The sequence below is a fragment of the Prionailurus viverrinus genome, chromosome E2, assembly GCF_022837055.1.
Source record: "Prionailurus viverrinus isolate Anna chromosome E2, UM_Priviv_1.0, whole genome shotgun sequence".
NCBI lineage: Eukaryota > Metazoa > Chordata > Mammalia > Carnivora > Felidae > Prionailurus > Prionailurus viverrinus.
This window is the reverse complement of record NC_062575.1, coordinates 35,693,277-35,765,365: the sequence shown is the minus strand read 5'-3', so window position 1 is coordinate 35,765,365 and position 72,089 is coordinate 35,693,277. Positions and strand designations below refer to the sequence as shown.

The 72,089-nt window shown below is 42.5% G+C and overlaps 1 pseudogene; it reads right to left on the bottom strand.

The window, feature by feature from the left end:
* Positions 1-28,353: 28,353 nt before the first annotated feature.
* On the bottom strand, positions 28,354-31,286 carry LOC125152548 (tigger transposable element-derived protein 1-like; annotated as a pseudogene).
* Positions 31,287-72,089: the final 40,803 nt, after the last annotated feature.

Sequence of the window (72,089 nt, the reverse complement as noted above, 5' to 3'; positions counted from 1 at the left end):
ATGACAGGTCTGTTGTCCTGGGAAGTTTCCAGTCGGCAATTGCCCAGGTCATCAGCTCGTGCCTCAGCACGGCCTGACCTGGAGAATCTATGACACGGAGGAGAAGCCATTTAGAAGAGATAACTGGAATGCACACTTAGTTTAGATTTAAGCTCTCACCATCTCACTATAATTAAGTGCTGAGTGGTTATTAAACAATACATTTACAGAATTCTGACAACTGTGTAGGAACCATTCCTCTCCTACAGTGAATATTCCCCCGTAAATACACTTGTAATACTCCACTGGCTTTTAATTAACCCGACTCGCCTATAAACCCATTTATCTTTTAAAAAGAAGGTTGTTCCATGTGCAATATGTGTCAATAGATAATTAAAATGTTTTTCTTAGAGAATGAACAGGGAGATGTGATCTATGCATTTCAGAACCTTATTATTAAAAATGTTATTTATTGAGGTTTAAACACTTGTTACTTGGTAACTAATAGAGACCGTGTCTTTAATACCAAAATTAAACAGGCACCGCAGACAGAATGTGCATGTTAGCAAACCTCTTGGGTCATAATTAAATAGCACAAGTGACAAACGTTCAATTCTTGTTTAGGAAACAAACACCACGATCTGGCTTCCTTTCAATCAGGAGTTGGGAGGGTGTGTCCTTGTTCCTTTAGGAGCAGCCTGGCCGTGTCGCTGTTTCAAATGCAGACACTATAGATTTTCAGAGCACAGTCTCTTCTACAAATAACAGCTACTAACTGTGTTGGGAACCTCAGAATGAATAGAAGATAGCATGAGGTTGCTTTGGTGAATGGAGACTTTTGCAGAAGTAGTGGCTGACCAGAGCCCCATGCCCATGAGTAGACCTGCAGCCTGGTGATCTCAACTCTCAGATATAGGCCATCCTGCCCACTGGTAGAAGGCAGCTTGGCAAAGAGGACTCTTTCCTGCTTCTCATGGCTATCCCAACTTGCCCACCCTGGAGAAGCTTCATGCCCACAACACAGTGTAAAGGCCCTGGTTTGTTATCCAATTTACCATTAGCCCCTTGTCATGGATTAAATTGTGTCCCCCTCCTCACTGTGCCTGTATTAGTCTGCTAGGGCTGATGCAATGAAATAGCACAGACTGGCAGGACTAAACAGGAGGAATTTATCCTCATGTTTCTGGAGGCTACAAGTCCAAGATCAAGGGGTTAGCAGGACTGGTTCCTTCTGAGGCTTCTCTCTTTAGCTTGCAGGTGACCACCTTCTCACTGTGTCCTCACATGGCCTTTCCTTTGTATCTGCACTCTTGGCGTCTCTTCCTCTTCTTGTGAGGACACCCGTCATACTGGACGAGTGCCCAACTAATCATAGCCTCGCTTAACCTTACTTATTTAAAGTCCATATCTTCAATACAGTCACATTGGGAGTTAGGGCTTCAACATGCAGATTTTCAGAAGGACATAATTTATTCTACAACAGTAAGCTTATTTGGAAATTAGATGTAAGTCAGGATCATCAAGTTAAGAGGAGATCATTAAAGTAGGCTCTCCTCCAGTATACCTGCATCCTTATAAAAAAGGGAGATTTGGACATAGAGACAGGCATGTACCCAGAGAGAATGCCATGTGAGGATGGGAGGCAGAGCTCAGGGTGATGCACCCACAAGTCAGGGAATGCCAAAACTGGCCCACAAACCACCAGAAGCTGGGAAAGAGGCATGTAACAGGTTATACATCTCATCCATCAGAGGAAATCAAACCTTCCAACACCTTGACCTCAGACTTCCGGGCTCCAAAACCATGAAACAAAGCATTTCTGTTGTTACAGCTGCCCAGTCTGTGGTCCTTTGTCACAGCTGCCTCAGGAAATGAATACCCTCCTTGACAAAGAAATTCTATCATGTTCTGGTTCTTCAACAATCTTCCCTAGGTTCTCTGGGAACCCTAAATCACTGACATAAGAGGCAAAGCAAGGTTCTCAGTTATCAAAAGGGACTGAGTAGGCAACATGGGGTGTACAGACAGTCCCTTAGGGTGGCCCAAGAAGATATAACATATTACTTCCTTTTAGATATATCACTTCCTTTTATTTTTTTACTTCCTTTCAAATTCCCCTTTTGGTGTATATTTATCATGCACAAAATATTAGTACAGTATTACATGTATGTGCTTTATAAATACATACGTGCACTTATACTAGGAGGTACACATTTGAAATATTTTGATCGATAGGGGTGTGTGATCAAAGCAGTTCAGACACCACACTGTTCTAAGGAAGGGAGTCAATGCTGAAAAATTAGAAAATGCAGTTCCTGTGGAGCAGGATTTAACATAGGAATCAGAAGAAAAGATTTTAAAACTCTATGGAGAATTCTTAAGGTTGTAAAATAAGATTCAATCAGCAAAGGATTGGAGACAAAAAGGTAGGTTTCTCTATTGCTCCTGAGGACTGCACTGGGATTATGACATCATCGCATATATCACAGTTTGTAATGTTTGGGCCTCCTTCAAGCCTCACCCCAAGGTGCCCCACATAAGGCCTGTCTATGGTGAGGTCGCCGAGAGTAAACACGGCGTTCTATACAGAGTGGACTGGCAGGGGCTGAGCCGGCACCAGAACACAGGGCATCTTTCTCTTTAAGCCACTCCATCCTGAGAGTGACAGGTGAACTGCAGGTCAGAAGGAAGGAGGAGGGAGAGTGAGACAGAAAGAAGCAGGACTGCAGCCTCAGAGGGGGAGGCAGGTAAGCAGAGAAAAATACAGGGATAGGGCACCTGAGAAGCAGAGATAGAGACGGTGGGGTGGGAGGCACTGAACAAGGAGGCAGAAAAGCAGGGCGAAATCAGAGATAAATCCAACACTGTTAAAGATTGTGCAAACACTTGGTAATTTTGTCATACATCATAATTTCAAATATGCTTAGGGCTTTGCTTATACATGATCCCAATCTCTATTTTGTTCACTCACTTGAATAAACATCTATGCATCCCTTACATCTGGTATTTACACATTATATTATAAGTTCTAGAGAGGGCTGAGCCTCAGTCCTGGGAAAGCACATTGTTTTGGGGGGCCCTGGGGCACCAGTCTTCAAGTTGGGGAATGGGAAGCTCTGAGTGTCAGCTATTAAGCCACCCATGTGGGTGTCCTGGTGCTCTCTCCCAGGAAGCTGAGAACAGATGTTCTCTCTGCCCTGGTAACTGCCTTGATTCCAGGAGAGAGGAGAGAGAGTGAGCAAGGACTCTGGATGCCTCCCTTTCTCTCCTCCCAGTGTTACCATAGTATCTTGTTTCCTTGGTTACCAGTGGCCAAGGAAAGGACACTGGGCAAATGCAGGATTTTGATGGAGCTCTCTAAAGAGAGATGTCAGCAAGGACCTTGTCTCTTTTAAAAGAACACTCATTCTGAGAGGTTGCTAAGGAATGGGGGTGGGGAGGGGATTGGTGGGTCTCTGTGAAGTTGGAATTTAGAGATTTCATCTCACCCAACAGAAATGAGGGACTTAAAAGATAAACTTGAGGAATCAAAGCCTGGGAGGCCTTACCCAGCTTTGTACATCGCTGGAGATCTGACATGGGCAGGAAGGCCATGATGTTAATTAAGAAATGATTTCTGCAAATGCCCCTTTTAACTGCACCCAGCTTGGACTAGCTTTGTAACTGTCCTACTATTTCCCCTTATAACTAAACACCCTTGGGGTATATGGGGATGTGCCACTTCTGCTGTGAGCATATGGCATCAGCCTTTAAGTGTACCAAGAGGCCACGATAGACCTATAAACTCTTTTTCTGGATCTTCTTTTTGGACAGCTAAATGATGTGGAAGACAGCAGCCCTCAATTCTACTCTTCTGTTAAGAGTCAATCAAGATATCTCTTCCTCCAATAAGTTTGTCCTGACCTTTCTACCCAAGTTAGGTACCCTTCTTCAAGAGCCCAAAAAGCTACATCAACATTTTATCATTGCATTTACTATTATTCACTAATGTATGATTACTAGTCTGTCTCCACTACCTGATTTTGAGTTTTCTCATTTTTATTTCTTTTTTCAAAGTGTTTTATTTTTTGAATGAGAGGTAGGTAACATGTAAAGGACTGGAAACCCCACCCTTTTAGACTAGAGTGAGGAGTTCAGACTCTAGTGCTGTGACGCAAATGCTCTGGAGGGCTAAGAGGCAGGACATTGACGTATCTGATGGGCCAGACTATGATGTTCATGTTGCTTCCTCTCATGTCTTTTTGTCACATTCTTAACAATTAGTCATGACAACCCCATACCTTAAATTTGTTACAAATTCACCACTAATAGAGAATGCTCCTGAGGAGCAGCCTTTCTCCTGTGTCCCCTCTTTCCCTTCACCACCCCATGCCATGGTCCAGAGGCAAGATCATGGGGCCATTGCCAGGGCTGGGTCTTGTGAGCTTCCCTGAGGATGTAGGCATCTGACTCCTTCCTCAGTCCTCAACTTTCCCTTGAGCAGCTCTCATGTGTCCAGCACCCAGCTGGAGGCTGGGTAGATGATGAGTAGGCAATGAGGTCACTGCTGCCTGCTAGAGGGAGTTTGGTCTACTTGCCTGAAATAATTAATTAAGTGGCTTAAAGAAAGATCAGAATTTGCTGTCAGATTGGATGGCTTATAGGCAGCTAATGGCTATCGGAGCTCAGAGACCTGGTGATGTAGCAGACATGGATTTAGAGTTCCCACAGAGACCCAAAGCAGCTAGCTCCCTTGACAGAAGATTCCCAAATACACTGTAGTCCTGCCAAACCTGCTTGGAGAGAACAGACACTCTGGAGTAAACCCAGAAGAGGGTGTGATAGCAGCTGCTTCACTCAGAGCCAGCTGCCCCCATCACACATGCGTGATCACACATACACACATGCACACACACATGCAGACACACACACCTGCTTCTTTAATGCCTATGATCCTGGTAGAAGTGAAAAGTTCATGGCTGAACATTACCACCCTGACCTTTAAATGTCTGCAAGTAAATAGCAGAGAGGCAGGTGTAAGAGCGGGAACCCTCAGCCAGAATTGTGAAGTCCTGAAGACTGGCCCTGCACATTGTGCTACTGACCTGATTTTGGCATGTTCACAAAGCAACCTACCAGCCATTTAGCTGACCAGCATTTAAAAATGATTTTTAACTTTTTAATTTTAATTTTTTCCAGTTTTATAGAGATATAATTAACATACATCAGTGTATAAGTTTAAGGTGTACAGCACGATGGTCTGATTTACATATGTTTTTAAATTATTACCACCATACATTTAGTTAACATCCATGACCTCAAATAGACATAATAAAAAGAAAAAGAAAAAAAATATTCCTTGTGATGAGGGCTCTTAGGATTTACTCTCCTAACAATTTTCATATGTACCATACAGCTGTGATAACTATAGTTGTTGTGTTGTACATGACCTCCTCATACTTATTTATCTTATAGCTGGAAGTTTGTTCTTTTATACCACATTCCTCTTATTATTCCTCCCTGCAACTCCTGCCTTTGGTAACCACAAATTTGATCACCTTTTCTAGGGCTTTGCTTTTTTTCTTTTTTTACATCTAATATATAAGTGAGATTATACAGTCTTTGTGTTTCTCTGTCTGACTTATTTCATTTAGCAAAATGCCCTTAAGTTCCATCCGCATTGTTGCAAATGGCAGGATTTCCTTCTTCCTTACAGCTGAGTACTATTCTATTGTATATAAACACTACAACTTCTTTATCCATTCATCCATCAATGGACACTTACCAACCAGCATTTATTGAGTACCTGCTGTCTGCCTGGTGACACAGTCTTCACCTGATATGTGTCTTCAAAGATCTTACAGCTAAGATTGGTGATGTGTGTATAAAATAATCACCAAGTGACAGTGAGGTGGTTAAGAGCTTGGCTCCAGAACTTGAAGCCTTGAATAAGAATCCCAACCCCACCTTTTACTTATAAGGTGTGAAAAACATAACAAAAACTTTCACCTCTCTATCTGGTAAATGAGTATAATAATAAAATCTTTCTTTTACGTTTATGTGAGGAAGAAATAGAGGTCCTGGCACTCAACAAATGTTAGCTTTTTTTTACAGTATTGCTCAGTAACTTATTGCCATTCTTATTTAGATTAGTAATAATAATTGTGTCTTTAAGAGACTGGGCCCCTAAAAAGTTGGAGAAATGTGTGTGGAAGGATTTTTGGGCAGTGTTCTTAGGAGATAATACCTATAAGGAGGTGAGGGAAACAGGAGAAGGCAGGAGTGAAGCTGGTCCTATAGGGAGCTCTGGAGTAGGGTGATCCTTCAGAGTTGTCCCAGTTAGAGGCAAGGAGGTGCCTTTGTACCACTGCATCAGCCAGTCACTGGCCATGGGACAGGCTTAACCCTGGGTGAGGCAGTTCTCTGCAGTTGAGGATGATCTCCAAAAGGGTACACCAGGAGTCTGCAGAAGCTTGGATTCCCAGCAGTCAAGGGTTGGATGTGTCTGTCCCAACAATGGGATCTGGGCTAGGCACATAGAGTGTACTCAGCATAAAAGGGACCTTCTGTGTGACATACTGTGTTCCTTTTGGAGACTATAGCTTCCCCAAGATAAAATGAAAGTGTTTGAAGTTACTTCCAAGCCCAGCATTCTGTGGGCTGAAGGAGTCAGCGAAGGCTTCATGGAGGAGGAATGACTTGAACTTGGCCTAAAGGATTGCCAGAGTTTGGCTAAGCAAAGCAAAGAAATGAGGGAAGATATCTGGGTAGAGTGGATTAGAGGGAGGACCCAGCCTGTGTTCTGTGCGGGGCAGCCCAGGTCACCTCAGTAAATTATTTTTGAATAAACAAATGAATAAAACTACAGACATGTTAAATGCTATAGAGGAAACAGAAAAACAAAACAAAACAAAACAAAATAGACCTTGGAGTCTGAAGACCTTAGTTCAAGTCCTAAATCTTCTACTTACTACCTGTGTGATCTTGATCTTGAGTCTTGATCTTTCTGTGCCTCAGTTTTCCTTGATGTAAATGGGGATAACAATATTTAGCCATTTACTGGGTTGTTGTAAGGCTCAAATGAGGCAAGATAAGATGATAGATGTGAACATGCTTTATGTCAGTGATGTTAGGGGAGACCAGGTGAGTCAACCTTTCTGTCTGGGAGGGTCAGGAAGGCTTTCACAGAAGGAGGCGTCTGAGTTGGGTCTTGAAAAAGAATATGTTGAGAAGTAGAGATTAATTTTAGGCAGAGAATAGAGTGAACAAAAAGACAGGGATATTTGGCAACATAGAAAGAAATTTTATGAAGATCTTGGGAATTATTTTCTGGCAGGCCTGGCTTACAGATATCTTGGGGTTCCCCAGTTTCTGGTGGTCCTATCTTACCCCAATTCACTTTTAAGTTATAACCCAGTTTTATTTCCTCACCTGCAGAATACATATCCCAGGTAGCTTTCTGAGAGGGTCCTCAGTGATCCCCTCCTAGATTGTACAATCTTGTGTCATCCCCCACTCTAGAGTGTGGGCTGAACCTAGGGACTTCTTAATCAATAGAACACAGCAAATGTGATTGGGTGTCACTTCCAAGATTAGGGTTGATACCACACTCTCACTCTCTGCTTGGCTCTTCCTGCTCGTTGCTCTGGCAAAACCAGCTGCTATATTGTGAGCCTCCCTGGGTAGAGGCCCACATGCTGGTGGGCAGACAAGAAACCAAAGCCCCTGGTCCAACAGCCTAGCAGAATCCTGCCAACAACTACATGGGTGAGCTTGGAAGTGGATCCTTCCAAATAGAACCTTGAGATGACCACAGTCCTGGACTGACACCTGGATGTCAGCTTATGAGAGGCCCTGAGCCAGACTCAACACAGCTGTGTGTGATTCCTGACCCACAGACTGTGGGATAAGAAATGTTTGTGTTTCAAGCCACTATGATAATAGGTAACTACCATACCAAGGAAAGGCAGAGAGCACGTCACAGTTGGAGATCGGAAAGTGATATTCCTTTCAGTCCCTGGGAAAAAAAAAGATAGGAAAATGGTAGTTACCCAGAGGACATCACAAGACATCCTAAAACCAGTGGGGAGGGGGCTTGCTCAAACACAGTGGGTAACCACCAGCCTAGGTTGCTAATTATGGACCACACTCAGAAGTAGATGAGTTTTGCTTTGCATACATAATGTTTGGAAATTGTTTTTGAGATGGTTGCTATGTTCAAGTTGTAGATTTCATATAAAAATCTAGATTTACAGCTTTTCTTGCAAAATGAGAAGAATTGACAACACTGTTCTGGGCAATACAATAGGGTGTGGCCTTGTTACAGGAACAGGTAAGTGATTAGACAGGGTATATAGATAGATTCAGGTAAAGGCATGGGTCTAGTGTCAGGGAAACCAGCAAGGGGGCGGTACTGCACTCCAGGGCAGTGGGGAGCTATAAGCACCCCAAGGTTGAAGGCACAAAGGGACGGAGCAGTAACGGCAAGCCAGAGAGAATAGTTGTAGGAAAGGGCTCCCTGGTAAGGGATGTGGCCTCAACAGAATCACAACCAGCCTCAGGCAACCTGGCAGGAAAGAAGCTGGGGAACAGACGTCTTGTCTATTCCCCTCCCACCTTCTATATCGACTCTTGGGGCTTCTCATGTCTGAACCAGTGCTGCCCAATAGAACTTTCTGTGATGATGGTAACACTATATATCTGCACTGTTCAAAACCATAGCAACCGATCACTTGTGGCTATCGAGCACTTGAAATGTGACTAGCGTGACAGAGGAACTGAAATGTAAAATTTTAATTTCAAGTAATTTGAAATTAAATTTAAATAGCTACTTGTGATGCTTAATTTTGAGTCAGCTTGACCAGGCTAAGAGATGCCCTGATAGCTGGTAAAACATTATTTCTGGGTGTGTCAATGAGAGTGTTTCCAAAGAGATTAACATTTGAATCAGTATCCTGAGTAGAGAATACCACCTCCCACCCTGTGCAGGTGAGCTTGAATAGAACAAAAAGGCAGAGAAAGAGTGAATTCACTCTCTGCATGTGATGGGGCATCCATCTTCTGCCCTTGGATATTGATGTGCCTGGCTTTTGGACTTAGCCTAGAACTTACACCATTGGCTCCCCTCGTTCTCAGGCCTTTGGACTTGGACTGAACTGCACCACTATCTTTCCTGGGTCTCCAGCTTGCAGATGGCAGATCATAGGACTTCTTGGCCTCCATAACTGTGTGAGCCAATTCCTATAATAAATCTCTGCTTATGTGTATCTGTATATATCCTGCTGGTTCTTTTTCTCTGGAGGACTCTAATATGCAACACAGTGGCTGCTATGTTCTACAGCATTGGCCGAACCTTCTGAAAGAAACAGGGCCAGGGAGCCTTCAGATGCAACCCATAAAAGCTAGACTGCTGGGCACAGAATAGAGTGGAGAAAGGTGAGGAGGGGGCTGGAGGGGCAAACAGAAGGTGCCCAACAGTTACCTTTACCTGGGGCTGACACTGTGCCTGTCTGATGTTTTTTTGACACAAGTTCCCACCTGTGTGGGGATCACTCATTTATGTTACCTTCATAGCTCCTGTCGTGACCCACCCCCCCCAAACTTGAAGAATGGAGTTACAGGTTGAGTTATTTCCCCCCAGAACTCCTATATCTTAATCCCCTCAGAATATGACCTTATTTGGTAATAGGGTCTTTATTGTGGTAACCAAGTTAAGATAACATCATCATGACTGGTGACCTTATAAAAATGGGAAACTTGGAAACAGACACACACAGAGGAAGACACGGGGAGAAGGCCATCTACAAATCAGACAGAGGTCAGGAACAGACCCTTCCCTCATGGTGCTCAGAAGGAAACAGCCCAGGGGACACCTTGACATCAGACTTCCAGCTCCCAGAATTGTGAAACAATACATTTCTGTTGTCGAAACCACCCAGTCTGTGGTCCTCTGTTGTGGCAGCTCTAGCAAACTCATATGCACATGAAGGTCCTTTCCCAAACCCTGGGATTGCAGGATTCTCTGTGCCCATTCCCCTAGGGCCAGGTGCGGAGGACTGTGGTGCTTGCTCATGGAGCAGAGGTCTGAAAATGCCACAGGGCAGGACATTTGAGGTGCCAGATCTCAGAAAGGTGTCATGCGACAACATGTCTGTGACAAGTTTTCAGGGCCCTATGATCCCCTGGAGACCACCATCTGGGCTACATTCAGAGCCCCAGAGCTTTGCAAAGGCCATTGGCTGTGAGGTGCAGCTCTGTGGGCTGTGCCAGACTTGGCCATGAGGGAGGGGTGCCATGGTGCCTCTAGTTACTGTGGTGTTGCTTTCATAAGGTCTGACAAGTCCCCTCATAAGTACTCAACCTCCTGTCTGCCTAGATTAATTGGTCAGTAGTTGTGAGCTGCATGTATCAGCATGACTTACACCAAATTAGCATTTGAAAAATATTATTAAAATGGCAAGCAGACCACAGAAGAATATAAAGATGTGTATGCGTATTTGACTCCCCTTGGAAGGTATCTTCCCATCCCCTTCCCCCGTCCCACCCAGAGTCAGACAAGATTCTCCCTCCTGTAACAATGTTCACTAGACAGTGCTGGGGAGATGGAGGTGCTCTTGCCCCACAACCCTTCTCCTCACTGGGGTTCCTGCAGGAGGGAGGTGTGCACACAGGAACAATGCTGGACCGACTGTGTGGTCTTATTTCATTAACAGCTGAGTGAGCTTCTGAAGGGCACTTTCTGAGACTTGTAACAGGGCACAGACTTAACAGCTCTGGAGCAAGGCAGAGCAAGTGTTTCCCTCACTTATGAAAGGAGTCTGGACATGGGCAGTCTAGGGCTAGTGTGGCGGTTGTGCCATCACTAAGGTACCAGGCTCCGGGCTCCTTCTCTTCCACCAGGCTCTGCAGTGTGGTTTTCATCAAGATTGCCTTCAGTCCAGAAGGGTCCTGGGGCCCCCACTATCACAGCCACATTACCACCAGGAAGCAGAAGGGGAGGGTGGCAAAAGGGCATTTTGTCATCTGTCACCTGCTCAAAGGAGGGGGGGGTGTCTCTACACCCCACGTGACATGTCTGTGGGAAGCCCACTGGCCATTGTGATCTGCAAGGAAGGTTAGGAAATAAGGGTCCTGCTGGCTGGGCACATTGACTCCAGAATAAAATTGGAGTCTCCTACTAAGGCAGAAGGGAGAATAGATATTGGGTGGGCAACTGGCCATCTGTGCCACAACCTAGACCAGCCCTGACCAGGTCAGCTGACCACATGGAGATAGGAGTTTAGGACGAGAGGAAGTAACTTTTGGATTTCTGATTATAAAAGTTTACTATGGTCAACAGGGCTTATCTGGGCAGGCAGATTATGGCTGCTTTTGTTTCTGTCTCTGTGCCTTTTTGTTCTGCCTCAATTACATGTTTTTATAAAGACAGATTATCCAAAAATTATTCAAAGGAAAGCCTCTTTTTAGGTAATAAAGTAGAATAGATGTCATTTCCCATGCACCCCCAAATATTTCCTTGTAGTAAATTTAGAACATACAGAAAAGTAGAAAGAAAAGAAAAAAACACTCAATAGTGCCACAGTGCAGAAATTAGCATTGCTAAAAGCTTGGTATCTTTTAACTTGATCTTTTTCTTTGTATTTGCTTTTTAAATATCTATTATGCACTATGATATACTCAGAAGAACAATTCACGCTGTATAATGAGAATTTTCCCACATCCATAGATATACCTCTATAACACAGCACACAAGGTTGTATGTAGAGGGTTTCCTTATGTAGATCAACCACAATTGTTTGACTTAATTCTACTATTGTTGGAAAATTATTTGACCATAATTCTTTTTTGTTATTGTTGGAAACAATACTGCCTAGACTGTCCTCAAACACAAATCTTGGGGGACAGCATCAATTAATGTGCAAATACATTTCTAGAAAAAAAATCATAGTCAAAGTCATGTACATTTCCAAGGCAGGTGTAGCTGAAGCATCAAATTCTCCTTCAGAAAAGCCAGGCCAGTATTCATTCCCAAGACTGGTGTATGAGAATGCTAGGTTCTCTTAAGTTCTCTTAAGTTTTTATAAAAACAATCGACCAGTGTTTCAATTTAATAGGTTGGTTTAGTTAAGCCGAGGGTCAAGAAGAGAGTGAGAAGGTAGACCTACTGGAGGAACATTGTGCTCTGGGTCAGTCATCTGCAATAGCAAGTTGGTCATTCATGGGACTCCACAAAAGACATATCTGGCATAGGCCCTGCCCTCTGGCTCATGGCAAGGTGGGGAGGATGACAGTGCTCCAAAAATTGCAGGGGAGACCTAAGTCATTCAGGAGTGTGATTGAGGTGACCCAGGAGGGACAAAAGGGGGGGCTTAAGATAATTCTTGGTCATATCTTGATCAGTTGCAGCTACTAAGAGAGAATACCATAGCATGTGTGCCTTAAACATTTCAAAAACAACAAACATCTGTCTTTCACAGTTCTGGAGGCTGGAAGTCTGAGGTCAAGGTGCCATCATGTTCAGGTTCTTAACAAGAACCCTCTTTCTGGTTTTCAGATGGCCATCTCTCTTGTATCCTCTCATGGCATAAGGAGAGAGAGAGAGAGAGAATAGGATCTCTTGTGTGTCTTCTCATAAGGGCACTAATCTCATGTGGGGGCTTCATCTCATGACCTAATTACTTCCCCAAAACTTCATCTCCAAAATCTATCACACTGGAGATTTAAGTTTTAACATATAGATTTAAGGAGGTCACAAACATTTAGCTCATAGCAGGTCATAAGGATGCAGCTAGGGCCAGGTGAGTGTGTATGCACATGAGCTAGTGAGTGAGGTCTGGGAAGAGGGAGCAGCAGGTGCAGGGTTCAGGAAGAAAGGTGTAGAGTCCTGATGTTGCCAGCATGGGAAGGTGTCATTACCCTGGGTGCCATTTCCTGATCATGTTTCTTATTAGCTATTAATTTGCATATCTCTGGACCTCTCATTATTAACCTGAAAAATGGGTACACTTGAAGAGAGCAGGCCTTCTCTGACTTCATTATGAGAGCAGATTGATATCCTGGAGGGAACATAAAGCAGGAGCTTAGACACACATGTGTTTCAGCCCCAGTAGCACATTTCAGTTTTGTGTCCCCACAAAGCCACTTAGTCTCTCCCTTCCTGTTTACTTTTCCATAAACTGGCTAAAAACAATACCAACTGCAGACCTCTTGTGTGCTAGAGATAATGTGCATATGGTGGTTGTAGTTTATCCCTGTCCCCACAAACATTTTCTGAGCACCTACGTGCCTGGTGCCATCTGCAAAAAGACACAGCCTCTGTTCTTAGCTCTGCTCTAATGGAGAGAAAGGACACACAGGAGCAGCTGAGATGCAATGTCATACATGCAGAAATTGTTAGGACAGAGGCACCAGAGGCATCTCCCTTTGGGGAGGTGCTTGCCTGAAGGAGTCAGTGGAAGTTTCAATAGCTCTCAAAAAACTTTGAAAAGGTAATCTTCAGTATTAGTCTATGGAAGTCTTAAAAAAAAAAAAGACTATTAAATTATTTTATTTGTATGACTGCCAATACCTTGATGGACCTTTCAAAAGTGGCAGTGAAATAAACCAGTCACAGAAGGACAAATCCTGCATGGTTTCACTTATACATAAGGGATATCTAACATAGTCAAATTCATAAAAGCAGAGAACAGAATGGTGATTGCCAGAGGCTGCAGACAAGGGGAAATGGGGAGATGTTCAATGACTATAAAATTTGAATTAAGCAAGATGAATAAGTTCTAGATATCTGTTGTACAACACAATGTCTATAGGTAATAATACAATATTATGCACTTCAAAATTTGTTGAGAGAGTAGATCTCATGTTAAATTTTCATACCACAAATCAAAAACAAAAACAAAAATAAACCCACAAAAGGACAAAAGGACACTTTGGAGGTATTGGATATGCCTATTCCCTTCATTGTGGTGGTGGTAACATAGATGTTTGCATATTTACAAACTCATCAAATTGTGCATATTAAATATGTGTGGCTCTTTGTAAAACAATTATACCTCAATATAGCCTTTTTTAATAATTTTTATACATATATTTTTCTTTTTTTTTCAATATATGAAACTTATTGTCAAATTGGTTTCCATACAACACCCAGTGCCCTCCTCAATACCCATCACCCACCCTCCCCTCCCTCCCACCCCCCATCAACCCTCAGTTTTTTCTCAGTTTTTAAGAGTCTCTTATGCTTTGGCTCTCTCCCACTCTAACCTCTTTTTTTTTTTTTTTCCTTCCCCTCCTCCATGGGTTTCTGTTAAGTTTCTCAGGATCCACATAAGAGTGAAAACATATGGTATCTGTCTTTCTCTGTATGGCTTATTTCACTTAGCATCACACTCTCCAGTTCCATCCATGTTGCTACAAAAGGCCATATTTCGTTCTTTCTCATTGCCATGTAGTACTCCATTGTGTATATAAACCATAAATTTCTTTATCCATTCATCAGTTGATGGACATTTAGGCTCTTTCCATAATTTGGCTAGTGAGAGTGCTGAATATAGCCTTTTTTTTTTAAACAGAGAGTGAAAGAGAGAGCACAAGAGTGAGGGATGGAGAAGGAGAGAGAGAATCTTAAGCAAACTCCATGCCCAGTATGGAGCCCATTGTGAGGCTTCTCACGACCTTCAGATCATGACCTGAGCTGAAATCAAGAGTCAGTTGCCTAACTGACTGAGCCACCCAGGTGCCCCAAAGTTATTTTTTTTTAATTTTTAAATTTTTTAAGTTTATTTATTTATTTATTTATTTAGAAAGAGAGAGAGACAGAGAGAGACAGAGAGAGAATGGGAGAGGGGCAGAGAGAGAGGGAGAAAGAGAGAATCCCAAGCATGCTCCACACTGTCAGCATAGAACCCAATGGAGGACTCACACTCATGAAACATGAGATCATGACCTGAGCCAAAATCAGGAGTCAGACACTAAACCTACTGAGTCACCCAGTCACCCATCCAAAAGCTGTTTTTCTTTTTCTTTTTTTGATTTTTGTTAATTTGTTTATTTTGTTTATTTATTTTTGGCGTGTACAATATTTTATTTATTTATTTACTTATTTATCCTTATATTAAATATAATTTATTGTCAGATTGGTTTCTATACAATACCCAATGCTTATCCCAACAGATGCCTTCCTCAATGCCCATTATCCACTTTCCCCTCTCCCCTACCCCCCATCAACCCTCAATTTTTTCTCAGTATTTAAGTCTCTTATGGTTTGCCTCCCTCCCTCTCTGTAACTTTTCCCCCCTCCCCCTCCCCCATGGTTCTCTGTTAAGTTTCTCAAGATCCACATATGAGTGAAAACATATGGTAACTGTCTTTCTCTGCCTGACTTGTTTCACTTAGCATAATACCATCCAGTTCCATCTATGTTGCTGCAAATGGCCAGATTTCATTCTTTCTCATTGCCAGGTAGTATTCCATTGTATATATAAACCACATCTTCTTTATCCATTCATCAGTTGATGGACATTTAGGCTCTTTCCATAATTTGGCTATTGTTGAAAGTTTTGCTATAAACATAGGGGTACCAGCTGCTCTGGAAAACAGTGTGCAGGTTCCTCAAAAAATTAAAAATAGATCTACCCTATGACCCAGCAATAGCACTGCTAGGAATTTACCCAAGGGATACAGGAGTGCTGATGCATAGGGCCAAAGCTGTTTTTCAAAACAAGTAATCTCAGTAAGACATTGTCCCTGCACCACATCTGGGAGAATTCTCAGTCTGAAGCAATGTTCCCTTCTGCTGCTCACACTGTTCCATGTGAGCCATCCTAAGATTTTCAGTCTTTTTTTTTTTTTTTATGAGAAGAGGCTTTCCTTACACCCTGAGTGTCAGGAGTTCATAACTCTGACACTCTGGAAGAAATGCTAAGTGAATGCTAACTGTAAGTTAAGTGTAAAGGGACAGGTGTTACCTCTACCGAAGACAGTGGGGAGCCCAGAACAAAAGGGACAGAGAGCCAGAAGAATGCCCCAGGCCACTTGGATAATTCAAGGGTTTTCTCAGGCTTTGCTTTTACCTGAGCCAGGAACCAACGTTTCTTCCATTACTAATGCACTTAAACAGTTATGAAGACACAAAGGAAGGAAAGGGTCTTGTAATTTGCTTCAGGGTCAAGCTGTTTGCTCGGGTCCCTGGTTGTGGCTTCTGGGTGAATCCTTTCTGTTTCCTTCAGTTGTTGGGATAGACTCCTGGCCTGGATGTGGATGGATGTGGCTCAAATAAATGTATTTCAGTCAATTAAGGCAAAAACAGTGGATGTCTTCAGGACATAGATCTGAGCCTACCGGTCACAAGATGCAAACTCTTAGCCATGGATGGTTAATAAGTTGGGATAATGTGGTCATATTGCCAAGGAAACCTGTTGGAGGTCACTTTTGGAAAGCTGCCTGCGGCTTAGGCTTGGGTGAGAAGGTTGTTGCTCCTGGCTTTCTTGGCAATGGGCAGAGCTCTGAGCACTTACTATGTGTCAGGCATTGGTTAAGCAATAGGAAGTAGGTACTCTTACTGCAAACTAGGCTGAGTGATTTGTCTCAGGAAATGGAGGAGGCAGGATTGGAACTCAGCTCTGTATATTTTCCAAGCCTATGCTGCTAAGTACAGCCCCAGGAGAACTCAGTTCTGGCTGGGATTCCCTGACTCTTTTTTTTTTTTTTTCCTTTTATTTATTTATTTTTTTATTTATTTTTTTTTTATGAAATTTATTGACAAATTGGTTTCCATACAACACCCAGTGCTCATCCCAAAAGGTGCCCTCCTCAATACCCATCACCCACCCTCTCCTCCCTCCCACCCCCCATCAACCCTCAGTTTGTTCTCAGTTTTTAAGTCTCTTATGCTTTGGCTCTCTCCCATTCTAACCTCTTTTTTTTTTTTTTTCCTTCCCCTCCCCCATGGGTTCCTGTGAAGTTTCTCGGGATCCACATAAGAGTGAAACCATATGGTATCTGTCTTTCTCTGTATGGCTTATTTCACTTAGCATCACACTCTCCAGTTCCATCCACGTTGCTACGAAAGGCCATATTTCATTTTTTCTCATTGCCACGTAATATTCCATTGTGTATATAAACCACAATTTCTTTATCCATTCATCAGTTGATGGACATTTAGGCTCTTTCCATAATTTGGCTATTGTTGAGAGTGCTGCTATGAACATTGGGGTACACGTGGCCCTATGCATCAGTGCTCCTGTATCCCTTGGATAAATTCCTAGCAGTGCTATTGCTGGGTCATAGGGTAGGTCTATTTTTAATTTTCTGAGGAACCTCCACACTGCTTTCCAGAGCGGCTGCACCAATTTGCATTCCCACCAACAGTGCAAGAGGGTTCCCGTTTCTCCACATCCTCTCCAGCATCTATAGTCTCCGGATTTGTTCATTTTGGCCACTCTGACTGGCGTGAGGTGATACCTGAGTGTGGTTTTGAGTTGTATTTCCCTGATAAGGAGCGACGCTGAACATCTTTTCATGTGCCTGTTGGCCATCCGGATGTCTTCTTTAGAGAAGTGTCTATTCATGTTTTCTGCCCATTTCTTCACTGGGTTATTTGTTTTTCGGGTGTGGAGTTTGGTGAGCTCTTTATAGATTTTGGATACTAGCCCTTTGTCCAATATGTCATTTGCGAATATCTTTTCCCATTCCGTTGGTTGCCTTTTAGTTTTGTTGGTTGTTTCCTTGGCTGTGCAGAAGCTTTTTATCTTCATAAGGTCCCAGTAATTCACTTTTGCTTTTAATTCCCTTGCCTTTGGGGATGTGTCCAGTAAGAGATTGCTACGGCTGAGGTCAGAGAGGTCTTTTCCTGCTTTCTCCTCTAAGGTTTTGATGGTTTCCTGTCTCACATTTAGGTCCTTTATCCATTTTGAGTTTATTTTTGTGAATGGTGTGAGAAAGTGGTCTAGTTTCAACCTTCTGCATGTTGCTGTCCAGTTCTCCCAGCACCATTTGTTAAAGAGGCTGTCTTTTTTCCATTGGATGTTCTTTCCTGCTTTGTCAAAGATGAGTTGGCCATACGTTTGTGGGTCTAGTTCTGGGGTTTCTATTCTATTCCATTGGTCTATGTGTCTGTTTTGGTGCCAATACCATGCTGTCTTGATGATGACAGCTTTGTAGTAGAGGCTAAAGTCTGGGATTGTGATGCCTCCTGCTTTGGTCTTCTTCTTCAAAATTCCTTTGGCTATTCGGGGCCTTTTGTGGTTCCATATGAATTTTAGGATTGCTTGTTCTAGTTTCGAGAAGAATGCTGGTGCAATTTTGATTGGGATTGCATTGAATGTGTAGATAGCTTTGGGTAGTATTGACATTTTGACAATATTTATTTTTCCAATCCATGAGCAGGGGATGTCTTTCCATTTCTTTAAATCTTCTTCAATTTCCTTCATAAGCTTTCTATAATTTTCAGCATACAGATCCTTTACATCTTTGGTTAGATTTATTCCTAGGTATTTTATGCTTCTTGGTGCAATTGTGAATGGGATCAGTTTCTTTATTTGTCTTTCTGTTGCTTCATTGTTAGTGTATAAGAATGCAACTGATTTCTGTACATTGATTTTGTATCCTGCAACTTTGCTGAATTCCTGTATCAGTTCTAGCAGACTTTTGGTGGAGTCTATCGGATTTTCCATGTATAATATCATGTCATCTGCAAAAAGCGAAAGCTTGACTTCATCTTTGCCAATTTTGATGCCTTTGATTTCCTTTTGTTGTCTGATTGCTGATGCTAGAACTTCCAGCACTATGTTAAACAGCAGCGGTGAGAGTGGGCATCCTTGTCGTGTTCCTGATCTCAGGGAAAAAGCTCTCAGTTTTTCCCCGTTGAGGATGATGTTAGCTGTGGGCTTTTCATAAATGGCTTTTATGATCTTTAAGTATGTTCCTTCTATCCCGACTTTCTCAAGGGTTTTTATTAAGAAAGGGTGCTGGATTTTGTCGAAGGCCTTTTCTGCATCGATTGACAGGATCATATGGTTCTTCTCTTTTTTTTTGTTAATGTGATGTATCACGTTGATTGATTTGCGAATGTTGAACCAGCCCTGCATCCCAGGAATGAATCCCACTTGATCATGGTGAATAATTCTTTTTATATGCCGTTGAATTCGATTTGCTAGTACCTTATTGAGAATTTTTGCATCCATATTCATCAGGGATATTGGCCTGTAGTTCTCTTTTTTTACTGGGTCTCTGTCTGGTTTAGGAATCAAAGTAATACTGACTTCATAGAATGAGTCTGGAAGTTTTCCTTCCCTTTCTATTTCTTGGAATAGCTTGAGAAGGATAGGTATTATCTCTGCTTTAAACATCTGGTAGAACTCCCCTGGGAAGCCATCTGGTCCTGGACTCTTATTTGTTGGGAGATTTTTGATAACCGATTCAATTTCTTCGCTGGTTATGGGTCTGTTCAAGCTTTCTATTTCCTCCTGATTGAGTTTTGGAAGAGTGTGGTTGTTCAGGAATTTGTCCATTTCTTCCAGGTTGTCCAGTTTGTTGGCATATAATTTTTCATAGTATTCCCTGATAATTGTTTGTATCTCTGAGGGATTGGTTGTAATAATTCCATTTTCATTCATGATTTTATCTATTTGGGTCATCTCCCTTTTCTTTTTGAGAAGCCTGGCTAGAGGTTTGTCAATTTTGTTTATTTTTTCAAAAAACCAACTCTTGGTTTCGTTGATCTGCTCTACAGTTTTTTTAGTTTCTATATTGTTTATTTCTGCCCTGATCTTTATTATTTCTCTTCTTCTGCTGGGCTTAGGCTGCCTTTGCTGTTCTGCTTCTAGTTCCTTTAGGTGTGCTGTTAGATTTTGTATTTGGGATTTTTCTTGTTTCTTGAGATAGGCCTGGATTGCAATATATTTTCCTCTCAGGACTGCCTTTGCTGCGTCCCAAAGCATTTGGATTGTTGTATTTTCATTTTCATTTGTTTCCATATATTTTCTAATTTCTTCTCTAATTGCCTGGTTGACTCACTCATTCGTTAGTAGGGTGTTCTTTAACCTCCATGCTTTTGGAGGTTTTCCAGACTTTTTTCTGTGGTTGATTTCAAGCTTCATAGCATTGTGGTCTGAAAGTATGCATGGTATAATTTCAATTCTTGTAAACTTATGAAGGGCTGTTTTGTGACCCAGTATATGATCTATCTTGGAGAATGTTCCATGTGCACTCGAGAAGAAAGTATATTCTGTTGCTTTGGGATGCAGAGTTCTAAATATATCTGTCAAGTCCATCTGATCCAATGTCTCATTCAGGGCCCTTGTTTCTTTATTGACCGTGTGTCTAGATGATCTATCCATTTCTGTAAGTGGTGTATTAAAGTCCCCTGCAATTACCACATTCTTATCAATAAGGTTGCTTATGTTTATGAGTAATTGTTTTATATATTTGGGGGTTCCGGTATTCGGTGCATAGACATTTATAATTGTTAGCTCTTCCTGATGGATAGACCCTGTAACTATTGTATAATGTCCTTCTTCATCTCTTGTTACAGCCTTTAATTTAAAGTCTAGTTTGTCTGATATAAGTATGGCTACTCCAGCTTTCTTTTGGCTTCCAGTCGCATGATAAATAGTTCTCCATCCCCTCACTCTCAATCTAAAGGTGTCCTCAGGTCTAAAATGAGTCTCTTGTAGACAGCAAATAGATGGGTCTTGTTTTTTTATCCATTCTGATACCCTATGTCTTTTCGTTGGCGCATTTAATCCATTTACATTCAGTGTTATTATAGAAAGATACGGGTTTAGAGTCATTGTGATGTCTGTATGTTTTATGCTTGTAGTGATGTCTCTGGGACTTTGTCTCACAGGGTCCCCCTTAGGATCTCTTGTAGGGCTGGTTTAGTGGTGACAAATTCCTTCAGTGTTTGTTTGTTTGGGAAGACCTTTATCTCTCCTTCTATTCTAAATGACAGACTTGCTGGATAAAGGATTCTCGGCTGCATATTTTTTCTGTCTAGCACCCTGAAAATCTCGTGCCAATTCTTTCTGGCCTGCCAAGTTTCAAAAGAGAGATCAGTCACGAGTCTTATAGGTCTCCCTTTATATGTGAGGGCACGCTTACCCCTTGCTGCTTTCAGAATTTTCTCTTTATCCTTGTATTTTGCCAGTTTCACTATGATATGTCGTGCAGAAGATCGATTCAAGTTACGTCTGAAGGGAGTTCTCTGTGCCTCTTGGATTTCAATGCCTTTTTCCTTCCCCAGTTCAGGGAAGTTCTCAGCTATGATTTCTTCAAGTACCCCTTCAGCACCTTTCCCTCTCTCTTCCTCCTCTGGGATACCAATTATGCGTATATTATTTCTTTTTAGTGTATCACTTAGTTCTCTAATTTTCCCCTCATACTCCTGGATTTTTTTATCTCTCTTTTTCTCAGCTTCCTCTTTTTCCATAACTTTATCTTCTAGTTCACCTATTCTCTCCTCTGCCTCTTCAAGCCGAGCTGTGGTGGTTTCCATTTTGTTATGCATTTCGTTTAAAGCGTTTTTCAGCTCCTCGTGACTGTTCCTTAGTCCCTTGATCTCTGTAGCAAGAGATTCTCTGCTGTCCTGTATACTGTTTTCAAGCCCAGCGATTAATTTTATGACTATTATTCTAAATTCACTTTCTGTTATATTATTTAAATCCTTTTTGATCAGCTCATTAGCTGTTGTTATTTCCTGGAGATTCTTCTGAGGGGAGTTCTTCCGCTTGGTCATTTTGGATAGTCCCTGGAGTGGTGCGGACCTGCAGGGCACTTCCCCTGTGCTGTAGTGTATAACTGGAGTTGGTGGGCGGGGCCGCAGTCAGACCTGATGTCTGTCCCCAGCCCACCGCTGGGGCCACGGTCAGACTGGTGTATGCCTTCTCTTCCCCTCTCCTAGGGGCGGGATTCACTGTGGGGTGGTGTGGCTCGTCTGGGCTACTTTCACCGTGCCAGGCTTGTGATACTGGGGATCTGGCGTATTAGCTGGGGTGGGTAGGCAAGGTGCTCGGGGGCAGGAGGGGCAGGCTTAGATCGCTTCTCCTTAGGTGATCCACTTCAGGAGGGGCCCTGTGGCAGCGGGAGGGAGTCAGATCCGCTGCCGGAGGTTTGGCTCCGCCGAAGCGCAGAGTTGGGTGTTTGCGCGGAGCGAGCAAGTTCCCCGGCAGGAACAGGTTCTCTTTGGGATTTCGGCTGGGGGATGGGCGGGGGAGATGGCGCTGGCGAGCGCCTTTGTTCCCCACCAAACTGAGCTCTGTTGTCAGGGGGCTCAGCAGCTCTCCCTCCCTTTGTCCTCCAGCCTTCCCGCTTTCCGAGCAGAGCTGTTAACTTATGACCTCCCAGACGCTAAGTCGCGCTTGTTGTGGGAACACAGTCCGTCAGGCCCCTCCGCTTTTGCAAGCCAGACTCGGTGGCTGTGTTTGGCCGGCGTGCCGCCCCTCCGCCCTGGCTCCCTCCCGCCAGTCCGTGGAGTGCGCACCGCCTCGCCGCCCTTCCTACCCTCTTCCGTGGGCCTCTCGTCTGCGTTTGGCTCCGGCGACTCCGTTCTGCTAATCCTCTGGCGGTTTTCTGGGTTATTTAGGCAGATGTAGATGGAATCTAAGTGATCAGCAGGACGTGCGGTGAGCCCAGCGTCCTCCTAAGCCGCCATCTTGCCGCCGACCTCCTCCCTGACTCTTGAATCAGAAGGAACCTCAAAGAAAATTTGGTTTTTGTTATGTGGGTCCCTTTGAGAGGCAGCCTGGCACCATGTGTGGGGTCTGGAGCCAAGCTGGTGGTGTGGAAGTCCTGACTGTGCCAGCTGAGGATTCCTGGGTCTGAGTGTGGCAGCATAAAGCCCAAATGGGCTGGCACAGAGGCCATAAGCTATTTTATTTACTCTAGTGTGGTAGATTTCAGTCAAGCAGATCTGACTTGCAGGTACCTGCTGAGTGACGTGGGGCAGGTGTCTCCACATCCAGCCATCATCTGTAACATAGGTCTACTGATACAGCCCTGCCTCAGAGGGGATGAAAATTAAACTAGTCTATTCTTATCAAGTACTTAGAAAAAAATCTGGTGCCCAAACCTGTCAACATTACTTATCATATGGAAATATATGAATTCCCTAGTTTTCCAATTTTGGAACAGCTTAAAAGTCATTCCTTAAGCTTAGTTGACATGTCCAGCTTGATTGTGTAAGGGGCTTCTTGTTGGAGAGGGTTGGAGTGTGGTCAGAGGGAAGCTACAGACAAATGGTAGCCTTGCAGCCATGCAGTCAGCTCACACAGGAGACTGGGCTTCCAGAGTGTTCCTCCTGCTTCTGAGCCATGCCTGAGACTCAGGAGGCCGTGGTGGGGCTCTAACCCCACTCCCCAAACTGTGGGAAGCACCGATGACATTTCCCAGGTGCTGTCAGGATGCCTATGCCTTGCTGCTTCCTCCTGCCCAGCCAGCCTGAGGCTCTTTCTGCTTTTCTTTCTGTCTTTGATGATCTAAACTTTGGGGACCTGGGACCAGCTGAGTATCTGACTTCAGCCCCTACTTTGCTCTCCGTTTCACTGTTCTTTTTTTTTAATTTAAAAAAAATTTTTTAATGTTTGTTTATTTTTGAGAGAGACAGACAGTGTGAGTGGGGGAGAGGCAGAGTGAAAAGGAGACAGAATCCGGAGCAGCCTCCAGGCTCTGAGCAAGCTATCAACACAGAGCCTGACGCAGGGCTCGAACTCACAAACCGGGAGATCATCTGAACTGAAGTCAGATGCTTAACCAACTGAGCCACCCAGGCGCCCCTTAATTTTTTTTTAATCTTTACTTATTTTTGAGAGAGAGAGAGAGAGAGAAAGAGACAGAGTGTGAGCAGGGGAGGAACAGAGGGAGAGGAAGACACTGAATCCAAAGCAGGTTCCAGGCTCTGAGCTGCCAGCACAGAGCCTGTTGTGGGGCTCGAGCCCACAACCGCAAGTTCATGACCTAAGCCCAAGTCAATTGCTCAACTGACTGAGCCATCTAGTTGCCCCTTAGTTTCACTGTTCTTACATGAAGTCATTCTGTTACTGATTATGACAATAATTTTTTAAATAATAATTCAATGATGTTAACAACTAGCCCATATTGAAAATGTTCAGTAAGTCGGGCACCATGCTACATAGTCTGTGTGTCTTATCTCAGGCGACCCCCCAAAAATACTGGTGATATTGTAATCCCCACTTTCCAGATGAGGAAATGGACTCAGAGAAGAAACTCGCCCCAGATCACATGTGAGATTCAAACCCAAGTCCTTTGGACTGTGTGGTAGCTCTTAGCCACTATACTTAGCTACTTGGGGTTAGAAATTTGGAGACAGTCTTGCAGTGGGGAGTGAAGTGAGAGGTCAGGGTGGATTGAGGGGAAGTCAGGTACATGTTACTTATTCTTAATTTGAGGATGCTTTGATGGGCACCAGTGACAAAGGTCCCTGGGCAGTTTTGTTGACCTACCAGGGTCCTGTCACTAATGCTTTGCTAACTACTGAGACCCCTGGATCAAGTCAGGGCCTAACCAGCATCCAGCAAGTCAGCCAGGCATCTGGACCTGTGGTGCTTGGGAGAAGAGATGGGACAGACAGGCCTGGGTTTAGTCTGAAGCATGTACCATCTCCACCCAGGAAGAGACCCTGAAATCCATATGGGCTGCCTCCCTCCAAGTGTGCAAACTCCCCACCCAAATTCTACAGGAAGGGACCTTTCAAGACATTTGCTCCATTTCTTTAGTTATAGACTCTGTGACCCAAGAAAAGGAAGGAACTTACCATTACTCGGCACAAGAGAGCTGAGGCCACCATTTATTGAGTGCTTCCTATATGCAAGACCTTTGCTCTGTGTTCTCCCTCCTTCTCTCATTTAACCCCTGCCATAGTGCTAAGTGGTTTTCCCCAGAACCTGGCATCATGACATCCAGATTAGGGTGGTTCACACCGTACCTCAGTGACTCCCTAACAACTGCTGCTTAAGGGCATGGGGCTGCTCCACCCCCACCTAAGAGGAGACCCTGCTTAACCAACATTCCTTGTCCATCAGAGGCAGCTGGCCACCCTTCCTTCTGGTGTCTACTCCAGCCACACTGGCTGGCTCCCAGGGCCTTGAACAGACCAATATCTGTCTTTCCTCAGGGATTTCACACACGTGTCCCCCTCTGGAAAGCTCTCCTCACCATGCACATCCCCCTCCTCCTGCCTTGCCTGTCCATCTCCTGCACATCCTCAGGTCTCAGCTTACATGTCTTGCTCAAATAAATTTTTTCTAACCTCTCCTCCTCAAATGGGATCATTTTGTTTCTTCATAGCACATATTCCAATTTGAGAATTTAATTTTATTTGTGGGCCTATTTGCTGAACTCCTCCCCTCTGCTGAATGATGAAGTAATGGAGGTTAGTGGAATGGCTATTTTGTCCACTATAGAACACTTCTCACCAGCACGGTGTCGGGCACAAAGCAGAGCTCACCAGACATTTGTTGGATGATGGATGGTCAGAATGGGCTGAACATGAGTCACTTAAAAATCTCCATCTCTGCCACTAGTTTTTGGAGTTCAGACTTTAAATACAAAAGTTATGGAAGAAAACTGCTGAACTTTCTAAAATATTGATCAAAGTAGCTAGAAATCAAAATCAGATTTGGGGGGGTCTAAATGGTACATTGACTTGTAGCTGTCAAAGGCTATCAGGGATGCAGAACTTGATGCGAGAGAATGTGAGTGACAGCTCAATGAGAAACAGGAAAACTGGGGCTGCCTCCAAGTTTGAGATCATCTTCGGGGGAAAAAAGTTGTGCTTCTAAGTTGTGTTAATTGGTAGAAAACTCAATCTGCGAACAAGATTTGAAGGGCAGGGCACACCATTTTTTTTTTTGCTGGGTGAAGGGACAGTTGTGTAAGTTTGCAGGGATACAGCTACACTGGACCATCGGGAGCTGTTGGCAAGCTCCTGCACAATGGAAAGCTGTGTAGTGCAGCCATTAGCTCCGTTATGATCCTCATTTATGATTTTATTTACTTAATAATTCAGTCTTTTGTGTCATGAATTTTTGAGAGAGACATTCAATTAGGAATTATGACTGCAGTTTAGAGAAATATATCTCCTTATTGGTGAGGTGGGTGCCAACTTTCTTTTATGGGTGCACCTGGATGCATTCCAGAACATTTGGAAGAAACAAATTTTAGCACTTCTCCCTTTCTCCCTCAAAGCTTGGGAGTTGTGCCAGTTAGAAAAACCTTCCTGTGTCCTCTCAATTCTAGGTGTAGTGTTACATTGGTAGCAGGCAGAAAGGGCAAGGGTGCTCTGGTGACATCTCCCAACTAGTTCACCTGGACAGATATTTCCTAAAATCCTACCACATCCAACTTCTTCCTTGGGCCACATGCAGGTGTGAAGTTTTCTCCATTTAATGAGTCTTTCTCCCAAATGACACTCTCATTCTGATGTTTGCTTCTAACACTTCCCATCTCATCAGACTCAGAGTTCATCCTAAACTTTCCCACAGGAATACTCACAACCTCCTCCGAAACCCCCAATTTTCCATCTGGAATGTGTTACATTAGTGTTCCTTGGTTATAATTAATGGGAATGTACTCTGTCTAACAAGCAGAAAAAGAATTTGTTAGTGACACATTGTCATTGAAAAGCTGAAGACATAGGTCGAGAAGGTGAAAAAGTAAGGCACTGAGGTGGCAAGAAAGCTGGACCATCTCTCCAGTCAAGGCAAATGAGCACCAACTTTTGTATCACTCAGCTTAACATGGAAGATTGAGGGGAGAACATCTGATTGGCTAAGCCTAAGAAGCAGAAGCCAGGGCACTTTTATTGACAGTCCCATCAGACTGTGTACAATGGGAGAGGTGGTTTCCCTCAAACAGAATAGGATGTAATTGTCTAAAGAAGAAGGAACACATCTAGGCAGGCAGGCAAAGTCAACACAAGTCTGGTAAAATTGGGAGGGATTTGGACACTAGGCCACCCAAAGAGTGGCTGGAGGAGTTGAAGCCCATTAGCCTAGAGACAAGAAGATTTGGTATTGGAATTCAGCTTTGAATTCTTGAAGAGTGCTTGAAAAAAATATTTTTTCTCCTTCCTTATAATACTGTGATGGAGGTAGGGTTATTATCCCCATTTTATTGATGAGGAGACTAATAATCACAAAAATTGAGTAGTTCGCACAAAGTCACATTATAAGAGGGCAAAGCTGGTTCAAACCCATTTTTTTTTGACTCTCAGACCCATGCTGAATGCTTCTTTTTGACTCATTGAGGACAGGTTAAAAGGAGTGGATAGAATAGATAGAAAAATCAGGCAAAACTTGGGTAAATATCAGGGAGAACTTCTCTTGTGTTGTTATTGTTTTAAACAGAGTTTTCTAGCAGTGTTCTTTAGAAATAGGGATCTTACTGGGATGGATAATTGCCATTTTTGTTTCTCAGTTCTATCCTTTCCTTCTTTTGGTAATCATGGGCCAGTTTTACTTTGCAGATGTCTTCAGGAATCTCCTTGCTGGGTGGGCATTTGAGTTTGTATCCCTCATGGGGGTTTACAGTAGCTAATGTTTTTAAGCACTTATTTTCCAGGCACTACTTCTGAGTTTTTTCATCAGTTAACTCATATAATACTTGCACCATTTTTATGAGATAGAAACAATTTTTATTCCACTTTTACAGAGGAGGAACCTGAGACAGAACATGTCCAAAGTTACACATGCGGTACACAATAGAGCTGGAATCTGAACCAGGTAGTCTGCTTCTGAGTCTGCATTATCTCAGTTATGGTGGCACAACTTAAAATGACAGGTAAGCCAATCCACCCTTGTATCCAACATTTTGGAAGAGCAGAGAGGTCACACGCCAGCATAAAATGGCATGTAAGCAACTAGAAGATGGAGCGGATGTTTGAGGAGAAGAGGTATGAGAGAGAAGCACAGCTTTGGACACTGGCCACCCAGTGCCAGGCCCCATGTGGCCCAGCTGTCCTCTGTTTCCTGTCCTTGGCCAGTCATATCCTTCCCAGTTCCCCATTACCTGAGCTAGTTTGAATGAACCTGTTTCTCATCTCTGCTTTCCCTACTGACAACTCTTCCACAATGTACACTTCTGCCCAGGGGAGTCAACAGTGTCTTCTCTGTACTCAAGTCTAGAGCAAACCAGCAAGAGAGTAGGAAACAAGGCACCCCAAGATTCCTGGAAACTCCACAAGGGAGAATCATAGAATGTTTTAAGCATCTTTGACTGTGAAACAGCTCTCAAAATATCCCCTTGGCAATGGCATTTTTGTTTGGTGAAAATTTACAGGTACTTACCATGTTTTTGAAAAATCAAGGCCTTGCTTCTACCCATACCCTTGGTAGAGAAAGCAAGGTAGAGAAATACTAGGATGTATTTGTGAGCACATTTTGTTTATCCCCTGGGGCCCTGGGATCCAAAGGGATTTGGGGGTGGCTCTGTCACAGAAGGAAGTTCTCTGGGGTTCTTGTTGCTTTTACCTTTTTTGGAAACCTGTGAAATAATAAGAAATGAATACAGGCATACTTTGGAGATATTGTGGGTTCAGTTCCAGACACCACAATAAAGTAAATATCACGATAAAGTAAGCCAAATGAATTTTTTGGTTTCCCAGCTCACATAAAAGTTACATTTACACTATATAGTAGCCTATTAAGTGTGCAATAGCATTATGTCTAAAATAACAATATATATTCTTGAATTCAAGAATACTTTATATAAAGCACTTATATAACTCAACACCAAAAAATCAATCTGATTAAGAAATGGGCAAAGGATATGAATAGACATTTTTCCAAAGAAGGCATGCAGATGGCCAACAGACACATGAGAAGATGCTCAACATCACTAATCACCAGGGAAATGATCATAAAAACCACAATGACATATCACCTTACACCTGTCAGAATGGCTAAACTGAAAGAGACAAGAAATAAAAAGTGTTGACAAGAATGTAGAGAAAAAGGAACACTTGTGCTCTATTGGTGAGAATGTAAATTGGTGAAATCACTGGGGAGAACAGTATGGAGGTTCGTCAATAATAAAAATTAGAAATACTATATGATCCAAAAATTTCACTACTGGGTATTTACCCAAAGAAAATAAAAACACTTTCAGCAAGTTGTAATTATTTTTCTGGTAGATTTTGCCTCGGTGTTGATGGCTGCTGACTGATCAGGGTGGTGGCTACTGAAGGTTGAGGTGACTGTGATAACTTCTTAAAAGAAGACAAGAATGAAGTTTGCCACATTGTTTAACTCTTCCTTTCACAAATGATTTCTCTGTAACCTGTGATGCTGATTGGTAGCATTTTACCCACAGTAGAACTTCTTTCAGAGTTGGAGTCAATTCTCTCAAACTCTGGTGCTGCTTTATCAACTAAGTTTATGTAGTATTCTGAATCCTCTGTTGTCATTTCAACAATCAATATTCACAGGATCTTTGCCAGGAGTAGATGCTATCTCAAGAAACTACTTTCTTGCTCATTTAAGAAGCAACTCCTCATCCATTAAAGATTGATCATGAAATTTCAGTGATTCAGTCCCACCTCTGAACTCCACTTCTTTGTTCTTTAATGTTTATTCTTGAGAAAGAGAGAGAGAAAGAGAGACGGAGTGTGAGTGGGTGAGGGTCAGAGAGAGAGAGAGAGAGAGGGAGACACAGAATCCAAAGCAGGCTCCAGGCTCTGAGCTGTCAGCACAGAGCCTGACGTGGGGCTCAAACTCACAAACCGCATGAGATCATGGCCTGAGCCGAAGTCAGACGCTTAACCGACTGAGCCACCCAGGTGACCCTGAGCTCCACTTCTGATTCTAGTTCTCTCGCTGTTTCCACCACATCTGCAGATACTTCCTCCCCTGAAGTCTTGAACCCCTCAAAGTTATCTGTGAGGGTTGGAATCAACTGTTTCCAAACACCTGTTAATGTATATTTTGACCTCTTCCCATGAATCATGAATGCTCTTGATGGCACTTAGAATGGTGAATCTTTTCCAGAAGGTTTTCAACATACTTTGCCCAGACCCATCAGAGGAATCACTATGGCATCTATAGCCTTAAGAAATGTATTTCTTTTTTTTTAACATTTATTTATTATTGAGAGACAGAGAGACACAGAGTATGAGCAAGGGAGGGACAGAAAGAGTAGGAGAGACACAGAATCTGAAGCAGGCACCAGGCTCTGAGCTGTCAGCAGAGAACCTGATGTGGGGCTCGAACTCACAAACCGTGAGATCATGACCTGAGCTGAAGTTGGACGCTTGACTGAGCCACCCAGGTGCCCCTGTATTCCTTAAATAATAAGGCTTGGAAGTTGAAATTACTCTTTGATCCATGGGCTGCAGAACGGATGTTATGTTAGCAGACATGAAAACAACATTAATTTCATTGTCTGTCTCCACCAAAGCTCTTGGATGACCAGATGCATGGTCAAAGAGCAGTTATATTTGAAAAGGAATCCTTTTTTTCTGAGCATCAGTTCTCAACAGAGGGCTTAAAATATTCAGTAAACCATGTTGTAAACAGATGTGCTGTCATCCAGGCTTTGTTGCTCCATTTATACCGTACAGGCAGAGTAGATTCAGCATAATTCTTAAGGTCCCTAGGATTTTTGAAATGATAAATGAGCACTGACTTCAACTTATAGTCACCAGCTGCATTAGCTTCTAACAAGAGAGTCAGCCTGTCCTTGAAGCTTTAAAGCCAGGCATTGACTTATCCTCTCTAGCTATGAAAGTTCTAGATGGCATCTTTTTCCAATAGAAGGCTGTTTTGTCTACATTGAAAACCTGTTGTTTACTGTACCCACCTTCATTAATTATCTTAGATCTTCTGGACAACTTGCTGCAGCTTCTATATTAGCACTTGCTGCTTCACCTTGTCCTTTGATATTATGGAGATGGCCTCTTTCCTTAAACCATATGAACCAGCCTCTTCTAGCTTCTAACATTTCTTTTGCAGCTTCCTCACCTCTCTCAGCCTTCACAGAATTGAAGAGAGTCAGGGTTTTGCTCTGGATTAGGCTTTGGCTTCAGGAAATGTTGTAACTTGTTTGATCTTCTATCCAGACCAAGAAAACTTACCTCATATCAGCAATACAGCTGTTTCTCTTTCTGATCATTCATGCGTCCACTGGGGTAGCACTTTTCATTTCCTCCAAGAACTTTTCCTTTGCATTCATTTACAATTTGGCTAACTGGACAAGAGGCCCAGGTGTCAGCCTGTCTTGGCTTTAGACACACCTCCCTCACTAAGCTTAATCATTTTTAATTTTAGACTTAAAGTGAGAGACATGTGACCTTTCCTTTCATTTGAACACTTAGATGCCATTGTAGGGTTATTAAATTGGCCTAATTTCAATGATATTGTGTTTGGGAACAGGGAGCCCCAGGGACAGGGAGAGATACAGGAATGGTCAGCTGGTAGATCAGTCAGAACACACACAAAATTCATTGCTTAAATTCATGGTCTTACATGGTTGCCCCAAAACAATAGTAACATCAAAGATCACTGACCACAGATCACCATAGCAAATATAATAACAATAAAAACGTTTGGAATATTGTGACAATTACCAAAATGTGACACAGAGACATTAGGTGAGCAAATGCTGTTGGAAAAATGGTTCTGATAGACTTGCACAATGCCACAAAGCTTCCATTAGTAAAAAATGCAGTATTTCCAAAGAGCAATAAAGTGAGGCCAATAAAATGAGATATGCGTATATATTGGCCTCTGTCCCCAGTTTCTGACACAGGACTCCTAAACCCTTGCAAAGAGAGATGTTAGGAAAATCTTTTGTTCTTACATTTAGTCTTTGGCTCCAGTTCCTGACACAGAGCTCCTAAATCCCTTGGAACTTCCTGAGTGATAAGAGTGTCATTTGTTCTAATAGGTGACTCTTGTTGAACTCCTGGATGTAAGGGGTCAGAGGTAAGCCATGATTAGAAGCTTGAAATGTTCAATCTTCTCCCACACACCCCATGCCCAATTCTCCAGTGAGGACAGAGGAAAGGAGGGCTGGAAACAGAGTTAATGATCAATCATGCCTACATGTTGAAGCTTCCATAAAAATCCCAACAGTATGGGGTTCAGAGAGCTCATGTGTTGGTGAACCATTTTCCTGTCTGGAGGGTGATGTACCTCAACTCTACAGAAATGAAAGCTCTCATGCTCAGGACCCTCCTAGACTTTGCCCTATGTATCTCTTCATCTGGCTGTTCAGCTATGTCCTTTATCATATCCTTTGTTATATTATAAACTGGCCAATGTAAGTGTTTCCTTGAGTTCTGTGAGTTGTTCTAGTAAATAATTGAATCCAAGGTGAGGGGGTTGGTTTATGGGACTTCGAATTAGTAGCCAAATTGGACAGAAATTGTGGGTAATCTAGGGACATACCACTGGTCATTTGCATCTGAAGTCAGGGGCATCCTTGTGGGACTGAATCCTTAGCCCGTAGGGTCTGCTCTGCACGAACTTCAGTTAATGTCTGAATTGAATTGAATTGAATTGTAGGACACTCAGCTGGTGACAGTTGCTTAGTGGGGGACCCCCCCACCCCACACCGCCAACTGGCGACCAGAAGTGTCAGAAATGAAGTGTTCTGTATGAGTAGTAAAGGCGAGACACAGGGGAGAAATGAATTCTCCTTTACAGAAACTTCCCCACCTTCCACAAAATGTTCTTCACTCTGTGGGTCCAAGTTAATGGATGCTGCAGTCTCCCATCCCTCCAACCCCACTCCGGTTAGGACAATCAGACTGATGTTGCCCAGTAAGATTGTACTCAGGGGTTTGAATGTGTGAAATCATGAGCTAAAAACATCGATTTATCTGCAAAAGCCCAAACTGTATCCAACCAAGTCAGATTTTTTTTCTCTTTATAGATTTATGTACTGTGCCAAGGTAATTTTATTCTTTCTAACATCAGGAAAAGACCCTAATACCCATTGAGCCAGTTTGAACTTAAAATGAACTTAAAATTGTCTGAGCCTTTTGGATCAGATTCTCAAAATACTCTCTGAAATGAATCCAAACAACCACTGCCGCTGGGCTGCCCAGACTGGTTTACTAGCGTCATTGCTGATCCTGTGCCCTTTGCCTGCTGCCTGTGCGTTTTGCAAGTGTTGCTTTGCAAGGCTTTCCAAGGAACAGTGAGGGGCTGGATCGTCATAGCACCAATCCTAAGCTGGTCTGCACTGGAGAATGTCATAGGTCGAGACCCTTGGACACCCTATGCCACCTTCTTCATGTTACAGTTGGGGCCAGGAGGTCCAGAGAAGTCAGGGCCATACTGTCTTCTGTACCTCAGACTGGTGCATTTGTTGGGTCCTCTTCCATCCCAGTTGTTCTCAACCTCAGCTACACATCAGAATCATCCAGAAGCAAAGAACCCTTCTGACCAGAGAGGATATTTGTTGCCCCAGCCCAACCCAGAAGAGGCTACACCTCCCACTGAACCTGGCCAAGCCAAGAGCTGGGTGTGAAGTGGGCTCAGCAGGTCTGTTAAGCCCAGAACTGCACATGGTGAACCTGGGCTGCCTCCAGTTCCTCCCATCCCAAATACCAATTCCATTTCCCCAACTATAACGTGAAGGTCTTGGTCTAAGTTATTGTAGCAGCTGCACAGTTCTTTGATTACTAGAAAAGCCAGTAATTTTACTGGAAAGGCCATTAAAGTTATGTGAGTTCAGGTTCCTCAACTGTCTTATTCCTTTGGCATCTCCAGTGCCTACACAGTATCTGGCACATAGTGGCACACAATAAATATTTGTGGAAGAGTAAATGAGTGAGTGAATGAATGAATGAATGAGTACACAATACATACATAAGAACAACAATTCCCCAGACATAAGAACACCTGGACTAGATTCTCCTCCCTGCTTTGTAGGTTCTTATATAGATATGAAGTTGTGTATTTAGGAAGGAGCTGGTGTAATACTGCTTAAAGTCAGATTCTGATTCGACTATATTCTAACCATTTGATCTTGTAGGTTATTTCGCTTGCCTGAGTTTCAGTTTCTGTATGTGTAAAATGGGAAAATAGTCCCTATATCACAGTGTGTGAAAAATCCTTGGCACAGTGCCTGACACATGGCAGACACTCACATGTTAGCTATTGTCAGTATTAATAGGAAGCTTTGTTTCCATGTATGCCTATCTATACCTGTATCTATTTTTATACTCATTTAACAGCCATAAAGTTCAGGGTTAAATAATTATTGTGTTTATCCTACAAATACTACTGACTGTCTTTGGCCCCCTTTATAGCTCTGACTCTTTGCCCAGCTTATTTTCAACTCTTAAAGAGTTACAGTCCATGTGTTAAGTGTTACATTTACACTTTCTTCTTGGTTACCAGAGTTACAGCTTATCAACACAGTTTAAATTCTCCACGCCTGTTTTCTATCACTTGTCTCCCGGAACCATCCACTTGGCAAAGCTCTTGGTTCCTTCTCAGTATTTTTTTTCCCAGTCACCTGATATTATGCCTGTCTCTTCTACTGTTTTTTTTTTTTTTCTCCTCAGCTTCTCCTCCTTCTTTGGCAGGGATAGCAAATGGTTTTCATTGCTTGTGCCAGCTCAGATAGCCTGGAGAGCTACATTGAGGCTTCTAAGGCCATGTCTGGGGTTGGTGGGACAGAGCATCATGATTGATTGGCAATGCCTGCCACTGACGTGAGAGAGGAAGGAAGGGCTATGTGTGGTAGCCATTTGCCATTCTTATTTGGGCAAAGGAAACACTGTGACATCTTTTTTCAGCCTTACTATAAATCTTCAAACAAAATCAAACGTAGGCTAAAAAACAAAGTTAAATCATCTAATACAGTATACCACAATTTGGCCAGGTGGTAAAAAATGATTTCTTCTCACTCTCTCTCTTAGCCAGAGGGAACATCTATATCCCCCTGTCTTTGGGGAACTGGGAGGCCTTGGTAAAAATGTTCTTCCTTCTCTCTAGAAAGCACAGGCTACAATAGACAGATTGCTTCAGAAGTAATATTAAATTTGCTGAGTAAACTCTGAGATATGTTTGGTTAAAAGGAGAGCTAGGCTTTCTAAGAGATTGTAAGTGAGGGCTATGTGGTAGGGAAGGTATCACTGGCCTAGGACCAATCCTGTGTGACGTGCTTTCTTACCTCCTCAAAGGCCTGAATAAAGTCACCTAGCTTTGTCTCCATACTTCAAGAAGAGGAGGTATCCAGGGAGGGGCTAACTTGTGAGCAGAGGGCTTAGAAGCATCCATGACTGGTACTGGGTCCTTCTGATGAGACATGGATAAAGCCCCCACCTGGCTCTGTATACCCTGCCCCACTGTGGACCCATGACCAAGTCTTAAGATTCCCTCCTTGGCACCTTTTGGGATGAGCACTGGGTGTTGTTTGGAAACCAATTTGACAATAAACTTCATATATTGAAAAAATAAAAAAATGAAGATTCCCTCCTTGCTCAGAAACCTCTCCTCTGTGAGAAGACATAAAGCCAGCATGGCCACTGACCCCATCTGTCTGACCATTCTTCTTTTGGCTACTACCCTGGGCTCTCCTGTCAACAGTGACTACCTTGTTTGTGACCGCAGCAGCAGCATCCTTTATAGCCTGCAAGGCCTTGGGCAAACTTCCCAACTGCTCTGTATCTCGGTGTCCTCATCTATAAGATGGCGATTACACTAAGAGCATCTACTTTGTAGGGCTGTTTTAAAGATTAGAGGGGTTAACACATGTGAAGCTGTTAGAACAGTATTACATGATAAATGCTTCCAATGTTAACTATTATTATCATTAGAAGTGCTTTTCCTTTTGTCCTATATGACCCTAACCACACTATGAGGTCAACTGGGCCTCCAGGGTTAGAATCCTCTTCATAGGAGGCAACAGAAGTTCTGGAGGGGGAGGGTCTTTGTCCTAGAGCACCCTGCAGGTCCAGATGCTGAGCCAGAGCCCAGTTCTTTTGAGTCCATTTCTGGAACTCTGGGTGAGGCCAACTGTGATTTTTAGGACTGACCCCAGACCACACTGGTGACTGATTCTGTTTTCCTTTGAATTTTTCACATACAAAGGATCCTATAAACAATCTGAGATTTTGATTATGTCAAAGTCAGATTGGACTATGTCACTCCATTTATAAATGTAGACATGTTGAGTATACACCTTGGTGTGACTATTAATTCGCATCCTTAAGAAAGAGAATGGGTGAAGACATTTCTTCTTTTATGCCTGTCACATAACTGCTGCTGTTATTGGCTCTGAGACCATTCTAATTCCTTTGCACCATTGCCCAGTTTTCCTGTTGCGGAACCCATCTATTATGGGGCAAGGGGCAGGGCTTTTAATCCTCACTCTTCTTGTTCCCAAGGAGAGGGGCTTCCACCACAGTAACTCTCTTGGCCTCCCCCTTATTCTTCATCCCTCCCCTGGGAGAGGGAGAGACTTACCTGTTTGGTACATTGAGGGAAGGGCACCCCCACTTCTCTCTCAGGGAATACATAGCTCTTTCTCTTCTAAGCCATGATTCTATAAGCTTAGGTGTCCGTGATTCTTAGGACACCAAGGGGGGACACTTGCAGTTATCCAGTTCTGCCTGTGATAGGCTGGCTCTTTCTGGGATTTTAGTATTTAGAAGCCTGTTGTTGAACACTGAAGCAACATTCCATGTGCCTAGTTTTACCAGTAATAATTGTGATGTTTTGAGCTCTGTCTGCCTGACCCTGAATCCATCTCTCAAGTGTTCTGAACTCAGGCAGAGAAAAGAAGGAGTGTTGTTTATTAGGTCCCCTCCACTCCCCAAAACCTCTCAAACTCTCAGTCCTACTTCCCAAGCCTGAACTGCCATGTGCTGCTGGCGGTCAGTGAGCATATTCCCTATCCCTTTGGTCACACTGACTGTTTCAGGATGGGCACATGATCCAAGCTGACCCAATAAGATTCGTGGATAGTTGTGATTTCCACTGGAGTTATTTAGAGGAGCGTATAAACCAAGACTCATTGAGTGAGTTTTTTTCCCATCACAGAAGAGCCTGCCTGAATATAATTGAAACCAAAGTAAGCAGAGTTGGAAGATGGAAGGGGACAGAGACCAAATGACAATGACCATAAATCTCCTCCCCTGCTTGAGCCAACATGAGCTGATCTTTGTCACTTGCAACCAGACAACCTTGGTTATGCAATACTTCCCTCTCTAGCAGTTTGGCAGAAAAGCCCCTGAACTTGCTGATGGGACCCCCATCACACCCTGCTCCTGATATTGTCTATATTTACCATACACATCAAGTTCCACGGATACTTCTATGGCCCTAGATGTCCTACAGGGACAAGTTTGAACCCTATCTGTTAAGTGGATTCAGTGTACTTTCATGTAATAATCACAAAATTTAATGCAAATGTGGCCCCTTCAGCATATTTTACATGATTCTGGAGCCACTTATCATTTCTATTATTCTCTCAAAACACATCAGAAAGGTGCCTCACCACTCTCCTTGACCCATCACTAAACCTCACTGTGGGCCAGAGAAGAGAGGGCAGTGTCAGTCTGGCCCCAACTGTCATCATCTTCTGGGTTTTCTTTTTTTCTTTTTGAATAAAACAGTCATGTCAGATACATGGCAAATATAAACCCGAGGATATGATGGAGGGAAGTCTTCACATTTGTATGGCCATGGTGTGGTTTCTGAAGGGGCCTCCTGAGATGTTTATTAACCTGGTCTTGCAGATGAGAAACCAAGGCTCAGAGCTGTGTCATAACTTGTGCAGCACTCAGGACCGCCCATCTCCAAAGCCCAGGCTCTTGGCCATAATGTCGCCTTCTGGGCACAGATTCTTGGTGCCCAGTGGGCAGAGAATACTTCCATCCTCCCAAGCTCTGGGGTCCATTTCTCCATAGGTCATGCCAGCAAGGAGTGAGTTCTCCGTCTTCTGAACCTTGAGCGTTCCCTGCCTTTATTGCTTCTTTGGTCTTAGCCTATACGGATTTGTAGCGAAGCACTTTTCTTCACCTTACCACCCAAAAGGTTGTGATAATATCGTTAAGAAGGCTCAAATTAGTCAGGCTCTGGGCTGATAGCTCAGAGCCTGGAGCCTGTTTCAGATTCTGTGTCTCCCTCTCTCTCTGCCCCTCCCCTGTTCATGCTCTGTCTCTCTCTGTCCCAAAAATAAATAAAACGTTGAAAAAAAAATTAAAAAAAAAAAAAAAAGGGGCGCCTGGGTGGCGCAGTTGGTTAAGCGTCCAACTTCAGCCAGGTCACGATCTTGCGGTCCGTGAGTTTGAGCCCCGCGTCAGGCTCTGGGCTGATAGCTCAGAGCCTGGAGCCTGTTTCAGATTCTGTGTCTCCCTCTCTCTTTGCCCCTCCCCTGTTCATGCTCTGTCTCTCTCTGTCCCAAAAATAAATAAAACGTTGAAAAAAAAATTAAAAAAAAAAAAAGAAGGCTCAAATTGGTGGAAGTGAAATCAGAACAGACTCAGTGCCAGTACTAAGCAGGACTCATGCAGTTCACAAAGGTGACAAGGGCTTTTACGACTGGTGATGCATATGCATATGGTACCTGCTGGGTCTGAAGCCTCTCACCATCTCATACTCTACCTGGGACTGTGAAATGACAACAATTTTTTGGTGTAGGGAGCCATTTGGCACTATACACCAAACTTGAACGTACATACAAGGCATATTTGCTAAGGCTGCCATAATAAAGTACCAACAACTGGGTGGTTTAAACAACAGAAGTTTATTGTCTTACCTGTCTGGAGGTTGAAAGTGCAAGATCAGGGTGTTGGCAGAATTTGCTCCTTCTGAAGGTTGTGAGAGGGAATCTGCTCTGTGCCTCTCTCCTAGCCTCTTGTGGTATGCAGGGAATCTTTGGCTTTGTGTGGCTTGCAGAGATACCAGCCCAATCTCTGACATCATCTTCACATGGCATAAGCCCTGTGGGCTTGTCTCTATGTCCCAATTTCCCCTTTATAAGGAATTTCAGCCCCATTGGATTAGGCCCCACCCTAATGACCTCATCTTAACTCCTTACACTCTCAATGACCCCATTTCCAAATAAATTCACATTTTGAGGTACTGAGGGTTAGGACTACAACATGAGAAACTGGGGTGTGGGACATATTTCAATCTGTAGCACCTAGAAATTTCACTTCTAGGAAGCCACCCTGCCAATCTACTTGCATGTGTTCACAAACAGGTATTTTATAAGATGGTTTGGTAAAAGCAATATTGGAATGGGCTGCATTGAAGAAGGAGGTAGATCTATATATGCTACTGTGAACTGATTTCCAAGGTATATTATTAAATAAAGAAGCATCTTATAAAAGGCAGTGTGCTCATAAAACAGAACATAACTTTGATTTTTGTAGATGTCCATAGAGATGATCAGAAGGATGCATGATCCAAACTGTTAACAGTGGTAGGCTCTGGGGAGAAGAGAGGGAGTAAGGGTGGACAAATGGCCATCTGGGGTTTCCTGGCACACTTCTGATCATTTGAAGCTTTTATAATGAGAATGCACTCATATATTACTTGAGTAATACACATAAAATTTGTTTCCTTTCCATACCCAGTGGTGAGACTGCACCCAAAGAATGTACTTCTTAAACCACATGGTCCCCAGAGGGTCTCCATGGCTCCATGGAGAAAGCAGTTCTCAGAGCCTGAGCAGGGTCGAGTCATTCTCTGCCTACTGGGCACTGACAGTCTGTGCCTGGAAGGCTGGGCAGCAGTATGGCCAAGAGCCTGGGCTTGGAGTTGGGCAGTCGTGAGTGCTGCACAAGTTATGACACAGCTCTAAGTCTTGGTTTCCCATCTACAAGACCAGGTTAACACCCATCTCAAGGGGTCCCTTCTGAGGCCACACCCTGGCCAGTTGCTTATGTTAGTATTAGCTCACATCTCACTTATGGGCCAGAAAATATGCCTAAAATTTACCTGAAGCCCAGACCTCTGGCATTCCAAGCAGGCATTTGTGAACTCTTCAAGAAAAAGAAAGGCTCTTGATTTTTGGGCCCTAAGAAATGTGTATAATTTAGTAGGTGAGGAGAAGGGACTATAGGACTCTGACAGCGGCAGAAAACTCCTCCCACCTCCCCACATAGTCCTCTGCCTTCTCTATATTTAAAATTATTTTGCTCAGACTAAGTCTTCACTTATTTTCTCATTTTTTCTTTTTTACTATTTATGTATGTATATACAGTTGACCCTTGAACAACTGGCCTTGAACTGCATGAGTCCACTTATATACGGACTTTTTTTTTTTTATAAATACAGGACAATACTGTAAATGTATTTTACCTTCCTTATGATTATTTAAATAACATTTTCTTTTCTCTATCTTACATTTTTATAAGAATATGATGTATAAAACATGTAACATCCAAAATATGTGTTAATTGACTGTTTATGTTATCAGTAAGGCTTTTGGTGAACAATAGGTTCTTAGTAGTTAAGTTTTGGGGATTCAAAATTATACACAGATTTTGATTGTGCAGGAGGTCAGAGCTCTTAACTCTTACATTGTTCAGGGGTTAACTGTACATGTATGTAATTTTTATATTAATAGGAAAGGTATGTGCATATACATTAATCTCTGTGTGTGTGTGTGTGTGTGTATTGTGAAAAGTGGGGAGGGGTTAGAAAGAGAGAGGTAGGGGGAGAGAGGATTTCTAATTTCTATTCATCTCAGATTTGTTAAGGAATGAAGAAATGGGATCAAAACTAATTAGCTAGAGATTCTGATTCCACGAGATGTGTCACAAATATCCCTCATAAATGACCAGCTTTCAAAAAGATGGAGTCCAATAAAATTCCCTTAAAATGGACATTATTCAAATAGCCCTCTAATCTCTCTTTCAGGATTCAGAAAGACCTTCAAGGCCTCAGTGTCTCAAGGTCACTGTTAAAACATCTGCAAGCAGTGAAAACAGGTTGGTTATTTGAGTGTTCTGAGTGTTTGGATCTGGATAAAAAGGAGCTGACGTTTCTATCTTATTCATTCAGCGATCTGGTGGGTTACAGCTCTGTCTGCTCCCTGTGTAATTAATTGTAGGGCTTAGCTAATGCCTCCTAAATTAATGCAATTATCAGTGTCTCTGAATAACCACCTTCGTGCACTGCTATCAAAACACACTGTTGATGGATCTGCAGCCAAAGCAGGGACGCTCTGAGACTGGAGTTGGGATTGATTTTAATTAACTTGTTTCTCATATTACAAAGGTGAGAAAAATACCGATTCTCAGTAGCTCCAGATTAAAAGAATGGAAGAGGGGGTGTGCAGATGGGCAGAGAGACTCATGAAGATAATAGCTACAAGGTATTTTTGTTCCAAAGCCTCTATGTCTATGCACTGTGTTTTATTACCACAGTCGGCTGGGGCTCAGCCCAGAACCTGTTAGCCTACTCTCTGCTTCTCATCCCGGGACTTGAGTCTAAAGAGCCCCTGACTTAATTTGCTTTGGACTGAAATGTGGTGTATTCTTGGGAGCAGTGCAACCTTTCCTCTTTGCCCCTTCCAACCTGATATTTCATTAAATATTTCATTAAATGTAGAGCTCCAGAACAAAAATCAGGTGAAAGAAAAAGCTTTTTTATGTTTGAATTTGTTTTACACTATAGCTTCACTTTTAAAGGCTCATGTTTCCAGGAACACAGCCCAGTCTCTTGGTGTGGATGGAGGTGCTTCTCCTCTGGGTAGACACTTCAAAAGGGGTATCCATTCTTTGGGCTGGGTCATGAAGCACCATCATTGTGGCACGCTGTATTCCAATGTGGTTTGCCGGATGTTGGGCTGCAAGATGGTCACTGGAAAAGGGAAAGGTCAAATAAGTTTGGAAAATACTGTATGTCCCAGAATACCTCCCTCCTTAAACTACCCTAATGTCCTACGTACCATAACATATCAAAGGCTCTGAGAAATCCTGCACCAAGCAAGCATGTTTAACCTTGTCCAACCCCAGGGCTACCCATGATAATTGGCCACAGACCTCTTCACTTGGACTTCATCCCTATTAGCATTGGGCAGAAGTAGTGTTAGGTAGAATTCAGATGAGGCACATTTCCTGCTGGGGGATGCACCTGAGATCAGGGCCTTACCTGAAGACCTCATCTCTGTCACTACTTACTGTGTAACCTTGGCAAGTTCCTTCCTCTCTCTGGGCCTCAGGCTTCTCTTGTGCATGAAGAGGTTCCACTCTTGGATTCTACGCCTCTGTTGGGACTGCAGACAAGTCAACTCAGTTAAAAACCAGAGGACATAAAGGGACAGGGAAATAGGGGAAGAGAATGATTGAAGGAAAGAAGACATAGAAAAGAAAGGGACCTGGCTTCATAGAAAAAACATGCTGAAGAAGACTGTTTTCTTTGCAACCAGTTAGGGTTAGCAGTAAAGAATCTAAGATCCCCTCTTCTAACAGCCTCTGGTGCTATAGGGAAGGGGGCAGACTGACCATCCTCCATGTCTGCAATGCCAACATAGCTTCTAGAAAGCTCCTCCACTACCAAGAGCTGCTAGTTTTTTAGTAACATTTCTGCTGCCACCCACCATCCCCACCTCCAGCATCTGTCAGTGGCTGTCATCTGGTCAGGACACAGTGAGGAGGAAACACAATGTAGCCCAGTGGGAGGGACCCCTGGCCCCATTCTTGTAGCTTGAGGCTGCTCCTCTTCCAGGAGAATGCCACTGTCACTGCAGTGGAAAAGTCCTACCCCAGAGGTCAGCCAACTTGGCTTCAGGCAACTCGGTAAGAAGAACATTACCTTGCAACAGCTGAAAACAGAGGATTAATAATTTTCAATGTGACTCTTGTTATAACCTTCTTCATATGCCCCAACAGGGGGGATTTTTTGGTGCGAACAAAGGGAAGGATGGAGAGGCCGACTGAGGTTTGCGTTCTTGGTGGAGTCTCTTTCTGAGTTATTTCCCACTCTGCTCAGATCTGTTTCTCTGAGAGATGGGCCTGGCTAATAGTATTAATCACCATTTTCATAAAATATTAAATTTTAAATAAAAATTATTTTAATGTGGATGAAAATCACTTTAAAAAGACTAACTAAATGGAGCCTTTGTTGTGGCCCAGACGCTGAGCAGGCCATCTGTGTGTGATCTTAACCTCCTCTCTCTGCAGCCCCATGTGGTTGGCACTGTTATCATCCCATTGTATAGACGAGGACCCTGAAGCCAGAGTGGGCAGCTTCTTCTCATCATCTGCTTGCTTAGATCAGAAGCTCCAGCCTTGGCTGTCCCTCTCACCTAATCTGCAGGTTTAAATGGCCACTTGATTAAAAGGAGAGATTTCGACTGACTGGTCCTTTTGGTCTTTTACGGTTGTGACATCTCAGATAACTGACTGTCTTTGCATGTTCAGACTTTTTTTGTTCACTGGCCAGTGGCTGCTGCGCCAGCACCATGGCTCTTCTAGGTCTTGATGTCACTGATTGGTGCCCACTGGGTGGGGGTCTCTGCAACAGTGACTGACAGGTAGAGCACACTGGCCTCCAGTTACACAGCCCCAGGCAGTCCCACCTCACCTTCTTCTGAAGGTTATTTCCAGCGAGCTGACCTATCCTATACCACATGACCCAGCTACCCTGGCTGTAGCTGGTTGGATCAGCCAGGGGGGAGCCAGTCCCCAGGCAGGCCAGCAAACCAGAAAAAAGTTTGGTGTGCAAGTCCTGCAAGTCAGAGTTTCCTATACTTATGACCATTGGATAAATCTATCATAGCTTCCCTTTTGAGGACTTTGAACTTAAGCTGTAACAACTGAGAAGTTGGTAGAAGGTGGAGTGTGAGACAAAGAGACACAGAGAGAAAAGAGTGAAAGACATGAAGGGACAGAAGGCATAGGGAGAACAAAAGGTGGTGGCGGTGGGAATGGTGGGGGCAGAGATGAGATCACATTTCTCATGATATGTGATGGGAGACACTTGGGGCTAGGGAGTAAAGGGTAGCCCTGGTGAGGAAGTAACATAAGGTCCAGCTGCTGGAGTTGTCCCCAAACCCCCTGTATCCATCTTGGGTCTTACAGTGGAGCTGGCCAGCTTTCTCTATTCTGCCCTGTATCCTAATATTAATCCTATGTAATCTTGGTGAGGGGCTGGAACAGGATTCCGGCCCTGGGAGCCAAAAAGCCAAGTGAATGCACCTCTTTACTCTTGCACTCTGCTAATGACTTTAGCTCATTAGGTGAACTGGCTGCTTTTCCCTGTCCAACTGAATCATTTCTCCAGTTCCTTTCCTGTCTGGTCCATCATCAGAGGAGACTTGATGTGATGCTCAGAGTCTGACTCCCTCCCCCATCACCTGCCCTTCCTGGTTCTTGCTCCCTGTCTCCTTCCCTCTTTCTCTGTCTTAGTCTTTCTCTCAAATGAGACTTCAGAGCTCCTTGGAGTGGGACAATGAAGCAGCCATGCTCTTTAAAAATGCTGTCTGACAAAGGTGTGGGAGGATTTTACTTGATAAAGAGAGAGCTGGAGAGAGAATTTCCTGGAGAAACCTGTCAAGTAGTTTCTTATATGAGCCTGCACGTCCTGCTGGCTGGGCTGTCAGTCTCTGGTGGAAGCAGAAGGAAAATCTCTTGCTGTGGTTATTACACTGAAGGCATTTATGTCCCATCGGTGCTGCCCCCCTGAGTATCCCAGGCCCCTCTTAGGAATGTCTCGGCCCAGTGGATCTGAGGTGGGCCTGAGGCTTTGAGTCTGGAGACACAAATGTCCTGGAGAAAGCTCTCACTGGCTGCCCCCACCGTACTGACTCATTGCTTATGAGCAATTCTCGGGGAGGGACTTACTGGTGTCATTTCTCCTGGTCTCAAAAACCAGGCAGATTCTCCCACACATCAGGCACATGGTAAACCATAATTTCTAGAGAGATATCTTGGAAACTGTCTAAGACCCTGCCACTTCCAACATTCTTGACCTTTGATCTTATATTATTTAGGATTATCTGGTTACCAATGACAGAAATCACTCTGGCTAATCTAAATTTAAAAAAGAAATTCATGGGGCATCTGGGTGGCTCAAGCAGTTAAGCACCGGACTCTTGGTTCAGCTCAAGTTAGGATCTCATGGTTTTGTGAATTCAAGCCCTTCTTTGGGCTCTGCACTGACAATGTGGAGCCTGCTTGGGATTCTCTTTCTCTCCCTCTCTCTCTGTTCCTCCTCCATTTGCACTGCCTCTCTCTCAAAAAATAAACTTAAAAAAAAAAAAAGAAATTCATTACAAGGACAGGAGGTGGTTCATAGGAAACGCTTGACTCCAAAGCTTTGAGGAGACAGAACCAGGCCAGTTCTGGTGGACAAAGCAGCAGGAAATGATGGGCAGTCTGTTCAAGTCATCACTGGTGGGATGAATCAGCAACCAGGATTTTCTGTCCCTTTGTCACTCTGCTCAAGGCTCAAATTCTCATGAGAGAGAAGGACTAATTGGCCTGGTTGGGATGATATGCCAGACATTGCCAGGATCACCTTGATTGGCAGTCCTACTGCATGCAGTGAAGAAAGGGGAAAACCAAAGTCTGTTACCAGAGGAAGGGAACATGGTGCTATGTAGCCACAGCATTATGTCTCCACCAACCGACCCTGATTTTCTATATCTTTGTGCTAACCCTCCATGCTTTGCTTGCTATACCATTCACAGATTTGGCACTTCCAAGCATTCCTCCTGAAGTTTTCACCTCAGGTCTTTACTCAGTTGTTCATTTGCTTACTCATCCAATCACAGTGCACTGAACACCTATTGGGGTCATGCACTGTGTAGGAGCTCTGGCTTTGTGTCCCCATGACGTTAGCATCCTATATGGTTCCCCTCATTCCTTGACTCAGTGAAACCTCTTGCTTCACCTTAGCTCAGTCCATCTCTTTGATGCCCAAGTCTGGCCAATTCTAGGTCCACACAATGTGGGAACAATTAGAAAGAATTGGGGGAAAATATGACTCTCTGTATGAGTAAGGGTTTGTGGTAACCTTTAGACATTAGCACCAGAAAGTGAGTCAGCATGTGCCCCTTAGTTGGAGAAGATCCTTTTGGGTGAGGGGGTGGGAAAGAAAAGGTATGCTGTCTGGGACACTGATGAAGGAAGCTTAGTTGGGTGAGAAGAATGTACTAATAACATGGGGTCTTGGGCACCTAAGTGGAGTAGGGAAACATGCAGATAGAAGTGAAGAATGGGACAGCATGAAGGAGAAAAATGACACCTGATTTGGAGTCTGAGGATCTACTTCTGTATCTTAACCATATTGTCTACCAGGTGAGTAACCTCAGGTCCCTAATGGGGTCTGTCTCCTAAGTTCTGCCCAGATGTAAAAACTCCAGTCTTAGGATCTGATGTATTCTTCCACTCCAGATCATGTTGGATTCACATTTCCTCTTTATGCCAAAGCCAAAGGAAACAATTCCAACAGCCTGTCACTTAAATCACAGGAGATGTATTACTTTCAACCAGGGAGAAGCTTGTTATAAGAGAAGCATCATACATGCCTGCAAAGATGGGAACCCAGCTCATAGTGTCCTTGGCAGCCTGTCAAGGGGTTATCCATCACCACCACCACTCATGCCCACCTTTGTGGCAGTCACCGGCCAAGCATGAAGCAGGCTTCTGACCCCTGGAATGAAGCCTAGAAAGAGAATTCAGAATTATGTCCTCCAAGGAAGAGAGAACCCTTAGATCTATAGACCCCAACCCCCACATGTTTTACAGTTTGTTAGGACCACTTTGATGGTTAGGATCACTTTGATGGTTTCTCTAGAACTGAAAGACTATCATTCAAAATGATCTTGGACATTTATTCTCTGATCAGTCCAAAATGGGAATGGAATACAACTATCCCTCCACATATACACAATCAGAGAGGGCTGGCCAGGTTGCTAACTGGGCCATAGGAAGTCAGGCAGTCTGGGGCTGACTGTTGCTCTTTGAGGTGCTGGTTGGTGATATAAGCAGATTTGGGAGAAAATGGGAAGTTAAGAGGTCAGTGACATGCAGAGAGGAATAGATTTCGGTTCTGCCTTTGGCTGAGATACCTCTTCAATATCTTTTTAGGCTATGAACCAGGGCTGTTTTCTAGAGCACAAAGACCAATGACCAGGGTGAAGAGTGTGGTGGGTACAGCACTCCTGGCTCTCTGAATGGCAGGTGCCAAGTCTTAAAATTATGTCTGGAGTTGTCTGTGCTGAGTATCAAAAGCACAACTTGTGGAGGATTAGAGCAAGTCACTGGGTATCTATCCTAGTCTGTCCAGGCAACTATAACAAAATACTAGAGACTGAGTAGCTTACAAACAACAGAAATTTATTTCTCACAGTTCTGGAGGCTGAGAAGTCTAAGATTAGAGTCCCAAGCATGGTTGAGTTCTGATGAGGGCTCTCTTCTGGGTTGCAGACTACTTGTTGTAACTTCATATTCCAGCAGGGTTGAGCTCGCTCTCTAGGGCCTCTTTTATATGGGCAGTAATCCCATCTATGAGAGCTCTGCAATCCTGATCTAATAGCCTTGGGCGTCTTCCAAAGGCTCCACCTCTTAATACCATCACGTGGAGTCTTAAATTTTCAAAGTACGAATTTGGGGAGGACACAATCATTCAGACCACAGCAGCATCTGTGAGCATCTGGAAGGAATATCTACCTTTCTAGGTTGTAGTAAGGTCTCAAAGATCTAATAGATAAGAAAGTGTCCTGAAAACTCTCATATACCACATCAATGTTAGCTGTATGGCTATGCAAGGATAACAGAGAGAATCTAAACTGGTCTTGTGTTTCCTTACAGCAGGGAGAAAGGTTTCTTTCATTAGCATGAATTCTTATTTAGCCAGTCTCCATTTCCCTGGAACCAAACTTCAGGCTCTCCCAGGCAGAGGCCACATTTTACTCCATGTATTCCTCAGTGCTTAGTGTGGGACCAGAAGAATGGGAGAGGGTCAATAAATACCTGTAGAATGATTTATAAATGTTCAGAAGGGACGCAGAATTAAAACTACAGAATATGAAACAAAAGAAGGTCCATCATCACAAACTTACATGTCTTTAAGGGTCACACAAATAATGTTGAAGAGTGAAATGGGTTGGGTAGAATCTGATAGGAAAGTGTGGGAACTGTGGGAACTGGAGAGGGCATGTCACATCTCTCAGAGGCAGCTTCTCATTTTCAGCTAATTGTTTCCAGGAGGGAATGTGGGTCCAATAAATCCAGATCTTCAGAGTATTCATTCATTCATTCATTCATTCATTGAGAGAGCCTGAGTGGGGTAGGGGAAGAGAGAGAGGAAGAGAAAAAATCCCAAGCAGGCTCCACACTCAGCATGGAGCCAATTCAGGGCTAGATTCCACAACTCTGGGGTCATGATCTGAGCTGAAACCAAGAGTTGGATGTTTAACTGACTGAGCCACCCAGGCATCTCTAGAGTATTTTGAACAAAGCCTGAAATCTACACTGAAAAAATGGTGTCTTCATATTTATAAAGTTTTGTCAACTAATTCAAATACAAAAACAAAATAAGACAAATCAGTATGCAATACCCTCAAAATATATCTGTTGGCTAGGTTTGGTATGACACCCACCATTATGAGACTAAAATACTACCTCTTCCTTTCGTGGGTGATAAGACAAAGGCCAGAGATGGGGAGTGGCTTGCCCAAGGAGGCAGAGCCGGTGGTAAGCAGAGGGTTGTGGTGAGGAGAATGGCAAGGAAGTGTTTGAGAGCATCCACGAGCCTTCTGGGAAGGCAGGACTCCTTTCCCTCTCTCCCTGGGGTTCCTGCACTTCCTTGTCCAGTGTGTTGGCAAGAGGCTCTGGAAAGGCCAGACCACAGTCCCTGATCTGCTTGCCATGAAGATGCTACCTTCATGTTCTCTGCATGAATAGCAGTCATTGTGGGTCCACCTCCCTGATTAGAGCCTGGGCACCAACAAGTACAGCAAAAGGAAAAAGACAGAACTATGGAGCTTCAGAGTAAAGGGGCTTCCCCAGGGGCCTGGTCCATGGCCTTGGCTCTGGCAGTCCCCAAACAGGCAGCCCAGCAAGCCTATTAACTCTGTACAGACAGGCAGAAGAGGGGTAGGGAGGAGGGACTTAGGAAGCCACAGTGAAGAGTAATGAGGCCCCTCCCAAACCCTCTCTTCTCTGGCCCCAGGAGCTATTGTCTGAGACCCAGGGATGATTTGTTTGCCCATAAAGCTGAATGGGATGACAAGCAAATCATCTGATTGGCTGAGAATGACTGGTTAATTAGGAAATGAAATCGGGGACTATGCACTCAGAGCTGTTTGTGGGTTTGTGGGAGTTTGTTTGCTTTGTTTTATTGAGTGGGTGGCTCTCACCATCATGATAATAGAGAGCTGATGAACAGAGAAAACACAGGAAATCATTTGGCCTTCAGCCCAAAATGAGGGCTGCAGGGATGAGGATTTCAGTGTTGGAGGAGGGGACAGCAGCTGTTCCCGGCAGCACAAACCAGGACTAGCTCTTCTTGGCCACAACAGACCTCCCCACCCAGGATGCCCACCCTGGGTTCCTCCCAATCTTCCACTGCCTCTCCTACCTCCTTACCCAAGTCCAAGTCCAGGCTGGTTTTCAGGTGTGGCTACAAGCTTGTACCACATAGGGATCCTCTTTAAGGAAAAAAAGAACACAAATTTAGGTATGAAAGTGAATATTGATTTTGAATGAAGAGAGTAATTCATAATGAATAAGAAAAAAAATTAAAACTTGACAAGATGCGCAAATATCAGAAAAACAGTAATGTTTGTATTAATTAACTGCTGGTATACCTCTAAAATACTTTTTTATTCTCTATGTGTATTGGCTTCATATTCTCTTTGCTTCTTTATACATCAGTGATTAGGTTATATGATTTTTCTATAGAGAGAATAGAAAGATTCTTTGTGCAGAAGAAAGCTTTCATTTTGGTGAGGTGTCAATGAGGATGAACTTCACTTCCCATGGTACATTGTCTAAGGATTAGAATAACATCCCACAGGCCGCTTCTAGCTCTGTCCATTCACTCACTTCCTTCTGGTGTTGAGCATGTTCTTCTTGAGATATGACCCCTGGCCTTACACCTTCATGTTGTAATGCTAGGTAAGTCAGTAAGAGTGAGAGCTGGAATATCCCTGGAAGCCATTTCCACAACAGAACAGTTGGCAATAGCTTTACTCTACATGAAATTAACTGAAAGCTCTCTATATATCCCACTATACTCATGCTAAATGTAACTCTAACCCAACTTCTTAGGCAGATCCCCAAATGCCCATAACTCTCCAAAACCTCCTGACACAAGCACATTGCAGGGGAAAGAAACAGCAGTCCTAACTGATGTAGTTCAAGTGTCTTACTTTTGCAACCTTTACAAAAACATCTGGGCATGTGAACCCCTTGTTAGTGCCTTTCCCAGGTCTTTGGAAGGAGTTGTTGCATGTGAGGATCCTGGAATTCCATTTGTTTTGTGGTAATTCCACTAATAATCAAACTCTGCCAGCCCTTTTGTCCTCCCTCTCCTCCATCTCATGTCTTCTCAGGTTTGGCATAGTGGAATTCAAATTCCCAGCTCTGACCCACACTGGTTGTATAGCTTTCAGGAAGCCATCAGCCCTAGATAAGCCATGGCTACTTTGCCTCAATGATGGGAAAGCTCCAGTTGCAAAGAGAAAGCAAGTTTTCCCCCTTTCGTGGTGGTATTTGGCTAAAGGAAGGGCAGAGTTGGGCTGAACAAGTATAAGCATCATTTGGGAACTGCTACAGACCTTTGAGATGACTTAGCTAAGTATTGCCCCAAGTCTATCCTGTGCAACAAGAATCAGCTGCGCAGATGACAACATTTATTGAACACCCACTATAAGCCAAACACTCACTGAGGCAATAGGACTATAGCAGTGAATACTGAAACATGGCTCTGCCTTTAGTGAGCTTATTTCAGTTGTGGGGGAGGCAGGGAAGACACTTGAAAAAAATAATATTGTTGAGGTAAATGTAGGTGGAGAAGGTACTAAGTAGAGGCTACTGGTAGAGGAGGCTGTGAAAGCAGATGAGCAATGACTCCTGGACAACTGAGCAAGGAGGAGGGACAGTCACATGAAGATCTGGAGAAGAAGTAGTCCAGAGAGCCCTGATCTACAGCAGTCTTGGCCAGTGTGAGGGGCAGATGGAAGTCACAGTAGATAGCAGAGGACAAAAGGAGATGGTTTTGGTAAGGGATCCCAGGTCAGAGTATGCATAGCTTTGAACTGAGGCAGGGATTTGGGGTTTTATTCAAATTGGGCTGAAAAACCACTAGAAAAAACAGGCACATGGTAGGATCTGTTGTGAATTTTAATACAATAATTCTGGTCTGTAAGTAAAGAACTTTTTATATGGGTGTAGAAGTGAAGTCAAGAGACCAGTTGGGAGACCATTATGTCAGTCAAGCTGAGAGGTTATGGTGGCTGGGTTGAGGTTATAAAGGTGGAAATGAAGAGAGATGGTGGGATTCAGGATATAGTTTGGAAGCAAAACCAACAGTATTAACACTTGGAGTGGATGTGGGTTGTGAGGAAAATATAGAATTCAATGATGACTCCCATATTTTTTTAGCCTGAAAAGCTAGATAAGTGCTGGTACCATTTAAAGGTTGAGGAGCTTTGAGGGCTGGGGGTTCCTTGTTGGAGCAGATTTGGGAGGGGTGAATTATTTATCTCTTGCTGCATAACAAATTACTCCCAAATTTAGGGACTGCCAACAACAATAATTATTTATTATCTCTCCCAGTTTCTGTGGGTCATTCATTCAGGAGTGGGTTAATTGGGGGTGCCGGCTTGAAGTCTCTCCTGAGGTTGCAATCTTTTTAAGGCTTGACCGACGCTGAATAACCTGGTTTCAAGGTGTCTCTCTTACATGGTGGGCAATTTGGTGTGAAGTCTCAGTTCTTCTCCACATGGGCTGGCCCACAAGACTATTGAGTGTCCTCGCAGTACGGTGTCTGGCATCCCCCCCCCCCACCCCCATGGGTGCCATCTAAGAGGCAGTGAGGTGAAAACTATAGGGCTCTTTCTGGCTTAGCCTTGGATGTGACAAATAGTCACATCTACAGTATCCTATTTGTCACAGCCTATTCAGTGTAGGAGGGACTACACAAAAGTATGAGGCATACATGCTCTTTATTGGAATGATCAGTAGACTCCTTCAGTTGCAAGTGACAGAGAACAATTCAAGCAAGCTTAAAGTGAAAAGTAATATATTGATGTTGAGAAATGGAAAGTCCAGTGGAGTATGCATGACTGGATCTAGGAGCTCAAATGAAGCTATTTGGACCCAGTGTTTATTCTTTCCTTCTCTTGGCTTCCATTCTCACATGGGTAAATTCCCAAGGGTGGCCAGATGGCTGCAGATTCACCAGCTTTATATCCTTTCATCCAAGTGCAGCTGAAAAGAGAGCCTTTCTTCCCCAATAGTTTGAACAAAAGTTCTGGGCCTGATTCCCAATTCCACTGACTGACTTTAGCCTGGGTCGCATGGCAACCTGTTGGAGTTGGGAAGTAAAGCCTAATCCCTCCAAAGGATGGGCTAAGAGTGGGATAGAGCTGTCTTATGCTCTTCGGGCACAGAGGTGGCTGAAACCAAGTGTTCGCCTCACAGAACTCAGTCTGGTGGTAGAACAGGTACACAGGTAGGAAGGACAGCACTAGAGGGGAAGCACATACTTCCAGAGAGATAGGAGGGACACCTGAGCTGGTGCTCTCATCTTAAAGAAGGAGTAGGGATTAATCCAAGATAGGGCAAGAGTGCTCCAAACAGAAGACACAGCATGTGCAAAAGCAAGGAGTCAAAATATAGTGGTTTGGAAATGAGTGGAGAACTATATCCAGTTCTCTGTTTCTAGAGAGCTAATGGCAGAAGTGACAGGGAAATGATCTGGGTTGGGGAGCTGACTTGGATCACAAAGGCCTTGCACTTACCCTTAGAGCACTGGGCAGCCTGTGGATAGGCAGTGGACAACCCCATTATGTTTCCATTCTCAGTGGGTCTCTTTAGCAGAGGGTAGAGGTGGATCAGAAGTGGCCAAGCCTGAGCTTGGAGGGGGGGGTGGTCAGGCAATAAGGAAGTGGTCAGTCACAGTGGTACAGTGGTATAGGCAGGAGGGGAGTGGGTCTGAAGGAGAGAGGCACCAGGAAGACTAACAGAGGAAATGAGTTTGGAAGGCAAGACCCTGGCTAGTGCCAGTGAGAAGGCAGGCTCATGGTTTCCTTGGGCTGCATGACAGGTAAAGAAGATAGAAGTAGCAAATCTAGCCCTTAGCACCTATCCCAGAGAAGCCCTTGCACATGTCCCAAAGAGTCTTTGAAAGGAATTTCTGTGAAGTGCTGTTTATAATCTGAAATATAAAAAGGCGATACAGCATAGAATGTGGTTAAGGCCTTTAGCTCTACCTCCCATGTTTACAATAGGACTGCTGTTGAGTTGAGGGGCCTGGAAGACCCCATAGGGTGAGTCCACCAGGCAGCTGGATGTACAACTCTGAGGCTCAGAGAAAATCCAGTTTGCAGACTTGTTTGGCATATGCATGTTTCAAAATGCTGTGCTTTAATATACTCTCTTAATTAGGATTGCCATGGTTGTAAGAAACAGAAGCCCACTCAAGCTACTAAAGCAAAAAAGGGAAGATACATCTTAAAGACACAGGTCTGAGACCCCAAGGCAAGAAACATGGCCTAAGCAAAGTCTAGAACTAAGGCTGCAATGCCACCACGTATTAAAGGCCACTTCTATCACATGTTATCTCCCTCTTATTTGGGGAGAGTTTGTTAAAGATCTTTCCCAAAGCAAAAAGTTAATTTTAATAGAGTCTTTCCATCCCATCCACCTCCAGACAGATTCTCTAAGGCTCTACAATTTCACCATTCACAGGGGGAGAAGACCCTCAGAATACCACCTGAGAAAACCAGGCTTCCCTGGTCACAGTGGTATTTATGGCCACCCATTGGAGAGCCACATGAAGCTTCCCCTGCCCCCACCTCTTCTTTGCTAATTCAGCTCTAACTTGGTTGCATCTGCTTTGCTGGCAGCTTCATGGAAGTTAAAGGGAAGAATTAAGGAAAAGAGGAGAAAAAGCTGCCGGAGACTTTCCTGTGACTCGTTGCTAATAAAGTTGATTAGACTGACAAGTCTCTCCAGTTTTATTACTGACAGCTTGTGTCCTCATTTTGATTTATCACCACCACACCTACCTGAGTCAGGAGTGGAGATTAGCCCAAATTAAAGCTTGGGTGACTCAGGAGAGCTGAGACATGACAGCAGGTGGAGGTGGAGGTTGAGGGGGTGAGAGAGCAGCTAACATCTGTGGGTGGGTGGACACAGGCCCTGGCAGAGTCAAAGATGGAGGTACCAAGGATTGACTTCTCTAAATGGGAGGAGGGGGGATTTTACTATTTCCTCTCTGACCATGGAAGAAAGTCCATAAATAAAGCTTGTGGGTTTTGTGTGTGGCTCTGTCAGTCTCAGGGGGGTAATAAATTTTAACCAAGACCTATCTCTGCAGATACCTGGGAACATGAGCTCAATTATCTCCAAAATAAAGCTATGCATTCTGCCTGTGTTATCTTCTTCCAGAAATACTTCAGCTTCTAAGTGTGGGCTGGCTAGAGATGAAAACACTTAAGTTCCTGGGGAAGTCTGGAACCCATCTGTAAACCCTCCACAGTACCCTTAGAGGCCCTCCAGCAGCTCACAAAAGATTTACCATGTAACTATAAATTTTGGTAGTTTGACCCCATGCTTTCTGTTGCTCCCTGAGAAGCCCAATTCCAAAGATTTATCAGAATTTTTCAAAGACCTATTGTTGAAAGTGCTGCTATAAACATTGGGGTATAAGTGCCCCTATGCATCAGCACTCCTGTATCCCTTGGGTAAATTCCTACCAGTGCTATATTGCTGGGTCATAGGAAAGAGCCTAAATGTCCATCAACTGATGAATGGATAAAGAAATTGTGGTTTATATACATAATGGAATACTATGTGGCAATGAGAAAGAATGGATATGGCCTTTTTGTAGCAACGTAGATGGAACTGGAGAGTGTGATGCTAAGTGAAATAAGTCATACAGAGAAAGACAGATACCATATGCTTTCACTCTTATGTGGATCCTGAGAAACTTAACAGAAGACCATGGGGGAAGGGAAGGAAAAAAAAGAGGTTAGAGAGGGAGGGAGCCAAAACATAAGAGACTCTTAAAAACTGAGAACAAACTGAAGGTTGATGGGGGGTGGGAGGGAGGGGAAGGTGGGTGATGGGTATTGAGGAGGGCACCTGTTGGGATGAGCACTGGGTGTTGTATGGAAACAAATTTGACAGTAAATTTCGTATTAAAAAAATTAAAATGAGGGTAATAACAGTAAAAAAAAGAATTTTTCAAAGAGCATAGTAGTTGAGTGGCACATCACTAAAGGTACTCAAATCTGATGTAAGAATACACCTGGAGGACATTTGAGTAATAACTCTGAGATTCCTTTCTAAATGAGTTTCTGGGATCCCAAAATGGGAAATTCCTGGAATAAATGAGTAGAACACTAATATTGAATGAGATGGCCATTCTTCAAGAAAAATAAAATTCATAGTGTCCCGTTATATATCAAGGATCCAGAGTTGACTGTCCTGTCCTTATTGGCAGGGTCACGCCTCAAGTCTTATTTTCTTCATCTTAACTCACAGAGCATAGATCCTTTAGCACAGTAGACACTCAATGAATGCTTGTTGAATAAATGAACAATGAGCTGATTGCAAGAGTGAAATCCACAGCTTGATGGTTAGAAAGGCTGGTCCAGAGAATTTAAATTTCCACAGCTGAGCTCTTGGCCCCTATATCCAAATACCTTCCTGACCTCTCTTCTTGGATGTCAAATAAGGATCCCAAAAATTAGACATCCAAGACAGGAGTCTTAGATTGTCTCCTGTCTTCCTAACTCAGGAGTGGGCAAATATCCAATCAACCAGATGCTTAAGTCAAAACCTAAGGGTCATCTCTGAATTTTTTCTTTGTATTTCTCCCTACATAGTAATGCATTAAATAGTTGCATCAACACTACCTCCAGAATATTCCCCACTTCTATCCAGTTCTCTCTCTCTGCTACTACTACCCTGGATCAACTGTTCATTGTCCCTTGCCTAGGCTACAGCCTTAGCCTTCTAATTGTTTTCTCTGATTTTAATTTTTTTTTTTACTTTTAGAGAAACAGAGAGCACGAGTGGGGGAGAGGGGCAGAGGGAAAGAGAGAGAATGTTAAGTAGGCTACATGACCACTGAAGAGCCCAATGTGGGGCTCGATCTTATGACCCTGAGATCATGACCTAAGCTAAAATCAAGAGTTGGATGCCCAACCAACTAAGCCACCCAGGTGCCCCTGTTTTCTCTACTTTCATTCTTCCATGCCACCCCACCCCTAACAGTCCATTATCCATGCAGCAGCCAAAAGATATTTCCAAAACGTAAATCAGAGTAATTATTTCCCATCACAACTTTTTATAAAAGTCTGCAAGTTTCTAGATGATCTTTATTTTGACTAAATTTTAAACTATCTCATACAACTCTCTCCATGCTATACTCTGGGTCTACAGAAATTCTTTATTCTTCTGACCAAGCTTGTTTCTACTGCAGGGCCTTTGTATTTGCAGTTTTTAACTACCTGAAAGACCTTTCACCCGGATCTTCACATAACTGGCTCCTTCATTTCATTCAGACCTTAGCTCAAGTCCTCCACCTTTTTTTTTAAAGAAGTACCTTTCCAATTTCTAGTACCCCTTTAAATATTTTCCTTATATCATGTTCACTATATGATATTATCTTATTAACTTGTTCATTTATGTGTTTATATAGACAATAAAATATAAACTACTAGAATATAAGCTCCATGAGCTAGTCTATATTGTTTACTGCTGTATCCCCAGGGCCTAGAAAAGTACTTGGTACACAATAGGCATTCAGGGAATATTTATTGAACAGATATAGCCTGGAAGGTAATTGCTCCAATCAAACACTAATATGGAAGCTTCATGGTCACACTTCTTATTCTTAAAGGAGCCAGAAACCATTGTGTTGGTGAACTGAGTTTGACCTTAAAAACCAGGGAATCATAACACATCAAGGAGAAGACAGCCATGGGATAAGGAAAGGGGTCTTCAAGAGCAAGCTTCTATCTGCTGCCCAGCCTCTCTGGGCCTTCTTAACCCTGTTTTATGGACTTTTTTAAAAAATCAATTTTGCCTACCCACCTTCTGGAATAGGCCTTTGCTGGGGGCTTCCAAAACTCATGCCTTGGATTTAGAAGCTGATTTGCCTGACTGCAAACCCAGACCAAGCATGAAGAAACCTAAATTGCAACAAAACAAAACAAAACAAAAACAAAAACAAAAAACCAAACCAAACCAAAACAAACAAAAAAAAAAAAAACACCCGAAAACAACAACAACAAAAACAAAAAACAGCCAGAAAGTCGAGTTTTCATCAGAGAAGATAAAACTTGTTGTATTGATTGAGGCAAGCGTAGGAAGGGTGATAGGGAGCAGAAAACAGCCAGAAGCTCCCATTTCTGTCTGTTCATAATCAACTCAGAGGTTTAGCTTCTCTATTTCATTACACTAGGGAAAGAAGAAAGCACTGACAACCCCACCCTCACAATCGAACACACCTGCAGGTAATATCTCTCTTGCTTTCCCAATCTCTCCCCCCCCCCCTTTTTTAAACTATTTTCCTTATTAAACTTGCACTGGGTGAATCTCCATTGGCCTATTGATTTGAGTATTAGACTGTGTATCAAAGATATGAAAATACAAATTGTTGTTTCAGAGAGAAATGACTGTCTTTATATTGTTTCTGTCTCCAGGGTTCTAAATATTCCCTGGGGTTCTTAGGCTGCATGGAATTGGAACGAGGGCATCTTCTTGGCAAATGTGGAGTAGATTCTCAGGGAAGATCTGAGCAACCCCTTGCTGCTGTTGCTGACTGGCCCAGTAACAGGTCAAAGATTTTTCTACTTACAATTTTTTAACTCTATATAGAGTCTGGTCAGAATGGGATCTGCATCAAGACATTTCCTGGATACGTTGTTCCAGCATTTAAATCTTGAGAGTGGCCTGTGTGTGGGATCCCATGCACTGATTAACCAAGACACTGGGAAGCCCCCTTCATTAATGTCTTCTGTGCATCAGAGGGCTGGTGCATATAATTGTTGTTGACCAGTGTGAAATCAACTCCCAGAATATGGAACAGTGAGAGGCAGAGGAGAATTCAGATAGTGATGGAGGAAGGCAGAGAGAGAGGAAGGGGCAGTTGGTAGGTTTTCTGCTGATTCTTAGAAGCAGGTAAAAGAGCTCTCAAGCAGAGTTGGAATTGTGCTCAGTTTATGGGTCTTTAAGGAAGCACTGGTCCATGATGCCTGTGGTATTCTTTCTCTTTTATCTGCACTGATTTAGACTGGGCCATTGTGTGTACTGTGGCTGTACAGATAGTGACCTGGTTGATGGGCATGTGGGACCAAAATGTAGCTGATGCTCTGCTCACCACGCTGGGTAGCCCTAACACAGAGTTGTATCAGCCCTAATAAAAGAATACCCTTAAAAATAATCCTAGGCCCCTGGGTGGCTCAGTCTATTAAGCATCCAACTCTTGATTTCAGCTCAGGTCATCTTCTCACAGTTCGTGAGTTTGAAGCCTGTGTCAGACTCCACAATGACAGTATGGAGCCTGCTTGGGATTCTCTGTCTCCCTCTCTCTCTGCGCCTCCCCCACTCATACTTTCACGCTCTCTCTCTCTCTCTCTCTCTCAAATAAATAAATAAATAAGCTTTAAATTAAATAAAAAACAGTATTTTTTTAATATATGGAGTTTATTGTCAAATTGGTTTCCATACAACACCCAGTGTTCACCCCAACAGGTGCCCTCCTCAATACCCATCACCCACCCTCCCCTTCCTTCCACCCCCATCAACACTCAGTTTATTCTCAGTTTTTAAGAGTCTCTTATGCTTTGGCTCTCATCCACTCTAACCTCTTTTTTTTTCCTTCCCCTCCCCCATGGGTTTCTGTTAAGTTTCTCAGGATCCACATAAGAGTGAAAACATATGGTATCTGTCTTTCTCTGTATGGCTTATTTCACTTAGCATCACACTCTCCAGTTCCATCCATGTTGCTACAAAGGGCCATATTTCATTCTTTCTCATTGCCACTTAGTACTCCATTGTGTACATAAACCACAATTTCTTTATCCATTCATCAGTTGATGGACATTTAGGCTCTTTCCATAATTTGGCTATTGTTGAGAGTACTGCTATAAACATTGGGGTACAAGTGCCCCTATGCATCAGTACTCCTGTATCCCTTGGGTAAATTCCTACCAATGCTATTGCTGGGTCATAGGGTAGGTCTATTTTTAATTTTTTGAGGAACCTCCACACTGTTTTCCAGAGTGGCTGCACAAATTTGCATTCCCACCAACAGTGCAAGAGGGTTCCCGTTTCTCCACATCCTCGCCAGCATCTATAGTCTCCTGATTTGTTCATTTTGGCCACTCTGACTGGCGTGAGGTGATACCTGAGTGTGGTTTTGATTTGTATTTCCCTGATGAGGAGCGACGTTGAGCATCTTTTCATGTGTCTGTTGGCCATCCGGATGTCTTCTTTAGAGAAGTGCCTATTCATGTTTTCTGCCCATTTCTTCACTGGGTTATTTGTTTTTCGGGTGTGGAGTTTGGTGAGCTCTTTATAGATTTTGGATACTAGCCCTTTGTCCGATATGTCATTTGCAAATATCTTTTCCCATTCCGTTGGTTGCCTTTTAGTTTTGTTGGTGGTTTCCTTTGCTGTGCAGAAGCTTTGTGTCTTCATAAGGTCCCAGTAGTTCATTTTTGCTTTTAATTCCCTTGTCTTTGGGGATGTGTCGAGTAAGAGATTGCTACGGCTGAGGTAGAGAGGTCTTTTCCTGCTTTCTCCTCTAGGGTTTGGATGGTTTCCTGTCTCACATTCAGGTCCTTTATCCATTTTGAGTTTATTTTTGTGAATGGTGTGAGAAAGTGGTCTAGTTTCAATCTTCTGCATGTTGCTGTCCAGTTCTCCCAGCGCCATTTGTTAAAGAGACTGTCTTTTTTCCATTGGATGTTCTTTCCTGCTTTGTCAAAGATTAGTTGGCCATACGTTTGTGGGTCTAGTTCTGGGGTTTCTATTCTATTCCATTGGTCTATGTGTCTGTTTTGGTGCCAATACCATGCTGTCTTGATGATGACAGCTTTGTAGTAGAGGCTAAAGTCTGGGATTGTGATGCCTCCTGCTTTGGTGTTCTTCTTCAAAATTACTTTGGCTATTCGGGGCCTTTTGTGGTTCCATATGAATTTTAGGATTGCTTGTCCTAGTTTCGAGAAGAATGCTGGTGCAATTTTGATTGGGATTGCATTGAATGTGTAGATAGCTTTGGGTAGTATTGAAAAACAGTGTTCTTTATGATAGTCCTTCTAGTTAAGGAACTTTTAAATAATTTTCAAAATGACCCAGTATATTCTGGCAGCTGCTCTGAATCTTTAATTCTCACCTTCCATGCCCCGTATGCTTTGATTCCACTTTTACAAAGTACCCTAAATTAGGGTACACCTCATCTCCTTCATGTCAATTTAATTCCCTCCAGAAAAAAATTTTTCTCTCAAACATTGTATTTTTCATCTCTAGAAGTTCAATTTTGGTCTTTTTCTATTTTTCATGTCTGTCCTTAATATGTTTGGACTTTCTTCTATCTTCTTGAACGTATGGAGTATATTTACAGTAGATATTTTAATGTCTTTGTCTACCATTTACATTATCTGCATCATTTCTTGGTCTGTTTTTGTTGGTTAATTTTTCTTTTCATTATTAGTTGTATTTTCCTTACTCTTCGCATGTCTGATCATTCTTGCCGAGTATCATTGTGAATTTTACCTCATGTGCTGGATTTTTCATATTCCTTTAAATGTTCTTGAAATTTGTTCTCAGGCTCATTTAAGTTACTTTTAAACAGTTTGATCCTGTTAAGACTTGATTTAAGCTTTGTTAGGCTGGATCACACCAGTCCTTAGTATAGAACTAATTTGACCTTACTGAGGCAATGCCTTTCTGAGTACTCTACCTGATCCCTTGTGTATCATGAGATTTCTCTATTCTGGATTTTGGGAATGTGAGCTATTCCCAGTGCTGTCTGAGCTCTAGGAATTATTCTGCCTTTTCATTTCCAATGGCTCTTTTACCAGCCTTGGATATTCTCTCTCTCTCTCTCTCTCTCTCTATATATATATATATATATATATGCAGTTCCAGACTCTCTTGAATGATAGAGGGGGACTCTCCAGAGACCTCTCTGTATAAATCTCCCCTCTGTGGTACTCTACCCTGAAAACTCAGTTCCTTTGGCCTCTTCAAACTTCCAGTTATATCTTTTCAACTCAGAGACACCACCAGGCTCTGCCTGGGATGTCCCTCTCTGCACTGCACTCTGGAAACTCAATTCAGACAGTAAGCTGGCAGAATTGAAGGACTCACTCTATTTGTTTCCCCATTCTTCAGGAATCCTGCATCAACTCTAACACATGTCTAGAAACCATTTTACCATATATTTTGTGTGGTGTTTTAGTTGTTTATGGAGGTAGGATAAATCTTTTTTCTGTTCCTCTGTCTTGGTCAGAAGCTAAAGGGCCTCATATCAACCTATAAAATGATTTTCTCTCATCCAAGTACATATTGCTTTTAACATTCAAAGTATCTTTTGTTTGTTTGTTTTGGCAAAAACCAGGTGGCTTCAGCAGTACAGATATTCATATCCTCATTGTAAAAGTAGAAGAACTGAAGGTCAGAGAGTCCAAGGTGCCTGCCTGAGAAGATCATGCGGCTGGTGACTGCTAGAGCCAGAATCTAGAACCCAAGCTTCTCAACATGTTCTTGTCCCACTTGATCACTGTGCATTTCTCCACTTCCTCAGGTCTCACTTACCATTCACATCCTCACAGTCCCCTTTTTGATTACACTGACAACCAGTATATCAATCATACTTAGGATTTTGGAGATTAAAATAATTTCCCGGCACCTTTCATAGGGGCTCAATAAATACTTGTTGAATAAGCAGAAAAGACAACAAGTTCCCAGGGACTAAAGCTCTTTGATCTCCAAGGGTCTGAGACAGGGTTTTCTTGGACATATGAGCTGGTGGCTCTGCTGCCATTTGTGTCATCAAGACTTGCAAGTGACAGAAAACCCAACTTAAATTGGGTTAAGAAGTGTGTGTGTGTGTGTGTGTGTGTGTGTGTGTGTGTGTGCAAGCTTACCGGGATAGGTTGCCCTCAAGCATGGCTATCTTCAGCTCAAGTGCCATCTGTTCCAGAAAGTCTCTCTGGATCTCCAATTAAGCTCTTTTCTTCTTATTTCTATAGAACTTTGATTTCCTTCATGGCTTATTCCAAAGTCCTCACTGTAGTACTGGTGATAATGATAGTAATAATGATTGGTGATAAGGATGGTAATGATGACAATACAGATAAAACTTACTAAGCATGTAATACCTACTGGGAATTTCACATGCATTATCTGATTCAGTCCTCACTACAACCCTGATATAGGCACTATTGTGACCCTCACTTTGCTGAGAAGAAACTGAGACACAAAGACCAGAAGAAGCTAGACCACTTGCTAAAGAAATACAGCTGATCTCTACCTCTGGCTCCCGGATGCTCATAGTTCAGGCCAGGCTGGGATTTTGAACCCAGAAATTCTGATTCCAGAGCCCTGCTGGCAACCTCATTGTACCACATCTATCATGGAACTACACACCAACCTAGGTATATATATATACCTAAACAAGATGGTGTTCATTTTCCCAAACAGCACAAGTTCCTGGAAAAAGATTTGGGTCTTGCTCATCTTTCTATTCCCACATTGTGCAGAATTTTGTCCAGCACCTAGTGGGTATTTGCACCTATTCTGAATTGAGTGTCCAAAGCAGTACCTGTATCCTGAGATAGAAATGAAGTTGTTTACATCATAGTCTTTCCTCTCCCTGGCTCATATTTTCCTGCATCTAGACTAAATAGCTCATGTAAACAATATTAATCTTTTGGAATAGCCAGCCACTTCAGCAGAGGGACTGCAAAGATCTCAGCTCAGGACCCGCATGTATGGGAGAGCTGGTTGCTGCATCTTGGCCAAGCATGGCTCTTCTGCTGTCTCATCCCATTTATCATCCATGGAACTAATGATTTGTCACTGCTAGAAACATGCCTCTATTTTCAGTATCAGGGTCTTAAGGAAGAATTGGAGGGCTTTCACTGTGGTCCACTTCCCAGGGACATGAACTGGAAGTTGAAGTTCATAGGCCTAGTTCACAAAAGGTTAAGCTATGGGTTAGTGACAGAAACACAACTCAAGATGACTCCAGCACAAAGTCTGTACTGGAGGCCAGAGGGTGAGTTCCAGAGGGTCAGGTAAAGTTTTTCTCTCTCTCTGTCTCTCTGAATCTCTCCCTGGCTCTCTCATTCTTGAATTTTCTGTATGCATTGGCCTCAGTCTGCTCAACCACTGATGGACTCTGTTCTTAAAGTTCATGAAGAGTAGACATTACCTTACTTAGGTTTAACATCACGTAACTCAGCAACTGTTAAAAGAAATAGTGCTTCTTCAGCCACTATTGGAAGAAAAAGAAATCTATGATGGTCTGTGATTGGCCCAGCTCTGGTCATGAATCCAACCTTGGGCATTGATTGCTGTCTGTGGGGAGGGGGACTATGATTAGCCAGGTCTATGTCATATGCCCATTCCCTAGCCCATGGGGAAAGCAGTGTGATTGACAGCCCCTCCGAAGCATGTGGAGCAAGAAAGGGGGAATTCGTCAGTAGAATCAGTTGCAGTTGTAGGATGGAAATGTTGTTGAGCAGATGAAACAACTGATATCCCTTTGGAGAACTCTGGAGGGGCCACAGAGCTGACAGGTGAAACATTAGTCCTGGAGTATGAGTCTTCAGCTCAAGGATGCTCTGATAGCTGTCAAAGACTTCCTTTTTCTTCCCTTCTTCATATATATATATTATGTATGTGTGAATATATATGAGTATATGTGTGAGTATATATATGAATATATTATATATAATATGTTATATATATTCATATATACATACATACACACATATATACACACACACATGAATATATATGAGTATATATATATGAATATATTATATATGTATATTATATATATGCATACACACACACACACACACACACACACACACACAACCTGCCAGTGTCCTAGTAGACCCTCAGTATGAAAGGAGGCTATTGGGTCCAAGTTTTTCTTTTTTCTTAATTTTAATTGTTGTTGACATCATTGTAGATTTACATGAAGCTGTAAGAAATCATTCAGAGGTTATATGTACACTTAGTTTCTCCAATGGTAACATCTTGCAATAATATCACAACCAGGGTATTGATGCCAATACAAAAATAAAATCAAAGCTCCAAATATTTGGATTTTCCCCAATTTTTCTAACCTCCTCTTTATCTGGAAGCAAGCACTCAAAGGTGAGGAGATTTTACCCATTATAAACAACATGTTAAAAACTACAGAAAAACTTGACCCAAAGTTTAAAACAAGCTAAATCTTGATGTGGGAAATCTAGGATGTAACTAGCTTGCACGACAGGCTTATCAAAAAGGAATTTGAGAATCACAGGTTCCGTCCTTCGAAAACCCAAAAGGCAGAGTGAGGTAGGGCAGATGGTGTCACCTAAGCCATTTCTGACAGGCAAGGCACTATGCCAATATTCTGAGCTATGACCTCTAATTGGGATCCTCAATCCTTTCTCCCTGAGACTGACTCTGGAACAACACATGTTTTATATCTGCCTCATCCTAACTTCTCCAACCTCCCAGCAACAATTATTGTATCAATGGGCCTGGGGGATTTTCACCCAAGATGTTACTTCTGCTGGGAGCATCTGGCAACATCTTTAATTTTATTTGGTTTCTTCTTTTCTTCCCGAGGAACATCCTGAAGGCAGCAGATGGCAATAAGAAAGGGCAGATCGATGCTATGGAAAGTGGCCTGGTTTGCCCTTGGATTCTCAGACTCCTGTTCTCTGTTTTTGAGAGTGGTTGTTAGAAGTAAGCTCCTAAGGCTAATTATTTGTGTGTCCCAAATATCCCTGGGAAGTCAGATTTTATTTGCTTGGCTTCTTTATAGTTATGTTTCTAGACTTCAGTGCAGGACCATGGCCACTTGCTCCAGAAATTCATTCACTGACCCAACAAACATTTATGGAGTGCTAGCCATGTGCTAGGCCCTTTTCTGGGCACTGGGAATTCAGCAGTGAACAAAACAAAAATATGTTCCCTCATGCAGCCTATGCTCTACGTTCTACATTCTAGTCATTTTCTTGGCTGGTCATTGACCATCAAATTATTGATCACTACTTTATGCCAGGCAATGCTGGAAATATAATGATCAGCCCCTGATCTCTGGGGGTTCATATTCCAGTGGTAGTACAGGGTTGCATCAGGCCAGCACATCACCTGAGATTCCTTGTTACAAGCCTCAGAAACAGACGCTGGGTACCTCCAACAAAGGGCAATTTATTTAGAAGGCTATTAGGGAGGGTGGAAGAGAAGGGAGGTGCAGCAGGCACTCTGGGTTGTGCAAAGCCTGGACAATCTCTTCCATCACCTTTTTCCCAGATGGCAGATCCCTGATTATAGACATGTGTTCACAAAACTAACCAATCCTCGTACTGCTAAGTCTCTGAAGGGCTGGTCATGTGAGATAATAAAATCTCCATATTCTTTTCAGAAGGCTGTTACTTGTAACCAGGAGTGGCCTAATTGAAAAGGAGTGGCAGAACAAGACTTAGAAATAGGCAGGACACAGAAAAATAACATTCTCGTGGCCAGAATTAATGGCCTCACCACCCAGAACACTCGAAATGGAAAAGCGAGATTTCCTCTATTAAAGATACGGTTGTAATTAATTGTTCTGGGAGACAAAATCAAACAGTTCTGCATTATATTCTATGAAGTGAAGTTGTGAAGGACCAGCCCTTTGCTATGAGTTGCTCCGAGTGTTGCCTGCCCACCTTAAGAGACACAGTGCAGTGTGGTGGGAAGACTGGAGCCAATGGCTTATCTTTGTAAAAATTTGCATACAGTAAACCCAATCTCCCTTTTCTGAGGGTACAGTCCTATGAGTTTTAGCACATAGACATCACTACCATCTAGGTACAGAACATTTTGGAGCACCTAGGTGGCTCAGTCGTTAAGCATCTGACCTAAGCTCAGGTCATGATGTCACGGTTCATGAGTTCAAGCCCTGCGTCTGGCTCTGTGCTGACAGCTCAGAGCTTGATGGAGTCTGCTTCAGATTCTGTATCTTTCTCTCTGCCCCTCCCCCGCTTGCACTCTGCCTCTCTCAACAATAAATAAGCATTAAAAAAAATCTTTAAAAAAACATACCAAACATTTTTATCACCCAGAAATTCCTCCATGTAGTGGTAATATCTTCACCCTCTCTTATCCTTGGTAAACACTGACCCATCCCCATCCCTATGTTTTGCTTTCTTACATACATATTAGGTAAATGGCATCATGATGTGCAGTCTCTGGAACTAGTTTCTTTCAGGATAATGCCTGTGAGAGCCACATAATTGCATGCATCAATAGCTTGTTCCTTTTGTTGCTGAATAGTATTCCATGTTTTGGATGTACCATTGTGTCTTTATTCATTCATCCATTGAAGAAAATGTAGCTTATTTACAATTTGGGAATAGTTATAAACAAAGCTGCTATAAATATTCATATATAGGATTTTGTCTGAAACAAGCTTTTATTTCTGTAGGGTAAATACCTAGGGATAGGATTGCCGTGTCATATGGTAAGCATATGTTTATAAGAAACTGTCAAACTATTTTCCAAAGTGGCTGCACCACTTTGCATTCCTACCAGCAATGTTTAAGAGTTCCATTTGCTACACATACCTGGTGGCACTGGTATTATCAGTGAGTTTTGTTTATTTTGTTTTGTTTTGATTTTTAGACTATTCTACTAGAAGTCTAGTGGTATTGCATTGTGGTTTTAGTTTGTATTTCTGTCATAACTAAAATGTTTATCATCTTTTTATGTGCTTGTTGGCCATCCACATATTTCTTGTGAAGCATCTGTCTAAATATTTTGCCCTCTTTTTAACTGAGTTGTCATTTTCTTTTGTTGAGTTTTGCAAGTTCTTTATATATTCTGGGTACAAAGACTTACGTAATTTGTAAATATTTTATTTCAGTCTGTACCTTTCTTTTCATTCTCTCAACAGTGTCTTCTGCAGAAGAAAAGCTTTTTAATTTTCATGGAGTCCAATCTATCTTTTTTTGTTTTATTTTTTGGATTGTGCTTTTGGTGTCAAGTGTAGTATCTCTTTGCCTAACCCAAGGTCATAAAATGTTTCTCCTATATATTCTTTTAAAAAGTTTTATAGTTTTATATTTTACATTTAGACATGTGGTCCATTTTCAGTTAATTTTTGTATAAGGTATGAGGTATATGCCAATGCCCTCTCTTCCTTCTACCCTTCCTTCCTCTTTTTTATTCGTTAATTCTTTCTTTCTTTCTTTTGGTATAGGGATGTTCAATTATTCCTACACCATTGAAAATACTCTCCTGTTTTTCACTGAATCGCCTTTGCAACTTTGTCAAAGACCAATGGACTGTATTTGATTAGTTCTACCACTAGACTCTCCATTCTGTTTTCTTGATCTCTGTGTCTATCCTTTGGTCAATAAATATAATACCCTCTTGATTACTGTAACTTTATAATAAATCTTAACCTTGTAGAGTATGAATTATCCAACTTAGTTCTTTTTTTAAGAAAAAATTTGTTTTGACTACTCTAGCTCCTTTGCATTTCTATATAAATTTTAGAATTAATCTGTTTATATCTACAGTTCCTACTGGGATTTTGATTGGAATTAGATTGGATGTCTAGATAAGTTTGTGAGAGAAATGATCTCTAATTATGCTGACTCTTCCATTCCATGAACACAGTATGTATCTCCAGTCTTTAGTTCTTCATTCACTAGTGTTTCGTAGATCTCAGCATGCATATCCTACATACATCTTTGTTAGATTTATATTTACTTAGCTACTTTCTTTTTTGAGAGCTATATGTCATTTTGTAATATTTCAGTTTCTGATTGCTCATTTCTGGAACATAGAAATGCAGTTGATTTTTTAATATGTTGCCCTTGAATCTTATGACCTTGGTAAACTCACTTATTTATTCTAGATTTTGTTTTTATAGATTCCTTTGGGATTTTCTGTGCAATCACGCTATCCACAAATGGAGGCAGTTTCATTTCTTCCTTTCCAATCTCTATGACTTTTTTGTTTTTAGTCTTATTAGTTGGGATAGGATTTCCAGTGTGATGTTGAATCAGAGTCATGTGAATGAACATTTTCTTGTCGTCAATCTTAGAATGAAAACATACATTCTTTTGTTTACCATTAAATATGATGTAAGCTGTAAGTTTTTTTTGTGGATGCCCTTTAGCAGGTTAAGAAAGTTCTCTTCTATTTATAGTTTGATGAGTTGTTTTTTTTTTTATCACAGAAGGATGTTGAATTTTTTAAAATGCTTTTTCTGTATCAGTTGATCATTTGATTTTTCTTTGATTTGTTGATGTGAAATATCACAATGACTGATATTCAAATGTTGAACCAGCTTTGCATTCCTGGGATAAACTGCATTGGTTATGGTGTATAATTCTTTTTTATATATTACCAAACTCGATTTGTTAATATTTTGATGAGGATTTCTGTATCTATATTCATGAGGGGTATTGCTCTCTGGTGTCTTGTATTATCTTTTCCTGATTTTGGCATCAAGGTAATGTTGGCCTTACAAAATAAGTTGAGAAGGGCTCTATCGTCTTCTATTCTCTGGAAGAATTTGTATAGAATCTTCTCTAAATATTTGGTAGAATTTACAGAGAAACTTTCTAGGATTGGAATTTTCCTTTTCAGAGGTTTTAAACTATAATTTAAGCTTCTTATAGGCAGGGCTATTCAGGTTATCTATTTTTTCTTGGGTAAGTTTAGTAGTCTGTGGCTTTCAAGGAATTAAACAATTTCATCTAAATGGTTGAATTTATGTGTATAGAGTTGTTCACCGTCTTCCCTCATTAAACTTTTAATGGCTGTGTTCTGTGCTGATAACCTCTCTTTCATTCCTAATAATGGTGATTTGTGTCTTTTCCATTTCTTTCAGAGCCTGGCCATAGGTTTGTCAATTTTATTGATATTTTCTAAGAACCAACTTTTGTTTTCATTGATTTGTCTATTTTTCTGTTTTTATTTCATTGATTTCTGCCCTCATCATCATTGTCCCTTTCCTTTCACTTGCTTTGGCTTTATTTTCACCTTTTCCTTTAGTTTTGCTAAGGTTAAAGATCTATGTTGTTAATATGAGACATTTCTTTCTTTTAAATATAAGCATTTAATGCTGTAAATCTCTAAGCATTGCTTTAGCTGCATCCCATAAATTTGATGTGTTTTATTTTATTTTTGTTCAGTTATTTGTTCAAACTATTTTTTTTAAATAGAGAGAGCGTGCAGAGGGGAGAGGGGCAGAGGGAGAGAGAATCTTAAGCAGGCTCCATGCTGAGCATGGAGCCCAACATGCAGCTTAATCCCACCACCCTGGGATCATGACTTGAGCCAAAATCAAGAGTTGGATGCTCAACTGACTGAGTCACCCAGCACCCTTGTTCAAACTATTTTTCCAATTTACCTTGAGATTTCCTTTTGACCTACAGATTATTTAGAAGTAGTTGTTTAATTTACAAGTATTTGAGGATTTTTCCCCACACATCTTAGTTGTTGATTTCTAATTGAAGTCCAGGATGTTTGGGTGTTGAGTCTCATGCCGTACAGCCGGACATAGAAATCAGGCCATCTTTTGAAAGGATATCTTGATACTTGCAGCGAAAGCCTAAGAAATGTTCATATACTGTACTTTGATCCAATAGTTCCACTTCTTTGCTTATATCCTAAGGAAATATTCATGAATGCACACATAAATCTGTGCAATCCTCCAAATCTGAAAGAAAACGTAACTGCCAAAAAAATAATTTAGTTAGCTAAATTATGATGATCCAAACAGTGTAATGTTATGCAGCCATTAAGACTTATCCAGAAGAGGAATGTGGAATGCCATGGGAAGGAGCCGATGGTATATTAAGTCCTTTATTGTCTGTCAACTCTTCATTGGAGTGTAACCTCAATGAAGTCCAAACTTAGTCTCTCTTCTTTATGGTTATTTCTTCAGTGCCTGGCACAGGACTTGGTAAATAGCAAACACTCAGATATATTTGATAAACAATTAGGAGAAAAGTATCTTTTATCATTATTGGATCATTATTATGTTATATATTACCTACTATAAACAGTATATATTATACACATATTTGTATGTATTATGCCATTTTCGTAATATATATTATATGTGTATATGATATATGTAAATGTATATTTTGTGTATGTATATGTATATAACATATATGTACGTATAGATGTATACCTGTAGGAAATCTCTTCTTATGTGAGTTGCATTCTTGTTCCTATATTGCCTTTAAGTGCTAAGCATTTTCCCCCTTTTCCCTGTGACCACTCCAGACCCATTTTCAACTGATACCATGATGGTCCTCCATACCATGGAGCAAGCCCTATTTGGTATGTGTTTACAGTCATCATGTTTTTTAAATTTACGTATTTATTTTGAGAGGAGAGAGTGAGCATGAGCAGGGAAGGGGCAGAGAGAGAGGGAGAGAGAGAGAAGCCTAAGCAGGCTCAGTGCTGTCACTGTAGAGTCTGACACAGGGCTTGAACCCACGAACCATGAGATCATGACCTGAGCCTAAATCAAGAGTCGGACACCTAACTGACTGAGTCACCAGGTGCCCCAACAGTCATCATTTTTGATCGCTAATTATAATGTCCTCACAATTAGTAGGTACAAGTCACCTCTTTTTTCTGAAGGACAGATATAGATACATGTGACTTTTTCTTAAACTTTCAAGGTGAGTTAATGGCAAGGGTGGGTCCTAGGTCAAAATACCTTGCTCCCAGCCAGTGACTCTTCTCTCCTCCAATGCCCCATCCCAGCAGTTCTGTCCTATCAGAGATAATGACTCTGAGTCATCTGGGGGCTCCTGATTCCACCTGAGGCTGTGAGCCCCTCACCGTTAGAAGTCTGTAGCTTTTCAGCACCACACAAAATGCCAAAGTGGCCTTGCATTCTTGCTGGTTCTTACATTTCCCAAATACCAAAAGGGCACAGTCTGCCATAGCAACTAAAAGTCTGAGAAATGTAATTGCTTTTTTGAAAGTATTAGGCAACCTGGGCCACTTGTGCTTTTTTACTTTCTAGCTTTTACAAAACAGCACAAAATACTGCAAGATACACCCAGAAAACCTCAGCAGAGTTTAGTGAAAATAAAATGAGTTTGGAAGTGAACTGCTCAGGGATATGGTTCTGTCACTGTGAGAACTTGGGCACATTGCTGAATCTCTGAGCTCACTGGCCCCACCTGTGGAATAGGGATACGTGAGCACTGGAGGTGACATCAGACATGAAATGATAAGCACCCTGTACCTTGCAAATAGGGAGGGCTCACTACTCACTAATGAGGATCCTGGCTGATGACCATGCTCTAAATTCCCTTCTAAGTTTTCCGCTTGCAAGGGAAGAGCATGCTTTGCAACCAAGGTGAGCCCTACCTAAGTCAAACCTGCCTCACCTGTTTGGCTTGCTTCCCTTCCTCCTTCTCTGATCACCCGCACATATCAATGGTGCCTGCTGATGGATGAGATCTTGCAGCTTCTCTGGCTCCTTTTGGGATAAGAGTATAGGAAGATATAAGTGGAAACCAATTTGACAATAAATTTCATATTTAAAAAAAGAATATACTATGAGACAAGACACTAAATGTGCACACAAATAAAATTGCATATGTGTGTATCATAAAAAAAACAAAACTGGGACTTTTTACCTTCTCCAGATTTGTTCTGTAGGATTTTGTCAACTTGTAATTAATCATGTGAGTTGATTCTGGATGTCGTTGGAGGACTCTTATGGGGAAGAGGCCATTTCTCTGGAGCCCAG